The sequence below is a fragment of the Vigna unguiculata genome, chromosome 9, assembly GCF_037176805.1.
Source record: "Vigna unguiculata cultivar grain cowpea cultivar isolate G323 ecotype 2 chromosome 9, ASM3717680v1, whole genome shotgun sequence".
Lineage (NCBI taxonomy): Eukaryota > Viridiplantae > Streptophyta > Magnoliopsida > Fabales > Fabaceae > Vigna > Vigna unguiculata.
Genome location: NC_140800.1, coordinates 30,362,863 through 30,434,951, shown reverse-complemented (window position 1 = coordinate 30,434,951; position 72,089 = coordinate 30,362,863). Strand labels below are relative to the sequence as shown.

Below are 72,089 nucleotides of genomic sequence, written 5' to 3'. Positions count from 1 at the left end.
TGTCTGGATTGATTGTCTTGCGGTGACCTAAGAATCTACGGTGTCCCTCAACTGCTCTTGCCATATTTCCCGAATATGACGGAACAAATACATCACTCTCTACACATATTATGTAATCAAGTGCAGCAGTTTGGGAAGCATGATTAGTGAAATCTTTCAGCTCTTCAGGAGTTGCAAGGGATTCCTGGTACCATTAACCACAAATTAACCAAGGCATCATTACACCTCACTCGCACATTATGTGGTGTTGGATTACTTGTTAACACAGAAAAACAATGACTTACAAACCTTAAAGATTAGATTAGGGAAGCGGGATGAGAGCTCCGAAAGATGAGTGTTACCACCATAGATCTCTCCAGCTGCTATGTATATTGGTGTGGATGGTGGGTATCCAAGAGCGTGAAGAAAAATGCCCACCTCCTTTGGAGTAAGTGGACAAAATCCTCCAATTCTCTGTTCTGTAGAATTTATCTCTTTTACTTTCCAGTAATTTGTATTCTCCCTAGAAAAATTGAAACAGTTTTTTAAAAGAATTAGTACAATGATTACTTATTCTAGGGTTATACAAAAAAAAATACATTTTTTTCTCAACACAAAGCAGCTGATACATAGTAACTATTCTCTCTACCTCAAAATTCTAAGCTCTTCAGATTCTGCATCTGTCAGACCATAAGAGCAACCGGTAAAAGACAGCATATCTTTCTCATATCTCAGATGGAGAGCAATATATCTTCCTCCTTGTGATCTCAGCCGATCCACCAACCTCTGTTTTGTAACCGTCATGTATGCTCAGAACCTAATTTAACAGGAAGCCCCATGTAGACATCTTAAATGCATCAAAAGTGAAAAGGACATCTCAAACCTGGGACCATATGCATCATTTTCTAGCATGATTTACAAAAATACTGGACTTCAATCGTCAAATTGTTTAACCTAACAACTAATTGACATTCAAAATACTTAAAAACTTCAATTTTATATTCCAATACTTCTAATACTATATTACTAAAACTATCTACTGATGAGACCGCTATATCAGCCAGCCCTATCCTAAACTAACAATATTTAATTAGTCATGATTCTCTCTCTGCCAGCAAATCCACTAAAATAAAAAATTTCCCTTTGTCCACTGTTACGCACCAGATTTGTAATATTTTTTATAAATATGAAACCAATAATAGACCGAAGAATGCTGTCTTTCCTTCACATTTTAAAGTCCGCCCATTTTGCCTTCAAAATTTCAGATATTTAGGCACAAATTAAAGAAAAACTCATTTCATTTCAATTTGTATCCTTTCAAATGCATTCTTTTCTACGTTCTCTCTGAATTGCTTGTTTTAATAAAGAAAAAAAAAATCAAAAACGGAGATTGAATCAGTGATTACATAATCATTTCATCAGTTACTAAATGCAACATGACGTACACATAATGTTTTTGCAAAATGTTTAGGATGCTAACTACTCCACTAAAAAGAAGCCAAACCTTTCCTAAATTCTCTATTGGAGGAGAAAATCGAAGCGCCTGATACATTGCACGGCATCTCAACCTCTGTATGTCAAGAGGAAGATCATTGTTTGCAAGTCGAGAATCTGATTTTGCAACATGTATCACCTGGAAGATCAAATCATTATTTGTTCAATACATTTTTTATTATAAACAAGGTCCACAGACAAAAAGTGAATTGTAATGATCATGGAACAATTAAAAATATGAGATCACTTCCAGATCACGAACACAAATTAGAAATCCCCTTCACTGAGAAGAGGCATTGAGTTTGTACACCCCACCACAAATGTCAGAAAGAAGTCTAATGTCGTTGTCAATGCCTGAAACAGACATGTTTCAGAAAATACTAAAGGATGATCATTCTATATTCTTCAAATACTATTGAACTGCCCGGTAAAATATGTATCACAGCATTTCTTTGACTTTTTCTTAATATGTAACACTAAAATTTGCTTGGTTATAACTATAAATTCTTGTAAGAACTTTTCATTTTTCTACTTCTCTAGTAGTTAACGGCATTGAATACTTCTAGAATATAACAATCCCTGAGAACTATGCCTACTACATTTTCCAATTACAACTAATTTTCACAGGTTATAATTTGAGAATTAGATCTAAACAAAAATAAATCCGTGTAAGCCGATTAGAGAGTTATACAATGAAGCCACTCCAGAAAATGAGAACCACAAGAAGTTGAAGTCATATAGGAGTAGCCTGAGTACCTGATAGTCACTCCACAACCTTGTCATATCTGTATAGTAACCGAACCCAGCCCAGGAAGTAAAGTGTTTCCTGGCCCGGGGGATACCTTCCAAGCTTTTGGGAAGCTCACTAACAATCCTGATATCATCTTTCAGGGATTGAATGAAATGAAGCTCGTCAAATATATCTGAAAATACACTGTGCACACACCCAATGAGAAGATAAAGTTGGAAAACAATACAACACATATCTTAGAACAGCGTGTACCAAGAGATACCTTGAGTCTTTCCAGAATGAACGTTTATCCAATTGAGGAACAACTAAAGTTGCATTCATCATATGTGCCACAGCCACCATGTCTGATATCTATAGAAAAACTTAATTACTTAAAATGAAAATAAAGTTTAGAAGTAAAACAACAATTAGTTTCACTTAGTTACTACCAATCTTAGAGTAGGTGCCATCAGTACAAACTGAAACCCTTGTACATAAAAGACAAAAACAAAACTTGAACTGCATTTCACCATAACAACGCATCATATTTAACAAATACAATGAACTGCTGAAGTATTGCGGGAATGGGAAAAAAAAGGTCAAAATGTTGTCAATTGTCAAAAGGAAAAGAATAATGAACAAAGACAACAAATAGACACTAAATTCCAGCCTCTGATACAAAAAAGGAACTAAAAAACCTAGACAGATACAAGAAAGCTAAAATAGTAACTCTTGGGTACTAAATTTGGAAACTGTAATTGAATCTAAATATTTGCTACACATGCGGTTACAAACATAAGGGCATGACTAATCTATTATACAGGAGTTACAAGAGAGTGCAAGAGAGGAAAAAGTGACTTACACCGGTTCGCATTTGATTTAGTCCCCCGTTACTTTTCACAGTTAGATAGCGATCAAATCCTTTGGCAGCTGACAAAGTAAAAATGTGGAAACATATTTTAGAGAAAGGGAGAGACAAAAATGCAAAATACAATAACAACACTGCTCTGGTTACCAAACATCCAACTATAGATAGAAGTGGCTGAAAAAAAAAACTTAACTGAAACAAATAGAACCAAGTGAAAGAAAAAACTAAACAAAAAGCTATTACAAGAACTTATGTCAGCATCTCAAACCTTTATATTTAGTAGTCCGCTCAACACACTGGTGTAAGCCATGATTAAACGGAGAATCCCAAAGTTGCTTCTTATCGTGCACATGTAACTCTGGCACCTGCAGCGATTTCAAACAAATGCAGCAGTCATTGAGTATGAAAAGGGAGGTAAAAGAAAAGTGAAGAGCCTGAACTGACGGAGTGCTAGCTAATATAGCTAGAACCAACAAAACTTGCAGATACCATCACAAAAATAAAAATCGATACTCTTAAATATGAAAGCAAACAACCACTTTGCGCACACAAATTAGTACCTGCAATGGCTTTCTTAGAGAGAAAAATAGACATGTGTGAAGAAAAATAAATGACTAGCACACATGCAGCTGCCTATCAATTATCAAAATTGTTAAATTCCTCAACTTCAAGAACTAGCCTCCCTTCACGGATTTTTTTTTTTTTTCGTTTGTTGGATGTAGAAATTCACTTAAGACAATTTGACAGAACCAGTTCAATTAACACAAATCGGTATCCGATTTGGATCTCTAATAACAGTAACGTAAATCAGATGAAAGCATCGAAGAAGATTGAGGAAATCCAGGAATTCCTTCCAGATCCTTAAATCACATTGAATTTAATTGAATTGAAAAACGATGGAGAGAATAAACAAGGGAATAGCAGAGTACCTGATGAGAATTAGATTGTCGAGAAATGAAAGGGCGTCGTGGATCTTGATCAAGACTAATGTTCCTCACGTAGAACAAGAAGACGATAATGGAGAAAGCAAATATGAAGATGGTATAGAAAGTGATGACGCTTGGGGATAGCTTTCTGGCATGGAATCTACCCGTCAAGAGGCCGCCAGAGCCATACGAGCCTCTGCTTACCATCTCTGCCCTAACCTCTCTCTTCCTTACCCAAACATCTGCATGAATTAAGTCTGACAGGGTTGTTACTGTCCAGGAAAATACAGCGAACAAAAACTATACCGTGCTTCAAAGTGCACAACGATCACTGATCATCGATGGCGAGTTTTTTTCCAGTAATATGCACGGTAAATATTTGTGACTTTTTAGGTTTAGTTTTATAAATGAATAATGGCATTTTGATTTTTTTTTTACTCATTTTTAATTTATTATTCTAATTAGATCACGTGCACACACGCATTATCGCACTTGTGTATATATATTTTTTAAATATTATGAATGATACTATTTTAATAGATGATAATAGTGTAATATTATTAAGTTAATATATAAAATAAATTTATATTTATTAAAAATAAAGTGAAATAAAATGATACTATGAATGATAATATCGGGCTATGAATGATAATATGTCAGTAGATGATAATAGTGTAATTTTATTAAGTTAATACATAAAATAAATTTATATTTATTAAAAGTAAAATGAAATGAATAGAGAAATTAATTGTTGATGAATAAAAAAAAATAAACAGTTTTATAAAAAATAAGTAAAAAGAATCATTAATTTTAAAAAATTAATAAATAATTATATTGTAAAGGGTAGACTTGATATTATGAAAGTGGACATAAAAGAGATAATCTTCTTTATATATTGTTATAGAAGATTATCACATTATATTATTATAAAAAATTAAAAAATACTTAGATAATAAATTAAAAATAAATAAAATATTATGAATTAAAATATTATTATTTTTTAGAAATTTTTCTTACACGAAGTCCCAAATACACCATCCCCGTAACATCCAATATATTACGAATTTGTGAAGAAGGATGTCAGGGCTAAAAAAATTTACGATCTCTGATTGCATATTCCATACTTTTAAAAAAAATTAACAATAACAATTAGGTTTAATTAATCGTATAGTACCCATTTTGGAGCTAGTGTGTCAAATAGGTATCCCGTTTTAAAAAAAATGTCAATTGCATCTCAACTTTTAAAAAATATTGCTTCAATTAGGTCTTTTCAGACAGAGTTGACTAACGCCGTTAGTCAACGTGCCACGTGTCAATCTGTGGTTTTTTTTTTTTTTTTAATTTTTTTTTTTAATTTTTTTAAAATAAATAAATAAAAATGCCACGTGTCAAGTCCCTGTGTATGACACGTGGCATTGTCAGTGCCACGTGGCATTGTAATGCCACGTGTCAGTGTCACTATCACAGATGTCATTGTGATGATTTCAATTTAGTTCCCATATATGTCTTTTTGGTTCAATTTAGTACATAAGTATGTGTATCTGATTCAATGTTGTACCAATTTTTTTTTAATAATTAAAATATTTTTGTAATCCATTTTTTATATGATTAAAATTAATTAAGTATAAATATATTTACAAAATTACGTACTAATATTTATAATGTTTCTCTCAATTTCAGACCAAATTTATTATTTGTATAAATGTTATAATAATATTTTTTATTAAAAACGACTTTTTAACATATTACTTTGTTAATTACTTTTTTATTAAGTACTCATGTTTTGTTAATTTTTTTTTTCAAAATAGAACAATATTGTCTCTTACTAATTTTAAATCTAAGATTTTTATTGGTATGAATGTTATACTAATTTTTTTTTATTAAAAGTGACTTAATAAAATGACTTTTACCACTAAATTTTAATATAAATATCAAATACTTAATTTTTGTAAAACTTTTATACTTAATTACTTTTAATTTTATAAAAAATATTTTAATTATTAAAAATTATTAGGTCAAAATTGAATTAAATACACATAAGTAGGTACTAAATTGAAACGAAAAAACATAAATGGGGACTAAATCGAAATCAACACAATGACATCTGACACGTGGTATTACAATGCCATGTGGCACTGACAATGCCACGTGTCACACACAGAGATTTGACACGTGGCATTTTTATTTTATTTTTTAAAAAACAATTAAAAAAATTAAAAATTTAAAAAAAAAATTTTAAAAAAAATCAAAAAAACCACAGATTGACACGTGGCACGTTGACTAACGGCATTAGTCAACTCTGTCTGAAAGGGACCTAATTGACGTAATTTTCAAAAGTTGGGATGCAATTGACACTTTTTTAAAATCGGGTACCTATTTGACACACTAGCCCCAAACTGGGTACTATACGATTAATTAAACCTAATAATTAACATACCATACTTTCTAACCTTAATAATAATTCATAATTATCACTACTGTTAAGTGATGATATTTCGATATTCGTATTTATTTAAGAATTTAAAATATAAATAGTTTAATTATACTTTTTATTTCTAATTTAAAACATGCTATTTATAATCTATAATCTATATCTATAATAATAATATATAAAGGGGATTTCTCTTTTTGTGTCCACTTTTCATTTTCCAAATTTTACCCTTAATTAATATTTTAAAAATTATTTATTTATTTAACAACTATTTTAAAATTTATTATATATATTTTAAAAATAAATATTATTGATCTTATAAAAATTAAAAAATGTGGATGCATAGACGCGACAGATTATTTTATTTGTAGAACATCAAACTATTATTTTTTCCGATTTTAAGGTGGCGAACTTTTACAATATATAAAAGGATAAATAAATTTACTCCATCATCATATACTCTTTAATGCTTTTTTTAGGTTGTTCTTCTATTTCTTGAGGAGGAAACAATATATACTCTTTAATGCTTTTTTTAGGTTGTTCTTCTATTTTTTGATGAGGAAACAATCCTCAAACGTTTCCTTATCTTACCTATGAGCCGTTGTTATTTTTTCAAAACTTTTAAGCATAATCAATTAAGAAAATTCATGATTTAACACATGTTCATTTTTATTTGCGATATGTTTTCTTTTGTACTTTACTTGTTTTCACTTATATTATTTTTTTTAAAATAATTTTTTTTTCTTTTACTTTCTTGTGTTGTACACTGCCAAGATATCTCCTACAAAACATGGGGTTAGTGCGATTACACAGTCAAGGTACCTTATAACATACATAGTCCAATTGAGTACATGTCGGCTTTGAAAGACGACATGCGCTCGGATCACATGAATGCACCAAGTCAGTATAACTATTGTAACATCCTAGTTGAATATTACTAATTTAAATAAATAAAGATGAAAATTAATAAATACTCAACATTTAATAATTTTTTCCCAAAGTGTGAGAAAAATTTAAATTCATTAAATGCGCCATAGTTCAAAATTAAAACTAAAACATCAATGTTACCAAATTTCCAAATCATAAAGGCCATAATATATGAAATAAATAAACTGGTGATAAAATGTTCTATATATATTCCCCATATAGCCCCGCTCCGACCATACGTATCACTAGTGTCACCTACAACATCATCTGCTCTCGTGTAACAAGTTACACGATCATCGCCAAACACAAGCAGATAAGGTGAACTCAATATAATTAAACATACACACAATTATAAAAGCCCTCACCTAAAGCAAAAACATTGATTCCATAACCTCCAAATCATTCTTTATGCACTTGCAATCATGGCCAACCACCATGTTCAATCATCTTCTACACACTTTGATAATGGCTTTAAGATAACCCTTGCTGTCACGAGCCACCACTCGTGATTCCACCGCTACGAGTCATAACTCGTAGATCACACATGCGAAAATATCACGTTACGAACCATCATCCGCAACACAACTCGTAGATCACATTGCGGAAATATCACGTTACGAACCACCATCTGCAACGTCAAGTGGAGTTCCCTAATACGAACCACAATCTGTATTCTCAACACAAGATTTCCAACATCACAAGTCGTTACCCGTGAGTGTAAATCAAGTGGAGTCAACCAATACGAGCCACAACTTGTATACTCACACTAGATTTCCAATACCACCATGCCACTACCCAGGGTTCCCATGTGTTTACCCTCCATTCTGAGCCACAACTTAAGGAATGGCCTCAGCAAGTCTCCACCCCAAAGCCACCACCCATAGATTATCTTGTTACGGACTACAATCCAATTATCATCAGGCTCCAACCAAGAATGGTCACGTGTTTAACTCTCATTACAAGCTACAACTCGTAAATGAGCCCCCTGCCTCTTTGGCTTCTCGCTAGGGTTTCTAAGTTCTCCCTAACGTAGCAAAAGTAATAAAAATGTGAACAAGAGCATAAAGTGCGCTAGTCAAGGTTCAAACTCACATCCACACACTTGCCAATCATATGCACAAACCAACAAGCCATTACATGATTATTGATAATTCATACATGTGTATGATTATATTATCACACTTCAAGGTCATGCACCCATGTAAAACAATTTAAATAATTAAATTCTCAACCATGGCATATCCAAGACTCAAACCCAAGTCCTCCCAACATAATAAAGTACTCTTAATCACTTGAGTTACAATTGCTCCTTGTAATAATTCTCTATATTAATTACTATAAAGATCTCTTTAATTGCATTTATATTAAATAAATATTAATTTATTTAATTTTCCTGGGTCTTACAACTATCACCCAAAGAAGGTAAATCCAAGGTTAATTAACTCATTCTAATTAATAAGTAATTAGGTCAACTAAATCAAAGCCCAACCAAGTAAGGTCCATGAATCCTAGTATAAAAGACACACTCTGCGAAGTACATTATTATGTTTTTTCTCTAACGTTGATTCCTTGACTGACTTTGGGATCAAAGTGTCTTTTACAAGCACCCCTCCTTTTTTTGTTCGTGATTGGAAAACAAGTTCCTTTTGAAGACCTTTGAAGTTGTTTAGGAGACTTTACAAAGTATACTTCGACCTCGTAAGAACAATTAGCGCCACTGTAGGCCAACATATATTATGTAAAGATGAAGTTGTGAAGGTTCAAAGATTTGAGTGATGGTATCCACTAGTAGCAAAATCGTGGAAGCGAGAGGAGCCAGACCTTCTATTAACTTGACAGTTATACTGGAAGCCTAGGCAAAGATGCAACATGAGTTTGTCGACTACAAGAAACAAAATGCTGAAGAGATGGAAACCCTAAAAAGAAAAGAATGCAAGATTGAAAAGGAAGGTGGAGGCCGAGAAGCAAGTCAAGGGAAAATGAGTTGAGGATATTGTGCACGTGAGGCCGAGGACCCTGTCCAAAGAAGTATCCCTTAATGAAATAAAGGAGGAAAGTGAGTACAATCCAACCCCTAAGACCCGAGGTGTGACAAACAATTCCTCAGCAACAAGGAGCAGCTACAAGCATCCCTTCATTGACGACATCATTGAAACTCCCCTCCCTAAGTAATGTAAGGCCCCAACAGTTTGTTATGATAACACATCAGACCTTGATGAGTATGTGGCCTTGTACACCAACCAGATAAGCCTTTATTCAACTGATGACACAATCTTATGCAAGGCATTTTCATTTACTCTTCAAGGGCCAACCCTAGATGGGTTCCATAACTTACCACCATTCTCCATCGACTCCTTTAACATGCTAACCTCATCATTAACAACCCATTTCAAAACAAGTTGCCGACACGACGTTTCCTCCCTCTCCCTCCTCAACATAAGGCCATAACAAGGAGAGTCCTTAAGAGCCTTCATCGACATGTTTGGCATTGTTTCCCTTAAAGTGAAGAACCTGTAGGTGGGACCGTTTATTGATGAGTTATGCATGAACCCCCCTCCACCCCACTGATATGAATGAGCTAAGACAGTGAGCCGCCAAGTTCATGTGGATGGAGGACATGAGGAAGTACAAAGTCTATGTCAATATCAACATCATCCCAATTGAGAAGAAAGAAGTTGATAGAGCACCGCCCTGTGAGGCAATGTTCGACAATGAAAGCGTAAGCCTGTCCAATACATGAACTATGCACCTCTCAACGCTCCTAGGTCACTTATCCATTTTTAAAGGAGCCAAGTCGGTTTCCCTAAAAAAAAAAGGAAGTTAGGAGAAGAAAGGAGACAAGCCGCCAAGGTTGACGTTGAAAAGCTATTGAAAGTCAGATTCGTAAAAGAAGCAAAGTACACAACATGGCTCGTCAACATTGTGTTAGTTAAAAGAGCAGGTGGGAAATGTCGCATGTGTGTGGAGTCCTCAACAAGGCATGCCCTAAAGACGCGTATCCTCTGCCAAGCATTAACCAATTATTAGATGGTGCACCCGACCACAACGTTTTATGCCTCCTGATGCCAATTTGAGCTATAACCAGATTCTCATAGTGAAAGATGACAAGTTGAAGACTACCTTCATCACAAAAGACGCAAACTACCATGATGAGGTCATGCCTTTTGGCCTCAAGAATGCAAGCGCAACATATCAAAGGTTAATAGACAAAGTATTCAACCATTTAATTGGAAAGAACGTAGAAGCATACGTTGACGACATGGTCGTTAAATCCCAACCCAAGACCAACATTCCAAGACTTGTCCAAGGTCTTCGCAACCTTAAGATCCTATAATCTACGACCCAGAGAAGTGTACGTTTGAGGTAGATGGCGATAAGTGATACACTAACTTTGATACTAACAATGAGATGTGGCATTGACATTATCTTGTGACATAAATGTGAAATGTGAAGAAAACTTAAAAAAAAAACAAAAAAAAAAAACTACAAATGAACATATGATATTTAAAAGAAACGGTATTAAATGTAAATCTAACAAAAGAAACTAAATTGAGTATATTTTAAAACAAATAGGAAAGCAATTGAGAAAAAGACAAATATCAAAATTCAATTGAATCAAATACAACAAAAACAAATTAATGTCATAGGAGATTAAATTAGTAGTTAAAGCAATTATATATTTATTTTTAACATGCCAAAGACATTTAGTGTAAAATTAGACAATATTTTTTTTAAGCTCATGTTAAAAATCATAATATATCGTGACATTTCAAATTAAACTAATATTTTAAAATATATTAATAATTTTTCATTACCTTAAAGAAAAATAAAATTCTTAATCGCATAATATCTTACTCATCGATAATAAAAGATGAATACATAATATTTTCTAATTTTTTTTAATTCATGTATTTATACTCACATGATAAGTAATAAGCACTAGAAATTTATTTCAAATAAAACAAATTTTCATTCAATCATACAAAAATTGCTATTAATAACATTTTTTAAATACTTCAAATTTAACTTTCAATTTTGAATACCAATAATTGATTTCAAGCTTTGTTTTGTACTAAATGCTTTCACACTTAGCATATGAACATAGAGCTCCCGGTTTTTCGCAAACTTCACTCTAATCGGGAATGGAGGGAAATAATTTACTACCCCACGATCTTAGGACTAGGACTGTGCATGTGCATGTCACAGTTAAGCGCAACTTAGCATTTCTTTTTCTTTTATTTTTGGTTTTTATTTTTATGGTTTTAGTAATTAACTCGTGCCTCCCTTTGTCGTTCTCTCTCTCACAAAGAAAACAACCACCACTACCGCTCCATTGCCACCGATCAAAACGCCGTCGTTTTGGGCAGGGCGTGGAGATTCATTGCGGCATTTGATTTAATTTCACGCTCTCATGCGGTTAGCGCCAGATTCACATTTCGCGCAACTTAGGTACCTTCATTTCTTCCAATTGAAGTTTGTTGCAATTTTAGGGGGAAGATTCCACGGTTGTACCTGCTGCAGCTTCAATTTTCGATGTAACTTTATCACGAAAATATGTGGATTGTGTCGCTGTATCTTTTTCACGATTGATGCAAGGGTTTCTGGGAATTTGAAGTAGACGCTGGAATCGGATAACTGACGAGGGTGGTGATTTCGATTCGTGGGTGGGTTAGGGCTTTCGGGGAAGGTTTTAGGGATTTGTAGGGTTTAAGTATGCTTTAGCTGGTTATTTAATTCAAATCGGGCCGTTTCCTATTGGCGGAATGATTATGGTAGGTTGAGAATGGTGAGGCTCTTAGGATTGAATCGTGGGGAGGTCGATGAACCCAGGGAAATTGCGTCGAGGCCTAATTTGACAAGTGAGTCCAGTGAAAATGGGTGGCTCATCAGGTTCTTTGACTCATCGTTCTTCTGTGAGTGGATTGCTGTTAGCTACCTGTACAAGCATGACCACTCCGGGGTGCGTGATTACCTGTGTAATAGAATGTACACACTTCCCTTGCACGGAATTGAGAGTTATTTGTTCCAAGTATGTTACATGATGATACACAAGCCGAGTCCATCTTTGGATAAGTTCGTCATAGACGTCTGCTGCAAGTCGCTTAAGATTGCTTTGAAGGTGCATTGGTTCTTATTGGCAGAGCTTGAGGACTCCGATGATAATGAAGGAATTAGTAGGATTCAAGAAAAGTGCCAGATTGCAGCCACCTTAATGGGTGAGTGGCCGCCCTTGATAAGGCCTCAAAGTGCTCCTACAACCCCAGGAGGCAAGAGCCAAGTTTTGAATAAGATATTCTCATCAAAACAGCGATTGTTGTCACTAACATCTTCACCGCTCCCTCAGAGGTCTATGTCATTCTCACCTTCATCAGGAAACAATTTGCAGGAGGATGGTAGTCCGCAATCTACTGAGGAAAACAAGTTATTTAAGAAGTTTATGCCAGGTCCAAAAGTTAGAGATGCTTTGCTTTTTAGAAAGTCAGCGGAGAAAGATGACGATGAGTCTGAAAAAGATGGTTTTTTCAAGAGGCTTTTAAGAGATAGCAAGGGTGAAGATGAGTTGGGCCAGAAGATTCGTGAGGCTTTTGTCTTCCGTAAATCGTCTGAGAAGTGTGACGAAGATTCTGAAAAGGATAATTTCTTTAAAAGGTTCTTAAGGGATGGTAGAGGGGATGATGAAGAATCTGAAAGGGATGGTTTCTTTAAAAGGCTCTTAAGAGACAGTAAAGGTGAGGATGAGGATTTGCCCTCTAGTTCAGATGGATTCTTTAAGAGATTGTTTCGTGATAGCAAGAATGATTCCGAGGATAGAACACCCAATAAGACAATGGAGGATGAAGAAAAAGAGGGTTTTTTCAGAAAGTTTTTCAGAGAGAAGTCTGAGGATAAGAAGGATGGGAATGACGAAGGAGATATTGCAAATTCTGAAGAGAAATGTGCAAAGCCTGCTGAAGAGGATGAAAAAGAAGGGTTTTTCCGAAAATTCTTTAAGGACAAATTTGAAGACAAGAAAGATACAAGTGACAAAATTGAAGATGGTACAACCAATGTTGAGGAAGAACCCTCTGAATTTTCTTTGTTCAAAAGAATTTTCCGTGTGCATCCTGAAGACAGTAAAAGTAGTTCAGCCAGTGAAAACAATGGTGGGTTGTATGAAAGTAGTCCGGGTACAGAGAATTTCTTCCGTAAATTGTTTAGAGACCGTGATCGATCAATTGAAGATTCTGAGCTATTAGGGTCAAAAAGGCAGAAAGAGGTGTGTTGAACATACATTAACGTTTACATTTAGTTTATTTGTGTATTGTTTTAACGTGAAACCGAAATCTGCGAATTTAGCACATGCTAAGGCATCACAAATAACTTTTTTTCGATTATACAAATTGCTTAAGGCCACTATGTCATCTGATAGAAATCATTTTACAGCATCAATCTCGATCTGAACATCCATTACGTTTTTGGCAACCCCATTATTGGCTACCTGCGCTCCTTTTCAATAACAGTCATATCATGGGAATGGGCATGAATGCACGACACATTGCATTCATGAAAGATGCTTAAGAGATGATTGTAGTTGTAGGTTAGATTTTGAACTTAGAAGTGTAATATTAGTATTAATGCATCCCCAACTCTGTTTTCACATTCTTCATACCTTTGCTGATTTTAATATTAGAGACATGGTAATTTCTCATTATATAAAATTTTATGCCTTAACTGGATTTTTCATGTTACTTTGGCAGAAGCATCCCGGATCACCAAAGCAGCAAAATGAGAAATCAGGAACAAAACCTCCACTTCCAATTAATCCATCGCAGTTCCGGAAAGGAGCTTACCACGAATCATTGGATTTTGTGCTGACGTTATGTGAGACATCATTTGGGCTAGTGGATGTATTTCCAGTAGAAGACCGCAAAGATGCCCTGCATGAGGTTATTTCCTTACATTTTCCTTTAATGTTTTCTTTATCTAGTGCTTCTGACATGTACATATTCTTTGTTATTCCTGTGTTTCAAGTCACTTGCAGAGATCAATTTACATTTAATAGAGGCTCACAATATTGGAGGTACTTCTTAACTCTTAATGGTAGTAGTTAGTGATGTTAATTGGACTAAATGGATTCCACCAATATCTTGTGATGTTTTTCATCCTAGCATATATTACATGTTACGGCCAAAGAATTTGAAAATTTTTGGAGGCGGTATTTTATTCCCAAAGAAGATTTGGGCCCAACTGATACCTTAGCTGGGGTTAAAAGAGAGATTTCACATTGCAGTGGAACAGAACTGGTTACAGGGAATGAAGGAATATAAGAGGTTCGCAACAGGGAAGGCGGATTGATTACGATTTTGTTTTTATTGTTTGGCTATAACTGCGCTGAGGTATTAGTCACCTCTGAAGGAGCTATTCTTGAGGGATTATAGGAGTCTACTCTTGTAATCGATCATACTTAGTAAATAATACATCATTTCATACGAATTTGTCTTTTGGTTCCAAACAGTGATGCCACCTTCCGAGGTGAAAGATTCAAAGAGCTTATCTTTTTTTTTTTTTCTTTTCTTCTTTGCTTGGAATATAACTGTACTACATCAAGCAGATTGGCAGTGTTTTTCCATACAGTGATATATAGTTTTCTATCATGTACTGGAAATAGTTGTCTCTTATAGTTTTTACTTGGACTTTGGATTGGTGCAAAGGAGTCAAATGTGATACTAGTTTCCATTGCTAGAACTGCTTAAAATAGGATGGGATAGAGCACAACATAATGGAAAGCATTCCATCCAACAACATCCTTTTTTTTTCTCGCTCTGACACTGTCTCTCTCCATTTTGGTGGACATAAAGTGAAAGCATTTTCTGGTTCACCATAAAAGTATCCTAAATATGGAATGGTAACTTTTATCCATTTTGTTCCTCTGCCTTCCAGGATGTAAACACTCCTTCTGAGGCTCAAAAGACCCTTTTTATATAATTTTTCCATTTACTAATCGGAACTTCTCAACTTTACTGCTCTTGTACTAATTCCCATGCCTAGTACATTTCGTGGTCAGTTTCCAGTGCTCCAGCATCTTGCAATTGAATATTTAAAGACTTTCCTAGACTTCAATTGTCAAACTTTCAATATGCTATGACATCAAGTCTTCATTGTTATGGCCTATGGCACTGGATCATGCTCCCTCCCTTTTCTTTGATAATTAGCTTTCTTGAACATAAGTAAGAAATTTAAAAGCATAAAATATCTAAACTTGTGATAAGAAAAATACTAACAAAATATCTAAATGTTAAAAATCAATGCAAGCAAACAAAAACACTAACTAATGAAAACTGGGACAAGAGCTACTTACTAAGCATGAAGTATCATCTTTGAACCTGATTATATTATGTAAAATGACCAAAGTTTCTAATCTAAAACATATTCCATTCCACTCAGTCGCTCACCATTAGATAACCTAACATTACCTAAAATTATGCAATTTTGGTGTATCAATTCTGTTTTGTATTCCATTTGCTAATTTGCTTACAGTTTTTCTTTATTCTCTTGCTTGTATATGATTCTTGTTTTTCCAATATTCTTAGGAGTTTGCTTTCCGTTGGGAAAGGGCATGTACCGTGTACTTCATATACCTGAAGATGAAGCTATTATCTTGAATTCTAGGGAGAAGGCACCGTACATGATATGTGTTGAAGTTTTGAGATGTGAAATGCCAAGGTATTACTTGGATAATAATCCTCATGCGTTGTGGAAAATATTGCGCTTTGTAAAATGCAAACCATATTTCTGATATACTGTCATTCGTGCAAAACCCTTGTTATAGCAATTCCAAGGAGACATCTAGTTCTCAGAAACTTTCGAAAGGGGGGATTCCTTTGGCAAATGGAGATGCTTTCTTTCAAAAACCACCCCCTTGGGCATATCCATTATGGACAGCTCAAGAAGCATATCGCAATAGCAATGATAGAATGTCCAGATCAACTGCTGAGGCTATTGACCAGGCAATGACCCATGTGGCTGATGCAAAAGTCAAATTTGTTAGTGTGAATCTTTCTGTGAAAGCACCATTTCGTTGTAGGTCAGAAAATACTGTAGCAGATCTCTGTGATGGCATTACGCATCCTTCAATTTACAGAGATGGTATACAAGAAATGGCTAGGTCAGGACATGACAGTGATATGGAGTGGGTGCAGGTAGTATTAAAAGCTGATCCTGGGGTAAAAATGGAAGATATTGAGGATCAAACACCAAGACGGCGGAAGGAACATCGACGTGTTCCAAGTACAGTGGCAATAGAGGAAGTAAAGGTAAGTCTGTAACTTTCATTTAGGGATATTGATGATGATATCCCATTATATGATAATTTAATCAAGAACATGAAAAATTTAACTATGCATATGCAGGACACAAGTTCTTAGTAGTATAGAACCAACAGCATGGATTATGTAAATTCATTCTGTTCAGTGAAGGATCATGCTTTTCACACCTCGACGTGTAGTGTATGTTTGGATTGGATTATTTTAATAGGTTATTTCAATAACCAATTATAAATATAATTGATTATTGTTATAATCAGTTATATGAAAAGTTTAAATATATCGGTGAAAAGTGGATCAATGTAATATATTTTGTTTGGGTTGTCGACAATAATTGGCTTTATATAGTAAAATTGGAAAAAAGGGGTAAGAAGTTATTTGTATCTATTTAAATTAATCAATTGTTGATAAAATGGAAAACAAAATATAATTAGAAAATTTTCTTTTGTATAAGGAAGGATCTAAGATTAATAACATAATTTTCACCAATGTACCAACCAAAAGAGAATATGACTGTAAAATACGATTATAAACAGTTTATATGTGTGTGTCTGTACACTCACATATTCCGATATATTCCGAGTGTGTATAATCTCTGAAACTAATCAAATCCAATCATATGCAATACAAGTATATGACAGATTTGAATTACAAATTGATTGTTCATGTCTTTATTTGGCATTTCCCATTTCAAATTACGACTTTTGTTTTTTTTTAACACTTTAAATTTGCTAGGCTGCGGCAGCAAAGGGAGAAGCACCCCTTGGACTCCCTTTGAAAGGTGCTGGTCAAGATTCATCAGATGCACCACCAAGGGTAGGGCAATATAGTTGTAAGTTTTGTTTTTGTTTAGCCATAGAAGTATGAAGTTGTCGTACATAACATGATTCATCTAAACAGGCTAATGGAATTATCCCCAAAGCTAGTGATGCCTTGTCTGGTGAACTTTGGGAGGTAAAGAAAGAGAGGATCCGCAAAGCTTCTGTCCATGGGAACTTACCTGGTTGGGACTTGCGATCTGTACGTATATTTATCAATCCAAAGAACTCTTTTGGTGTGTCATAATTTTTTAATGTCATGAAGACTGGAATTTAATAAAATAAAAATGAAATGCATGACACACACATGTATATCACCCAAAGGAAAGTGTTTTATTTATTTATTACTTTTCCATTGGAATTGATATCCAAGTCAGAAAATAATGTTTTGCAATTGTAATAATGTATGAATTATAATTTCTAGAAAGGTTGGGTACAATACAGTGTTGTTAAATAGCCACTATAGTGCTGCTATTTACGGAATTCCGCCGATCTGTGATTACAACTCTGTCCACCATGGTGGCTGTGACATGTATCTGCATCCTCTTATCATCTCTGGCGAGCCTCTCTCCCATTGAACTTGAGTTAATATTATGCCAGTTTCTATGCATTTTAGTTTTATTTGCTTACAACTTAATCTTGTTTACGTATTTGATTGATATATATTGAATCCTTTTCTGAACAATCAATCAAAGAAAGTTCTGAAATGAGGAATCCTTTCTCTAAATTATGAATTCCCCTTAAGCAAAGTATTGGGTTTGAGGCTTGTGTACCCAGTAATCTCTGCTTGGAGAGATAACCCCTGTCATGCTGTTAATGTTCACACCTTGAACATATGATAACTTACTGTGGAAGATTCCTGTGCTCCTAGACCAAAAAAATGGTTTGTAAAAATTGAACTAACATTATCAATGAAAGAATATTCTATGGAGGTGCAACCATAAGAAAGTTCAACAACTTCTTGACAAGTTAGCTTTTTGTAAACATCAGTTTTTGAGTTGGAATTCAGCTCCTCTGCAGTAAAATCATGCAATATCAATTGGGATAAACCATTTATATTGCGCCCTATAAGAAAATAATCATGGATTTATATCACACCAAATTCAACCTTGCTTTGAAATTTTCTTCATCAATTTTGTGTGATGAGGTTAATGATTACCTGTACCAAATTCTTCATGGTTTCTCTACATAAAAGTTAGTCTGGCACTGAATATTCTTTGTTGGAACAATGGGCTGGCCATGGAAATTTGTCTATACATTTGACATGAAAGAAATATTTCCTTCATTCTTTGTGTGTTGTTACTGTAACATCTGTTTTACGCATATTATGACAGAATTCACATTCAAATCAAGAATGAGTGTTATAGCAATCAAAACTTCGATTTTTCCAATTGGTTGAAAGCTGTGATATTATATTCATGTGTCTTCATATATCAGCATGGTTTTGTAGTGTAAATTGTGGTCAGCTTTTTGTTCATGAGTTATTTGATTATTCTATTTTAGTACGTGTGCTTTAAGATCACAACTTTTGAACATGATGGCAATAGTTCCACTTTATTTATCATAGGTAATTGTAAAAAGCGGGGATGATTGTAGGCAGGAGCATCTGGCAGTTCAACTTATTTCACACTTCTATGGTAGGTGGTCTCTTTCAGACTCTTCCTATGCCGCCTCATGTTCTGAACTTACCATTCCTCTTTGAATGTGCAAAAAAGTACTTTTGCCTTTTTTGATTTTTTTGTCTTTTGGTATATGTTTTCCACAACAAGAATATTGTTTTTGAGTATGGTTTTAGAAGATGTATCTTATATTCCCCTGGACCCCTGATTCTTTATACCACTGGCTTCCCTTTTTGGATTAATTTTCATTTTTAATATCTGTTGATTTATAACTTGCCTATGCTTTAATGTATTGAGTATGCCCAAAATGACAGGATTAAGGGTCTTTGTTTTGCATATAATTCTTCTGAATATTAATCTGTTTTTTTTATTTTGTTGTGAGTAGGATATTAAATGCATTTAGAAGTTGGTAGAATGTATTACTAGAAGCTAACTATAAGCTAATAGAAGATTTTAGGATCTGCTTGTAATTATTACTTTAGGGGTAGAGTTCTCTATATATAGAGACTAATGTATTGTTTCAAATGAACCAATTGAATAAAAATCTTCTTTCTTTTATATTAATTCTTTGTTGGTATTAGAGCTCCCAATCTTAGGAGCCTTGCTTTCGCTTTTCTTTTTTACTATCTTAGTTACAGTTGCTTTTAGGGTTGCTTGAAGTGCACTCATTTCCTTTAAATATTGGGATTGCCTGAAGTGCACCCAACTTGTGGTTTTATCCACCCTATTGTCCATCGGAGTTGTTGTTGGATTTTCGCCGGTCCTCGTCGGACCTTCGTAGACCTCGCCCGACCTTTGCTAGAGTTGTTGCCAAACCCTCGCCGGAGTTGTTGTTGTCGTTGCTGCTACCACATCTGGAGCTTTTTTGTCTTATTGTTCTCGTTTAGTTAAGAGGGGGCTAAGGAATCCTATTATTTACTTAAGCATGACAGTTCCACTTAGCAATGTTGAGCTTCTAACTTCAAAAATACATGCTCTACGTGTGGAAATTGAACCTTTGAAATCTCTTATGCAGTCTACCAGTAAGTCACCTTTTGGTTCTAGCTCTTTAGTTATGACTGGTAAGAACTTCAATTTATCTTTTAATGTTTCTAAAGTTTTATGTAAGAACTCTTGGGTTCTCGACTCTGGTACCATAGACCATATGACCCCTCATTCATCTCTTTTAACATCATATGTTCTCTTTTTGGATACAACATTATTGTTGCCTTTTGCCATCCTTGAATCTTAAAGATGTTCTTTATGTTCCAAACCTTTCTAATAATCTTATTTCTGTTAAAAAACTTACCCATGACCTAAAGTGTTTTGTAACCTTCTTTCCCACTCATTGTGTTTTCCAGGATCTTGCCATAGGGAGGATGATTGGAACTGTTAAGGAATAGAGAGGGTTGTATTGTTTTAACAACTTGGGAACTAAAGATAGTATTAGTGCCCAAATAGGTACCTCTTGTGTCCAATCTTGCACTACTTTTGAGTCCTCTCAAATTTGGATTCTCCATCGTCATCTAGGACATCCCTTCTTTCCCATTCTAAAGTTCATGTTGCCTTCCTTATTTTCCAAAGAGTCTTTTGAGCCATTTAAATGTGATGTATGTCAACTTGCAAAACACCATCAGGCCACATATCCTCCTAGTAATACAAAGAGTGTCCATCCTTTTGATTTAATTCATTATGACATTTAGGGGCCAACATCAAACTATAGTATTTATGGGGCTAAGTGGTTTGTCACGTTTATTGATGTATATTTGTTGGCTGGGCATCTAATAAAAAGGGATATTGTTGCTATCATCCTCCGAGTCGAAAGTCTTTTACCTCCATGGATGTTACTTTTGATGAAACAAAATCCTTTTAACAACGTCCTTAACTTAAGGGAAGAGTTCTTTTGAAGCTGAGTCTTCTGAGTCTTAAGTTATTTTTAACCCTTTTATACAAGAACCATCTCGTAGTACTCTTAGTACTCCTGACACATCTCGTATGGATATCTCTGAAGTTGCTTCTTACAAGGGCATATTTGTTCCCAAATCGGGGCCTACTCTAGAAATTACCCATGATTTTGAAGTTGTTGCTAGCAAAGGCAACTCTGTTCCCGAGTCTGGGTGAACTCACAGAAATTAGTCATCCAAAGAATTTCTTTTGTATGACATATCACAGAAGACAAAAGAAATCTAACCTGATCCACGAACAACACCAATCATCTGACCCGGGGGTAAGTGCTCCTGTTTCTAACACCCTTGAACGTTTGGAAAATTCCTTGAATATTAATTGTGAACCTATCCTTGATGACTTGCTCATTGTCTTGAGTAAAGGAACTCGGTCTTTGTACCAAGTATCCTATTTCTCATTTTGTGACTACTAAAAACCTATCTATGCAGCACCAAAGTTTCCTCTCTGTCATTGATGCAATTAGAGTCCCTACTTCAGTTGAAGAAGCATTAAAGGATGAGAGTTGGGTTCAAGTCATGAATGAAGAGATTAGTACCTTAGAAAAGAACCAAACATGAAAAATTGTTAACATGCCACTGAATAAAAAGGTAGTAGGACATTGATGGGTTTATAATGTGAGTATAAATTTGATGGTACATTAGAACGTTACAAAGCAAGGTTGGTAGCTAAAGGATTTACTCAGACTTATGGTGTTGATTATGAGGAGACATGTACTCCAGTGACAAAGATGAATATAGTTAGAACCATTCTCTCATTGTCTGCTTACTTTCATTAGGAATTACAACAATTTGATGTGAAAAATGCTTCCTTGCATGGACAATTAGAGGAAGAAGTCTATTTGGAAATTCCCCCAGTGTTTAGGCCTATTGAAGAAGGGAATAAAATATGTAGGTTGAAGAAAGTCTTTTATAGACTCAAGCAGTCACCCCATGCTTGGTTTGGTCAACTCACTCATGTTATGATCTCCATGGGGTATCGACAAAGTCAGGGTGACCATACCTTGTTCATCAAGCATTCCCCAAAAAGTTAACTTACACCACCCTTAGTCTATGTTGATGATGTAATTGTTGCAGGACATGATGAACATGAGAAACAAATCTTGAAAGAAAAACTTGTTGCTCAATTTGAACTGAAAGATCTAGGAAATTCAAGTTCTTCCTCGGGATAGAAGTAGCTTACTCGAAGAAAGGCATCTTTATCTCCCAAAGAAAGTATATTCTTGATCTTCTCAAAGAAACAAGTATGATTGATTGTAAGACCATTGAAGTTCCTATAGAAAAAAACCATAAAATTGAGAGTGATGAAGGTAGTTCTTCTGTGAATAAAGGCCAATATCAAAGGCTTGTTGGGAAGCTCATTTACTTAGTTCACACTAGACCGGATATAGCCTATGTTGTGAGTGTCGTCAGTCAATACATGCATAATCCAAAGGAGAGACATTTACAAGCTATAAACAAACTCCTTCAATATTTGAAGACAAGTCCAGGAAGGGGATTATTGTTCAAGAGAAATGAACAATTAAAAATGGAAGTGTATACTAATGCACATTATGCAAGGTCTGTCACAGATAGTAAATCTACCACAAGATATTGCATGTTCTTGGGTGGAAATTTTTTGACTTGGAGAAGTAAGAAACAAAATTTTGTTGCAAGGTCTAGTACAAAACATTATGCCTGAAAATTATTTTAAATGATCTTAAAGTGGTATGTGAAGAACTTATGATCCTTTATTGTGATAATACGTCAGCTATTAGTGGTCATATCACTATTTCCTATGTCCCATTTGGGCTTCAGCTAGAAAATTTGTTTACAAAAGGTCTTTCCATTGAACGATTTCATGATCTCACATGCAAGCTAGGAATGATAGATATCCATTCACCAGCGGGAGTGTTGTAAGTAAGATATTGAATGTATTACTAGAAGTTGGTAGAATATTAAATGTATCACTAGAAGCCAATAGAAGATTCTAGAGATCTCCTTATAATTGTTACTTTAGGGGTAGAGTTCTCTATGTATAGAGACTAATGTACTGTTTCAAATGAACCAATTGAATAACAATCTTCTTTCTTTTATATTAATTCTTTCTAGTCATTGGTTATGCTTTATGCATCTGCTATGATGAGCATAGCAGGAGTGAAAGGGGAATGTGAAAATACCTAAACTAAAAAAATCATCGAGTTACTCTTTCATTTCCTTTCTATTCACACTCCTTTCTGGATCCAAAGCAAGCCTTAAGCAGCTGAACCTGTTTTACTTCAGAAATTTCATTCTCTTTCCTTTTAACTGTGTGAAATGGAAATCAAGCTAAATACAAGTCATGGGAGAGATCCTATTCTTCTAGGATCAAATGTATGTCTTTGTGACCTCTGTTTAAGTCCCACCTTCAATGTGAACCTTCATACATGTTAAATGCACTTGATTATAGTTGAATGCATTAGTTGGGAATTTATGTGGAAGTATGAAAAAGCAAAAATGGTATTTTCTAGTTGCACCTGAGATTTTCTGATGATGCATTGTTGAATCTTATTTTACTGTATTCTTAAACTAGGTTACTTCAGTAGGATGCAGCAGTTTCTTCCTTGAGTTTCTTGTTATGTTGCTTACTATCATTACATTTTATGCCAGATATTTTCCAAGAAGCTGGCTTACCTCTCTGGCTGCGCCCATATGAAGTGTTATGTACTTCTTCTTACACTGCTCTAATTGAAACAATTCCAGATACGGTGATTCCATGGTTACATACTTCATATTTATTAAAATTCTACATTTTTTGTCTTTACTAATTATTAAATGTGTGATTTGTAGGCTTCTATACATTCTATAAAGAGTAGGTACCCTAACATCTCAAGTTTACGTGAATTTTTCATTGCCAAGTATCAAGATGATTCTCCAAGTTTTAAACTTGCCCAGGTAATGTATAGATTCAAAGATTCTCTGTATTATTGCGGACTGACCTTGTTCATCTTATAAGATGCAATACTTAATTGAGCTTGTGTTCCACTTTCTAAAATACTGTTTGACATTTAAATTTTTTTTTTTGAGTATACAGATAGAACATTCAAAAAGAAAATAACTGAATTGAAACATGTATATCATGGTTATTTATTTTCCCATTAGTTTAACTGGGGAAGATTTTTTATCCTTCTTTGTCACAAGATCCCAATCCACCTCATGATCCATGACTAATACATATGATAAATATTAAATTCCAAGTCAACCTAACAAACCTGGCCACCTAAGAAAATTCCAAAATACTAACTTTGCATAACTGCGTAGTTTAGCATATGTACGTCTATGTTAAAAAAGGATTCCACAGACAACCCAGCATAATCTACTCTGAAATTCCGTGTTGTTTTTATACTCTGAAATCCCCTATTTATGACACCTGACAAGCATCCCATTACAAAATCACGTTCATGTTTTTAACCAGTGGCGTTCCTTTTTTTCTTTTCTTCTCCTAGGTAATCCTGTCTTGGATGTTCTATAGTAAGTTTTCTTTCAGTACATTCAAACATTCACTTGAAAAATGCATTCCACCGTCATATGTTACTTCTGCTGCCCCCATCTCCCATTTTTTTCTCCGGCATAATTGTCTAGAGCGATTTCTTGCAGGTTTTTAATTTAAAGGGTTATCCTCCTACTCCCATTTATCATTTGAATGTTGTTCCTTTCATCATGTAATAAATCTGTTATATAGTGACAAACATCTTTATTTTATGTTAAAAATATAAAAGACAATATCATTTGATTCAATATTTGATGTTTTGTTTACATGTTTTTGTTTCAGAGGAACTTCGTAGAAAGTATGGCCGGATATTCCCTGGTTTGCTACCTTCTTCAGGTCTGAAACCTTTTACTATGCTCATGCATACATTTTCTAAAACTGGTGTATTACCGGCTTAAATTGCAAATCAAATCATACTATTTTACTTTTTGTTATTGAAGATTTTCTACCCACTTCTCATTTTTTGCTGTTTTTAATTTAATCCAGGTGAAGGATAGGCATAATGGGAACCTCTTAATGGATGAAGAAGGTCATATTATACATATTGATTTTGGTTTCATGCTTTCTAACTCACCTGGTGGTGTTAATTTTGAAAGTGCACCTTTCAAATTAACCCGAGAGCTTCTTGAGGTAAAACTGAAATTGTTTGCTGGTTAATCCACATCCATACTTGAGTGTCCATTTGGTCATTCCAGACACTTACTAGCTTTCCTCTATGCACCTAACAGAAATAATGTGATTGTGCTAGGTCATGGATTCTGATGCTGAGGGAATTCCAAGCGAGTTCTTTGATTATTTCAAGGTAAAACATATATGGTTTTTTTTTTCTTAAACTAGCTCTAAATTTGTCTTATTCTGTTTCCTGATGTAATCCAGGTTTTATGCATTCAAGGCTTCCTTACTTGCCGTAAGCATGCTGAGCGTGTTATTCTTCTTGTTGAGATGTTACAGGTAAATGTTAGCTCCATGTTGCCCAGTGTTGTCCAATATTACTGTGCCTGTTTTCATTGACCAATTCCAATTTCTCATAACAGGCTGTGTTGTGAGAAAATAAGGATCATATACCTATAGAATTACAAATATCAAGATCACATGTAAGGTCATGGCTAAAGCTACTTATCAAAGAACTTTAATTTGAAAAAAAATCCCAAATGCATCTTATAAGTGACATCTGGACACATCACCCATTGACTCTAATCCTGTCATTCATGAAATAACCAAATATATTTGAGGTAAATTGTAATTTGGTAAGAGAAAAACTAGAGTTTGAGATATCACTGCTAGATTTGTCAACGTTAGTGATGAAGTGACATACATATTCACCAAATCTTTAAGATGACCTATGATTAATCGCATTTGCAGCAAGATAAACACGTATGAATTGTATGCTGAAGCTAGAGGAAGAGTGTTAAAATTACACTAATAAGGATCATATCTATATAATTACAAATGTAAGGATCACATCTTTATAATTAGAAATATCAAGATAATATTTGTATTATTCTATGATCATATCTTTATTAGTAGACGTTACCAAATCTCCTCTATTATTATATTGATTTCTTTCTCTCTATATAAATAAACCTCATGTGCTGTCACATACACACACGGTTTCAACTCGATATTTCCCTATATATTTATGGATCAACATCTAATTTTGGTTGCTAGTCCAATTCCTATATCTTTTTGTTCCCTGTTTTCAAATGCCACCTCTATTAGGAAGGGAGGGGAGGGGGGAGGGGGCATATTGGAAAGTCTCGCATCAGTTACCTTAATTCTTGTGGTGCTTAAATATCGGTTGAACAACTTCACCTAAATCAATTGGTTTTGGGATGTGCTGAGAATAAAAAGATAATATAAAATTGGAGGGCTTAAGAGATCCCTCTTGTGATCTTCTATTTATAATGATAGAAACTGATACAATGGAAGATGAAAGATCAAAAGACTACCCTAGATTCCTAAGTACAATTCATAGAGTGCACTAGGCTCATAGGTATAGCTGGAAGTAGTTCCCAACTCACTGCTCCCTACTTTAGACTTAATAATTACTCTTAACATACATAAATTTAACAATTATTCTAACAGGATGAACTTTGTCATATTACATTGAGATTCAAGCAATAAACAATTAATATCTTAGAGGTAGATGTAGAGCTTTGTGATAGAGGACGACAATCAAACATGCAATTCCCTGTAGATTGTGTATGTTCTAATTTTTCGGGAAGGAAATGGTGGAGCACTAAATATCCAGCATGAATATTAGCCCATGGAATAACCATACAGTTATCAGGCTGTGTATGCAATTTTGACGAGGTTCTGGTTTAATCTAGGAAAAAGATTTAAATAAAAATTTGCTGTATCCAGCATCACTGTTAGCCCATTCAATGTGTATGCAAGATTGACGAGGGCGGTTTAATCTAGAAAAAAGATTTACACTGTACTTTTCTTTTTTATAAAAGAAAAATTATTTTAAATTTAAGTACATGTTCAAAATTATAACATTAAGTAACTTTTTTCTTGAAGAAAAGGAAAAAGACTTGTAGAGCATAGTTGCTTTAGTATTTTTTTCTTGGAATTTAAAAATAGTGAATAGCTAAAAGTAGGTATTTCTAAAATGTGCGCCTATTAAAGTAGTTGTATCAGATAAACACCTTTTGTGATAACTTAAACAACGGGTCCTACATTTATTTGATCTAAGGTTAGAGAGATAGAGGTTTGAGGTTTCCATATGTCCTTGCCTTGGTAGCTTGATGTAGTCTTATCTTGTAATCTTAAATCATGATCTGAAGTTACACCTATTGTAGCTGATCTTTTTTTGTAGTCGTGGGAGTCAATTGTGTGTACATTTTTTATTGTTATTATGAACGTGGATGGGCATGCTTGATTTTCTCAGCTAATAGTTTTCTAATGTCGTTATCAGGACTCTGATTTCCCCTGCTTTAAAGGTGGTCCACGGACAATACAGAACCTACGAAAGCGTTTCCATCTCAATTTAACCGAAGAGGTTTTAATATTAATATTAGTTACTCTCTAGACTGGAATTCTTTTTTGCCTGTTCGCTATAACTTTTTCTTTCTCCTGGCAGCAATGTGTATCTTTGGTGCTTTCCCTCATTAGCAGCAGTCTGGATGCATGGCGGACTAGGCAATATGATTATTACCAGAGGGTTTTGAACGGGATTTTGTGAAATAGTTTGTCAATGATGATCGTTTGCTTGTTCCCTTTTGACTAAAGCTCGCACGGTGATTGTTCATCAAATAGTATTTGCTTTTATAAGTCATTGGAGGATGGTTGGTTCACTGTGATATGGCTTTTAGAGTTTTCTGAGAAGAATTAATAGATGGCAGAGTGCAGCCTCTATTCTCCTTGTGAGGGTGGGAGGAAGATTCTGACGCGAAAAAGTACTTTCCACAGTCTTAGGCTAAATTTACTTGAGCCAAGTCTTTTTGATTTTTTCATCCTTGTTTCTTGTGAATGAAGCTCTGCTGCCTGGAGAAATTGCACAAGCCCCTCAAAAATGCTGAGATGGTGCAAATTGTACAGTGATTATAGCGGGAATACGGACCAGATTTATATTGGATGTGGGTATGAGTTCTGTGTAAACTGTTTGATTGGTTCATCCAAGTCTTTCCGTTGAGCTGCTCAGCATATACCGACCTGTTATCATTTTGGATATCTGTTAACATGGGCAGACCATCAGTTGGCAAACTGCTGTTATTTTTTTCTGATCTCAGCTGATCAATGGCGTCTGTCTTCCCAGATTTTATTCTTCAATGCTTAAACTGGAAATTGTTCTCAAAATTCTTTGATGATATTTGATTGTATCATGTGTAATCGATCCTGTTTACTATCACGGTGAAATTTGTTCACCTTCATATCTATCGTAAAGTTTTGGTGGCATAGTGTATCTCGAGCTATTTTTTACTTTTCCTTAATCATAATAAACTATATTTACAGTGTTTGATTTCACAAGCCACGCCTTTTGGAATTATATTTTACGGCATTCATACGCTTGGCAAATCCAATCATGTATTTGCAAGTAAAGCTCCGTAACAGATTCAAGGACATTAAAAAATTTGTTTATCATCCATATATTGAGGTTGATGGCTCAATTCGATACTAAATGGTTTTGGAATATTTCATTGAGCAATTCAACAAAAATATCTACATGACCATAAAACAGAACAACTGCATAATAGAATTTGAATTATGATATTTAAGTAGCTAAAGAATGTACTGTAGGAACCATACCACCCTGGTGATAGAAATATCTAACCTTCAATATTGAGGATATGGAGAAGGTAGTCATCATTCTATAAATATTTATCAAGACCTAAAATGTAGTTAAGTAATTTTTTAAACCCTAATTTTAAAATTTAAAATATTACAACATCCTAAATCTTAAAATTCAAACTCAATAGAGTTTTTAAATTTCAAAATCCATAACTAGAGACTAAAACCATACCTTAAAAAATAATACTTTTTGGGTGAACGGAGTTCTATGCTCACTGGTTAAAGATAAATCACTTGCTTTTGTAAAGCTATGAATTTTTCTATTTCTCTTTCTTACTTGAAAATTAATCAATAATTAATTTAAAATAAACATTATTATTAATTAAAAAAAAATCAAACTTGCTTTAAACTTAAAAAAAAGGTTTGGCAGAACTCCAGCCTACCATACAACGATGTGCCAAAATATATGTCAGGCACTAGAGTTTGCAATTCTCATTAATACGATTCGACCAACAACGGATTACAGTTCCCATTGATATATGATTATCACATTCAATAACATTTCAGGCAAAGCTTGATTATAGAATTGCATTAAACAACTAATAGATCATCACACCCGACACCTCATTATTACTCGCCCTCAAACTTGGTTGAAGGAATCATATCTGTTTCTCAGACTGAAGCCATGAAATTGTATTTCACTAAACAGTATAAAATGGTGAAAAAGCTGCCCATGCACAGACTATTTTGGTTCAAATACTTTTCTGCTTATTCTGAAATGGCTAATAACAGTCCAAATTGTTGCCACAAACATCCAACAAAATACAACTAACTCCCAATATTCGCTTTTGTCAAAGAACTTTCAGAATGTTACTGTTTTTGTGCATCCTCTCGTGTAACAGCTCTAACATATATTTCGTAACAGCATCCTGAAACGTCATAAATAAGCAAACAACATTGAAAAGATGGAACAGGTAGAGAAATTAGAATGAATGTTTCAAGAGTAGTAACATACTACGAACTAGGCTATATTCAAGATACACATGGATAGGTAATGCAAAATATTTTTGTGCAGAATCGTCAACTAATGAGTGCTATCATGATATTATTATTCACACGTGTTCCTAGTTGTGAATAATGCCAAAACACAGTAAAAGGTGTCCATGAAAAGAAACAACTGAGAAATCAAGATTTCAACAAGCTAAACAAATTTTACCAAAATCTGAAACGTCTTAACAAATAGCAAATAATAGAATATTCTTTACACTGCTGAAAGTGATCATAATATAAATAGACCTTTAAACAACTATGCAAGTAGCCCATATTGTTCAATGCTAGAATTGCTAACATTTGAGGAAATGATCTGCATGGAAGAAACATGTACACAGAATATACTCAGGAGGAAATATGTCCTATTGGCTCTAACACAAAAAAGCCCTCTAACAATGACAATATCAAAAAGCCCAAGGTTAAACACTCAAGGGAATAGAGAGTACTACGTCCTTTTTTCCAAAGTTATTATTTCAGAAAAAAATAAATAAATCATAAAGTACTTTTCATAACCTATCATACTAATCCAAATTTACTGGTGAAGCAATCAGGTTTCAGTAATCAAACTGCAAAGGCAATGAGGCACATGCTATATTTCCAAATCACCGAGGGCAATGCCTAAGCCAAACAGTAAATCTGGCTCAGACCATTTTCAACTAAATTGTTCGTGAGTTTGATCTCATAGAAACCAATTATTAACTCATATTTGAACAATTCTTTTTCATTGAAGCTTACCACATGTGCATTTAGCTGGTTATTTTAGTTTGGAAAACACCACCAAGACCACTTCAACTGAAGGACACCCTTCTCAAAGAACTAGGTAAGACTAAATGATATAAGAACTTACAGTATCTTATCGATAAAACTTAATCAGATTTTTTTCTGAAATTGCGCAAACATAGAATCATCAGAAGCTATTGATTTTGGAAAAAAATTCACATGTCAGTTACCTGCTTTGAGAACCTAATAGAAAGAAATGAAAAACCATATTTTTTGTTCAAAATTATTATGGTTTTGAAAGTTAGCCAATTGGGACTACACGGATAAACTTAACATTTAGAATGATTTGTGAACGACAATAAGGCCAACAAATTTGAAATGAAACAAAAACAATATTCGAAGATAAATCATGAGTCCTGTTCAAATGATTAAGCAACTACCAGACTTAAGATTCCAAACAGCTTCACAAGCACATAAACTGTCACAACAAAGTCCAGCTCATTAACAAGCGATTTCAATGCTTAAAGGATAATAATAAAGTACTACTTACAGTTTCATTTTTCAAATCAAAGTCTTTCAACTTCCATTCACAAACCACAATACCACAAAAAAACCCTCACTCTTTCAACCAAAATAAGAGTTAAAGACACATACCTGCAACAACAACAACCGTGAGAACATCCCCAATTCTTTTGAGCTGTTTTACACTCTTCTTATACGATTTGAATGGTTTCAGAATTGAATCTTCAGCTAAGAGCTGCAACAAAAATACAAGCGATAAAAATGAATGCACAAGCAAACAAATGTGTGCCAAGAGAGATAAGCACGTTAACTTGTACAACGAATTTGCAAAAGCTAAAAAAAAAAATTAAAAACTACAAAATAATTTCTTTATTTCTTTCAACGATACCACAAATAGCAAATGACAAATTCGTTGAGACAGGATCAAAATCACGTTTCAGAAATTTGCTTAATCCCGAATGCCAAAATTTGTTTACAAAATGAATCCATCAAAAGAAAACTCTCCATTTTTACTGACTAAGTCGAGAATGAGGTCTTTTTAAACCCTAATTTGTCTATTGCCAAATTAAATAAAAGAAATTATAAGTAGAAACAGGTGATCCAGATGCACGAAATTACTTTAATCGTGAAAAACAATAACAAATCTAACTATAATAAAATAAATACGCCTTACAGCTTTTTCACGAGGACCAGGCTCAACGTGGAATCGACGGCGCGGAAAAGAAGCGGATTCTTCAGTCTTCTGATTTCTCAAAAGGGATTTTCGGTATAAGATAAAGGAAAACCGAATCGTTAAATGAAATTAACAATTATATTCAATATGTCATAGAAATGAAGTATAGGAATACCTTGGACTGAGTTACAAAATGGGAAGCAACGGTTGTTTTCTTCAACAAGAACGCCATTTTCTCGAAGCGCTTTGAGGTGAAACGACGTCGGTCAAGTTCAGAACTCTGAGAAGCAAAAAAGAAAAAAGCGAAGCTATGTGAAGAGAGAACTCACGAAATCTATAACTACTCCCACTCAGACTCCAACTCCTCCCTATTGGATCAAATATTGTTATTATGACTTAATTATGTCTTTAGCTCTGAAATATACTTTTAATGATATGATTTTCTTTTTTAATTTTTTGCCAATTGAAGATACATATACCATGATATTTGAAATTATTTAACTTGCATACAAAGTTTTCACCTTCAAAAATAATACAAGAAACTATACATTTATCTAAAAATAATATAATCTTTAAATTATATTCTCATTTTTTTATCATTTGTTAAATTTTGGGTAGCGTTTGCATAACAACTTGTAAAAGGAAAACTAAAAGAAAAAAAAATGAAATTAACTTTCTATAAGTCAAAAGTTATGTTATGTATAAACTATTTTTTAGAAACTATCAAAAGTTAAGTTATGTATAAACTATATTTTAGAAGTTATATAATGTAATTTCTCTTATTTTATTTTTTTTATTTGTATGCAAAATAAATGTTATGAGATGGTTGTTATTAAATTTGATTTTGATAAAAATTTTCTTAAAAAAAAAAATAATAACGAAACTTATCTGACAATAAATTTTTAGTGAAACTTTGCATAGAAATGTTTAAGGAAAACTTAGAAATGACTAAATTTGAATGAGTCTCATTTGATTACCATGTTATTTCCTTATGTTTCTATGTTTTGGCTAAGGAGTTCTCGGAGCACTGGTCTATAAGTTATTGGTAAGTTGTTCTTGCATTTTTAAGACTGGAGGACATATCTTTTAATAGAAGTTTGCATCTTTCGTAACAAAAGTGGTTTTAGCTTTATCACTTGTAGCCATGAGTATCTGGTTATACCTTGAATAAACATCTAGCAAACTTAAGAGCTAATATCCTGTTGTGTCGTCCACCAACCGATCTATATTAGGAAAGGGGTACATGCCCTTTGGGCAAGCCTTGTTATGTGTAGTCTTAGTGCACATGTGCTACTTTCCCTTGGCCTTCTTAACTAGGACAACATCGGCCAACCAAGTTGTGTAGTGTGTTTCTCAGATAAAGCTGACTTGTAAGAGTTTATCAACTTCAACTTTTGTTGTTTTTCTCTTTTCCTTTCCTAACTTTCTCTTTTTTTAAGACACTGGTATTGCTTCTTTATAAACGAACAACTTGTGGCAGGCTACCCTTAGATCAACTCCTGGTATGTCTACAGTTGTCCATGCAAATAGTCGACATTCTCTTTAAGCGATTAACCATTTTCACCTCCCTTCCTTCTTGTATGGTGACAAGCTTGGTATCCCCCACTAGTTCAACTCTGACTTCATCAACGTAAGGGTGCATGTCATCTTCGAAAAGTTCTAACTTCTTGAATGCCTTCTAGCAAAGGATGTGTACTGAGCTACCTTGATCCATCAATGTTTTCTTGACCGTGAAGTTCTCGAACTCAATTGTTATAACCATAGGGTCATTCTATTTAGGATCTATGGCCTTGAAGTTCGTGTTTTTAAAAGTGATTGGAGGCATCATTCTCTTAGACAACATATTAACAACATTAATTGACTGCATTACTCGCAAGTGTCTCTTCCGAGTTGAAGTTAAGGATCCACCCCTGACAAAAACTCCTAATATGGTGTTGATCACCCCCCTTTAACAAGGGTTTATGCTCAATCAGTCTTTCTTCTTAGGTGGTTGGGGCCTCTATTGCCCGATGATCTTTGTTGCGATCCCTACGACTCTCTTTTCGTTCATCGAATCTTTTCAACTCATCCCATGAGCCTTCTCCCTCATCCTTCCAGACCAATTGTTTGAGATGTTTGGACTGCATGTGTTCTTCAATTTCATATGTTGAGTGCTACACACTCATCGATTGTGTGTCCAAAATTGTGATGGTATCAATGCCTACTCATGTCTGCATTATGACGCATTTGGGCTTTTTGAAGGACCACCAACATGTATATATGAAGCGCTTCCTCTAAAACACAAGACTTTGGAGCATTGAAGGGTTGTATTGGGCAAACCTAAAAGTCTTCAATTTTCAGGCCTTCAATTCGCCTTTGTTCACATGTTCACGATCAGCTGACTTCTTCTCCGAGTCACCCATCTCGATCCTCATCTTATTTCGAAAGTCTTTTAACTCTTCCAACTACATGAACTTAGCGACTCTCTATCTTAATTTGTCTAAGTTAGTTGTTGGTGTCCTACACAGGTCACCGCAAAGGGTCTTGATTACAAGTTGTGACCATGTGATGTAACGCTACCTTTAGGTTGAGATTCTGGATGTTGAGCACCAAATTCCCAATGCTTTCCATAAAGATGTGTAGAGACTCTCCTTTCTCTTGCCTTATATTTACAATTTCTATCGAAGTGAGATAGTGAGGACAACTAGTAGCGAACTGGGTGCCAAATTGCGTCACTGGTGTGCTAAAGCAGTCAATAAAAAATAAAGGAAGTCTGGTGAACCAACTCAATACGAAACGTTGAAAGAGGTAGAAAAAACCCTACACGTGACAACACATTTTGTTGTGTATAGGCTGACTTGGGTAACATAAACGTCGATGTGCTAACACACTTTCGCACACCGAGATGTTCCTACTCTTTTTCCATATAACCCAAGTTGTGCTAAGTTCAAGGTATCTCTAAGAGATGTGGGTGTGCCTATAGAAGACATTCCAACACTTAAGTTAGGCATGTTTATTAGATGGTAATAAATGTTATATTGAATGTGTAGTAACTTACCTCGTGATCAATGTTATTTATAATGAAATTTTAGACTTTTACTTGGTGGTTGGGCCTAGGTTGTTTAAGTGATTACATTTTTGGAGTTTTTTAGGGTTTTGTTAATATGATTTATGCCTAAATCTTTCTTGTTAATTATGATTGATCCTTATTAGTTGTTGTTGAGATGTTTAATCCTTAATAGTTGGTGTTGAGACGTTGTCATACTATATTGTTTGAGATGTTCACGATCATGTACAATAAGCTTTAATGTGCCAATCATGAAAGAAATTAGCACTAGATAAAGAAGATAAGCAAATGAATGAGTTAACTTCTCTATATATGCAAATCCTTATTATTATTGATTCATTATTATATAATGGAAAAAATGGTTGGATGTGATTAAGGAAAGTAACTCTAACACTGATTTTTTTATTGATTTACTACTTATGTGTAAATTAGTTGTTTGTTTCTATTGAATCTCTCAACAATAAAAGAAAGGAGAGGCATAATAAGAGTGCTGCCTCTAATGTGGGTAATTTAAAAGAGGAGAAACACAAGTGAAAATTTGCTTGTTATGACTTTGCTTTCAATCTTCATCGTGTTTCTTAAAGATGATGAAAAAGTGTTCTTACATTGATGAATAATTAGTTGTGTCTTCATGTGTAATCGATTATGCACTAATCTATGAAGAGTATTTTTTTTTTGTTTAATGACTTAAACCTATGCAATATAGAATTTTGTTTAATTTTATATGGGTAGTTAAAGAGAAATAATAATTATAAATACCTTATATAAAAATTTAAATAGGTCTTTTTGTTTAAATACTTTTTCAATGTAATTCCACGATTTTTCAAATTCTCAATTTGGTTCAAATTTTATTTAAAATGAGTCAATATGATGTTCAGTTAGCATTAACAATGTGAGAAAGTGATGATGTGACATAATAAATGAAAAAAAATGTGACAACTAGCATTATCTTTCAACGTTGACATCATTATCTTCCAACACAAGTTAAGCTACAACTTCTACACAGATAAACTCAAATAACTCCAATCACAACTTCATACTAAAGAGCAATAAAGAAAGAATATGTAAAAGCACAACATTATTATTTTTTAGGTTAAATATGTTTTTGGTCCCTCAAGTTTTCGTGAATTTTAGAATTAGCACCTCTTCGAAATTTTATACCAATTTAATCATTCATATTTAAAAATGCGTGAATTTTGTCTTCTTACCAAAATTTGTTAAGTTTATTTTACATTTTAAACGCATTTTATGATAGTATTTGAGTTAACATTAAAGCAAAAATGTGTCAAACGGTGTAAACAATTCAAATACTATAATGAAATGCACTTGAAACGTCATATAAATTTCACAAAATTTGGTTAGGATGACTAAATTCACGTATTTTTAAAGATGAAGGACTAAACTAGTCAAAAATTTTAAAAAATGACTAATTTCAAATTTTACTATAACTTGAGAGACCAAAAACATATTTAACTAGTTATTTTTTTTTATCAAATAAAAAACACATAGCATTAAGTCTCATAACACCTATTCAAAAACGATGCAACAAAACAATCCTCAAAAGATTCCCGCATCTAATAGTACTACTTTATTGTTCCTCATCCTTACTCTCAAGCTTCCTCTAACTTTAATGTGCATCTAGTATATCCATGTAGGAGCAAAATATGTCATGTACATTTATTATGTCACGTCATCATTTTTTTTTTAAATTATGAACAATAATTTAACAAAAGGGATCAAGTTGACCATTTTTAGAAAAAAATGAGATTCAATTAAAAATTTTAAAAGTTGTGAAATTACACAAAAAAAAATCTAAATATAAAAATAAAAAAACCTATTAAACCTAAAAAAAATAACAATTATGTTAATTAACATTCTAATAGCAAATAAATAATAATAATATATATATATATATATATATATATATAAATAAAGATAAACATTTTTAGAAAAAAAATGCTACATGCCATTAAAAGTAGTTTACCACGAAGTGTAGTGACTAAAATAAATAAAATATATCATTGGACAAACTTAATTCCTATTTAAGTTGTTTGAAAAATAATCAATGAATAATAATAATAATAATAATAATAATAATAATAATAATAATACAAAGTTAAAGATTGATAAAACAAAACATATTTTATAACAAAAAAAAATATAGGATAAAATTATAAATAAAGAAAGATTATAAAGAATCTGGATTAAAACACAGAAAACATTGTCTTTAGTGGAAAAATGTCCCCCTAAATAGCGTAAAAATAATTATATGAGTTTCTTTGTTAGGATACAACTATGTTTTAAAGTTTTAAAAGAACATATAAAAGAAGAATATAAAAATTACAAACACTTGTATAAATTGTATTCATTGTTCATTTTCCTCGTGTCAATAAGTAATATTTATAGATAAAAAGAAATAAATAAAAGTAAATTATAATAATTATGATTAAATAAAATAATAATTCATAATAAAGTTAAAAATCATTCGCTGTAAATAACATTGACCTATAAAATTAGTGGTCCATAAAAGTTAGTAACAATAGATAATTTATTTATTTTTTAAATTATATTAAATATTTTTAACAATAATTACATAAAAGACTGTATTGAAGTAATTAAAACTATTAAATAATAAGAATTATTCAAATGGATATCAAATAAATGTAGCTACTTGGTCCATGCACTTTTTATGTTTAACAAGTGCCTTTTGGTGACATTATAGTATGAACAAACCCTTTTCACTTTCTTTATGGGCTTGTCAAAATGTACTTTTGGGTTTCATCTCACGTAGGAGTCTCGTAAGACATGTCACCATACTTAATCATCCTCTACCACATTGACACGGTTCGTCTACATATACATTATACTCATCATAAGAACACATGCTATTACAAATCTTCAAAGTAACAATTTAAAGTTAGCATATATAATAAATTATCACAAAATTATGCTCATTTTGTGAAGCCTAATAATGTGTCTCTTGCACATCCAAACTATGACATTAATTACAAGGTAACATACACTTCCTCTAACATTTAATTAGGAACGAATATGATATAGATCGACATTAAATTCCTTGACAAATGTAACGTTAAGCAACTTAAACATAATTTTTTTTTATGTACAATAGGAATTAAAAGAATTTGGATTATATGCTGAACTTTTTGTGTTGTTTCTATATTGTATCTTCATAATACACTTATTATCATTAATTTTGACCTTTTAAAATATATTGAAAAGATATTTAAAATATCAACATAGTGTATTTTTAATACTCAACAGATGATAGTACCAAAAAGATCAGTAGAGAATCTGAACTTGAATTAAAATCATATGTAATTGACAACTAAAATACAATGAATACAATATTGCTAGCAAAAATAAATCGATTCATTTTTACTTTTGAAAAGATAAATTTATCATTGTTTTAATAGTAACTTGAGTTTTAGAATTTTAAAATAAATATAAATATTGTTCTAATACACTCAATGGTCCTACATCACTAAGGAGTTGAGACCAAAGTCAGTTTCAATACACATTCCTTCTTTAACCCTTTAATAAGGAAAAAATCGTGAGATGACTTCAAGCTCTAAAACGGATAATAATTCTTCCTCCTTGGTGTCGTGTGTGGGAACCAAATTTCCTATAGCCTCGATTGGAGGTTTTGTTCTGATACACCTAATAGTCTCACATCGCTGAGGAGTTGAGGTTAATAACAATTTAAATACTCTTTCTCCTTTGACCCTCTAGGACACCTTTTAAAGACAAAGTTACAAGCTCCAAAGCGGCCACCACGGAAGGGTTTGTTCCAATAAACCCAATAGTCCCACATTGATTAGGATTTGAGTATAACAAGGTGGTTAGTTTAAATACACATCCCTCCTTCAACCAACTTTCTAAGACACCTTTTAAGGTCAAATCCATAACAAAACTCCAAACTCTAGAACAGACAATACCCCGAATGTGATAATTGATCTAACAATGTAATTGAATCTAGAACATAATAAAGTATAGACTTAATTACTTTGATGGTAATTGATGGTTTCCACTTTGGTAATAATCTATCAATTTTGTCTTCGCTTTTTATAAAGTTTCAATTGTGTTTCAAATTTTTAAAAAATATCTTAATTAGGTCCATTTTAAAGAAAAATTACTAATATCGTTAACAACATGCCACTTGTCAATATGTTTTTTTTTTAATTTTTATTTTTACAAAAAATTTTGTTGTCATGTGTCAAGTTCCTGGTGTGACATGCGCCACTAATAGTACCAAGTGACAAGACAATGTCACATGTAAATGTCACTATCAAGTGTCATTGTCTTGATTTCAATATAGTCTCTATATATGTTTCTTTCATTCAATTTAGTTCATACTTATGTCTTTTTATCTATTTTTCTCAATTTTTTTTAATAATTGAAATATATTTGTTTAATCCATGTTTTTATAAGATTAAAACTAATTAAGTATAAATATTTTTATAAAATTAAGTATTGATGATATTTATATTAAAATTTAGTGGTAAAAGAAATGATTAACACAATATGGGTTAATAATATACAATAATGTAATATATTAAAAAGTTATTTTTAATAAAAAATATTCGTATAACATTCATACAAATAATAAATTTGGTCTCAAATTGAAGAGAGACAATATTGTTCTATTTTTGAAAAAAATGATTAGCAAAACATGATTTAATAATATACAATAATGTAATATGTTAAAAAGTCAGTTTTAATAAAAAAATATTAGTATAACATTTATACAAATAATAAATTTGGTCTCAAATTGGAGAGACACAATATTACTCTATTTTGAAAAAAAATAGGACCAGATTGAATCAAAGAGATATTACAAAGAAATGAAGACTTTTCAAAACCAATTAATAAACTATAACCCAATTAAAATTAATGTGTTAATGCTTTAATCACATTTTTTTTAAATCCTTTTTAATTTAATTGAGAGTATTGCAGGTTCGGATACTATCATATGCGTACTCGTCCCGTTAACATGCAGATATAAAAAATTAGGGGTGGCAAACGGGCCATCCCGGCCCGTTTTGGCCCGGCCCGTATGTGGCCCGTCAAAAAATGGGCCGGGACGGGCCAGCCCGTCAAATAGAAACGGGCCAATAATCACAACTCGTTCCGTATAGGACGGGCTAACGGGCCGGGCCGGGCTGGCCCGTCTAATTTTTTTTAAAAATTTTTTTAATTAGTTTTCAAATTTTTTAATTTGTTTTATTTTTTAAATTTGTTTATATATACATATAAATTATTATTAAAGTCATATTTAATCAAATAAAATATTATTTTAAATTTTAATTGATTAGTTAATGTTTTTAATTAGATAAGTTAAAATAATTATTAAATTTACATATTAAATTATTCAATTATAACTAATAATTCAAACTTAATTTGTAGGTGTTGATGATTTAAATTACAATACTATTATATATTTCTACATTTAAAATATATAATCTAAAAAGTTAATCTTTTTAATTATTTTTATTTTTTATTTTTTTAAAACGGACCAACGGGTCAGGACGGGCCAGCCCGTACTTTGGCCCGTCAAGTTGACGGGCTGGACGGGACGGGCCAGAACGGGCTGACGGGTTGAAATATTCAACCCAGCCCGTTCCTTTTAGCACGGGTTGACGGGCTGGCCCGTTGGGCCCAGCCCGTTTTGCCACCCCTATAAAAAATACACATATCCGTTACCTGCGAGTATCCATTCACAATATCCATTCTCTATCCGTTGCGCGTTTTATCCACCTGCAAGGTACAAATTTTGTTGACATCCCTAATAGGGACTGAATTGAATCAAAAAAGACATATACGAGCTAAATTGAAATCAAAACAATAATAACACTTAATAGTGACACGATTACTTACACTACGTGACAACAAAATATTTTGAAAAATTAAATTGTTTGAAAAAAGTTAAAAAAAAAATTAAAATTATAAAACTTAAAAAATCACATATTCACATATGATACCCTATTAATGGAATGGAGTTAGTAATTGATTTTTCTTTTTTCTGAAAGAACCTAATTAAACACTCTTTAAACAGTTGGAATGCAGTTAAAACATTTTAGAAAAGAACCAAAATGTGACACTTCTACCAAAATAGACACCATGAAGTAATTAAGCCTAGAGTATAAAATATATAGGAAAACATCATATTCCTTTGTATACACTAATAAATTAAGCGTATTATCACCACTATTATATTATTATATTATTGTTATACTTATAATAATGATAATAATAATAATTTTGATCTTTAGGTATTTTTTCTTTAAGTTTTCAATTAAATTAAAAATAATTATAAAATTTAAAGAGTAAAATAATAAAATGATTTATATCAATAAAAATAAAATGAATAGCAAATTATATGGAAAAGTTTTTTATAAGACGGTTATAAAATCAATATTATTTATAAATATGCATAGTATAGATAATACTATTTTTTATCTTATTGTTATTATAATTACAGTCACATGATCAGTGAATTATTATTTTTTCTTTATGTAGTTAATTAAATTTTAAAAATATAATTATAGGATTTAAAGAATAAAATAATTTATATTAATAGAAGTCAAAGTGATAATAAACTGTATATTCAAAAGACAATCACAAAACCGACCCTCAAAATTTAAATAAATAGTCACAAGATAAAATAATTTAAAAAGATAGAATAGTAATATATATTTTTTAATTTAAAATGTAGTTAAATTTAAATAAATAATCACTTAAAAAGATAATATATATTTTAACTTAAATATTTTTATATTTATTTATTTATTTTAAATTAGTTATTTTAAAGAGTGTGCCCGGTATGTATAGTATAAAACCCTAAACCTAAAAGAAATAATCTTTGTTTATAATAACGTTTTAATAAATATTGTTAATAAAAAAATTCAGAAAGTAAAAAATGGTTCTACTGTTATATAAGTCCTCGATCAGCTACATTTTTTACTATGTACACACTTTGCCGCGTGCTCTTTCTCGGTTACAAGTTCCTTCGTCTTTCACAGGAAGAAAGGGCACAATATTGAAACCTCTTACCCAAGAAACATTTTTTTAATTAAATTTTGGGAATAGTAAATCCACCACTATAAATGCGACCTTCTCTTTGGAGAATCCGAATTCGCCAACAAAGATTGAACTCTGAGTGCCCGCTTACTCCTTCCACCTTCCCCGGTAAGAAAGAAGAGCTTCTAATCACTGTGAACCCTAATCGATGATATCCTTGTTTTTTTCTGGATTATGTTTTCCTGAGATGAACTGCATTGGGTGTGTTAGGGGTTCACTGCGCCGATGAAGTTTCTTCCGATTGTAAAGGGATCGTCATCCATCGAGTGCCATTATCCCTGCATGATCCGGGGAAGGCTTTGGCGTTCTTGGAATTTCTTTCGCCATTGGACTTGACCTGACCCCAATTACAATTAGGGTTATATTTACATTCACTCTCTACTCAATTTTCCTTTCGAAGTCCTCGCTCCTCTTTTCTTCCCATCGACCTGTTTCTTTTTCTTCCATTGCTTTGGTTGCTTCACAACCCGCTTACTATTTCGCTTTTTCATTTTCATTTCTTATTATTTTTGTTTTTCTCTGGATGGCCCGAAGAAATTCGACTCCAGGGTTTCGGTTCCGTCCCACCGACGTTGAGTTGATTGAGTTTTTTCTGAAGAGGAAGGTTCGGGGCAAGAAAATTCCTAGCGGAATAATCGCTGAGCTTGACTTGTACAAGTATGCTCCGTGGGATCTTCCAGGTTTGCAGTCCATCATTGTTTCGTAGGGTACTTCACTGTGTTATTATTATTATTATTTTTTATTTTTGTGTTTTAATGAGTTTTTGTTTTTCAGATAAATCTGCGCTTCAGAGTGGGGATTTGCAGTGGTACTTCTTTTGCCCGCAGGGGAAGAAGTATTTGAGTGGAGGGAGGATGAATCGGTCGACGGAGGCTGGGTACTGGAAGACTACTGGGAAGGATAGAGCGGTTGAACACAAGAATCGAGTTGTGGGGATGATTAAAACTCTGGTTTTTCACACAGGTAGAGCCCCTAAGGGAAATCGAACTGATTGGGTTATGCATGAATTCAGACTCGATGACAAGGAGATGGTTGACGAAGGCATTTCGCAGGTAAACAAACTTTGGCTAAGAAAAATTATTATTGGATTATTTGCAGTTTAAGGGTTTGTGTCTGTGAGGATGTGTAGTATTACAGGTTTTGTTGAATATGTATGCCATCACAGTAGAATTTTCTCTTTTTGTGTTAACCTAAGCTAATTTATAACAGTAGGTATATTTTGCATGTGCTTAAATTGTATGAAATGGAATGACAACCTTTTTGTTGTATTGTTAATTTGTTACTATTTGCATTTGACTAATCTGGCATCCCTTAGTCCTTTCTGCATTTGATTTTGGGACGACAATGGATAGGGTTTGAGTAAGGTACTGATAGGGCTTGAGTTAGGTACTGATAGGGATTGGGTAAGGTACTATAGTACCCGTAGTCATTATTGCAATTAGAAAAAGTATCCATGCCCGTCTATGTACTTGTATGAGTAGCAACTTTAATCTTCATCGATACCTTGTTCTGAAAGTTCTAAAAGGATACATCGACTTTCAAATTTGTTGAACAATTCCCTTTTAACCATTGAAACAGCTAATCTACAAGGATACAGTGCCTTCTATGGAATTCAAACTCAATCATGAGAAACAATTTTCTCAAGCTCCCAAAATCATAAAGGTATAAGAATGCACAACAGGAAAATGTATTCTACTGAAGAAGATATTTGGCTTTTCAATAATATTGAATGCATCAATTTTTTTCTTTTTGACTTGGGTCATGGACTCTCTTCAATTCTACATTCCAGAACAATTTTATTATAAAGATGATGGTATAAATAGAACATATCAACTTTTTCCTAGTTGACCCCCTTGTAATCCAAATAATTTCACCCTAGTCAATCACATAAACAATTTTTGTTTTTTAATACAAGATAAACAAATCATGTACACAGTCATTGATTTTAGACACTTAAAGATTATGAGAATCCATTTATTTCACTTGAAATTTACCACAGATAAGATAAAGAATCACCAAACAACAAAGGCTACCAATAAGTTCTCTACAAATTGGAACAAATGATGAGTAGTACAACAAATGATTGCTTGAAAGTTCCCTAATTGTGGAGCAGACTTGTCTTTCCCTCGCATCAAACATGGAGCCTTGAATGCAAGAGAGGCTCCAGCAGACTACGAAATTATACCCTCACTGGAACAAACACATTGATTTGTGGTTAAGAAAAAAAGTAAAACTAAATGTAACTAGGAAAGGGAAGTGCAATTCAGTGGAACAGACGGAGTGGGTAATATAGTACTTGTAACTGCACCTATCTGCATTAAAATTTGTGATAACTACATACCCGTTCCGGACCATCCCAGTATTTTACCCTATCCATTTGTGGGTATTTTAAGGGTTGTGTACACTTTGCCATCTATAGTTTGATTTGTTGACTTTGCGTTTACTTCTTTGCGGTTCTTCTAGTGAATTCTTCTTGTGGATTTATTTAACTGTTCTACTGGTTTGTTATATGTATTGCAGGACTCCTATGTAATTTGTAGGATATTCCAAAAAGAAGGTCCTGGTCCTAGGAATGGTGCACAATATGGTAAACCATATGATGAGAAAGAGTGGGATACAGATGAGGAAATTGACTCTGTGGAATCTGACCGTGTTGCTTCTGTGTCTACACCTGTTCCCATACAATCCAGTGAAATTCATATTTCTATTGCAAAAGACATCCATCCCTCTACAAGTGGATGTGCTGGATTGACCTCTGTATCATGTGTATCAGAATTGATGCCTTCTTGCACAGAACATCATGCAATTCCTAACAACAATCAAGTTGTCTCTGTATCATGTGTATCAGAATTGATGCCCTCTTGCTCAGCAATACCTTCTTCTCCTAACGATGCGTTGGGTTCTGTATCACATCTATCAAAATTGGCACCCTCTTGTTCAGCAGTTCCTTTTGCTCCAAACGATGATGTTGACTCTGTATCATGTGTATCAAAATTGATGCCCTCTAGCTCAGCAGTTTCTTTTGGTTCAAACAATGAAGTTGACTCTATATCGTGTGTTTCAAAATTGATGCTCTCTTGCTTGCCACTTGCTTTGGCTCCAAACAATGTAGTTGAGGCATCATCATCTGTACCAGAATTGATGCCCTCTTGCACGACACTTCCTTCAGCTTCATGTCCAAACCATCAAGATGATGATAACGTTTTATCTTCGCTAGATTATTTGAAAGAAGATGATGGCACAATGGCTGTGAATGCAAACAATGGAATTGAGGTGAGCAATCTATTTTGTTATTTGTATTGGTGGATTTGCTTAGGAATCTTGGCATGATTGTTTCTCTTTTTATGGATGGTGTCAGATTCACCCAAGACATGATTGTTACTTTAACTTTTACGTTTTGCAGTTAGCTACTCCGAAATAACATTGTTCTTGGTAGATATCTAGGTGTCAGATATAACCATGTTCTTAGCAGATATCTTTTGAAATTACTGGGTTTATGACATCCTGCTGTAGGTTCACTTACGCTTGTTGCCTGTTTCATTCTATTTTTGCCGACTTTGTGCTACTTGTTTGAGGACTTGGTGGTTTTTTTTGAAAAGAAATAAGCTAAGTATTGCAATCTTTCCTGGTATTTCGTTCAGGGATGTGAGGATTTAGTTTTTATTACGTTTTAATCAAGTAGTTGGCAATTTTTTTAGCTCATTCTTGTAAGCTTTCTGTGAGGCACACAAAAAATGTTTGACTGACCTTAGAAAACTGTAAGAGACTCTTATTGGATAGTTGATGCTACTAATCATGATGTTGGAGTATATAACTTAAAATGATATTTCTATTTCATAAATTTATTTTAAGACTTTTTCGCTAGATTTTGTAATTTTAATCTTATAATATGTACAATCTTGCCTTATCTTCTAATTATGCTAATTTGTGATTACGGGATGACAGAAGGTTGATCCTGATCAGGCGAGCAATGCTGAATGCGCACCATGTTTGGATCTAAATGTGATTTTTGAGAACTTAGGAGACCTTGACAGCTGGGTTGGATTGGGTGAAGGAAGTTTATCCTCTGGCCAGAAAAATGGACTTTCTACAAGCGATATGTTTTATACAGGTGTTGATGATATCTTCAGGTCTTGGGAATCCCAGGACTTTTTGGAGTTGATGGACCTAGCGGGGCCACAGCCCTGGCAGAATAAGCATGGAAGTTCTGGCGAAGATAACAAGTGAAGGTTAGAAAATTGATATAAATATTGCCACAAATAACTAATGTGGACTAGAAAAAGCTACGATCCTCTTGTTGTTCATTAAAAACTACCATGACCAGTTATGCCTATTTAAACATTAGTTTCTGGAATTACTTATCATAATTTGTACTGATAGGAATGTTGATTAAAATCTAGTGGTGTTCGGTCAGTTGTTATATTTGATATTTGATTAAAATCTAATTATGCTGCAATTCGTTCCAAATTCTGCATTCATTGCATGTTTTGCCTTGAAGATTAAATAATCTAAATTGTAATATGTAAATGCTAATACCTTGGGAAATTTTAGTGCAGAGCAAACTTTTTGGGGTGATTTGATGGTCTTTGAAAATATAAAACTGACATTCATACCCGAATATGTTTTCATGAGTTTCCTTTTGTTCTGACATTATAACTGCCTAAGCCCAATTTGAACAACGACTATGCAAAGGCAACATGGATCTTTCTCCCTGCATCCCCTTTCTTCTTCCCGCACCCTATAAAACCTGATATTCCCAAATTATCCCCCATTAAATTTATATTAAAAACCCTAAATCATATATATCCCTTACCTAATTCCTTCCCCTTCTTCCATGCTATGCGTATATCCCTACAACTCCTTCCATCTTCAACTTTGGCCGTGGAGTGTGAATTTCGTTGGTGAGAAGACCATTATGAAGGTTTGGATTGATTGCATCTTTTATCTTTGGTTGGTGGCCGTGGAGGTACTGTGCGAGGCTGAGATTTGGGTTGTCTCTGGTGGTCATGGAGGTGTTGTGCGGGGCAGGGTTTGGAGAATCTGACGAGGGGTGTTGTCTCTGTGGTGGTCATGGAGGTGGGTGAATATATTTTGGATTCACCATTTCGAAATTTATTTAACATTCCGGTATGTATTTCTTTTGAAATATATTTCGGGATTTACGTGAAAATATTTCTGATTTGAAAAATATTTTCTGAAATGTATATTTTGAAATATAAATAATTTTAGAATGATAAACCTGGAATATATTTTTTAAATTTATTTTAGATTGAATATTTTAGAAAATACTTTTAGATTTGAAAATATTTTTTGAATATATATATATATATATATTCTGAAATGTAATTTTTTAAATACATTTTAGATTATTTAATTCAAAAAATATTTTTGGATTTGTAAATATATTTTATAATGTATTTTTTAAATATATTTCAAAATGTACACTAAATTTATTTAAAAAATAAGGATGAATAGGGTAATTCTTGGTTTTTTATTATAATTTTAGTGAAGAATGATTTGGAATTTATAGAGTTTGACAAGAATTACCCTGTTTGTGGGTATGCAAAAAGAAAAAAAGGAAGTACAGATACAACCAACTTGCAACAGGGACATGCGCGACCAGGGAGCCCAAGTATAGAGTCATGATAAAGCAACACGAGTCACGACTAATGGATTTTTATATAATTAAAATTTAGAAATGGCCTCAAACTAATTTAAGGACAAAAATGATAGACAATTTAAAATTAAGAGATTGACGTTGTATAAAGTATGAACTAAAACTATAAGTTAAATTAATAAAGTGAGAAACGTGACATTTTGTAATTATTAGTGAAAATAATAATGTGTGCAAGTGAAAAGAAAGCAGTGTTAAGTTATATCTTAATCACGAATTTTGGAGTCATACCAATGTGATGGCTATGTATTCTGTTAACGAAGAATACAAAAAGGAATGATGTTTGGTTGACGAAACCCATTGATTAGTTTTTGCAACAAAAGAATACAGAATACGTCAACGCTAATTAATATCTCAGGTGTTATATTGCCGCAAAGCAAAGTTTCAGATCCTTGTTACGAAGACCAAGTTTCGACCAAAATTATATGCTTGTGTGATTCTTTTCGCTCCTTCTATAAAGTGAATGAATTCAGAAGCACTCCATTCTCTATAAATTGGACGGCATGGAGCCAGTGGAGCAATAAACAAGCAAACTTGTACTATTTAGGTATGAAATAATCTCCAAAGAGCTATGAAGCTTACCTACGTTATTCAGTGTACACAAACAGATCAATTGACAAATAGTGGCACGCACAGGCACAGTTTACCTTGACTCAATGGCATGAGTTTCAGAGCCTCTTAAGAATGACCTTCGCCACCAAATTTGAAATGCCTTGCTTAGATTTGGACACTCGGTGCCATGGCTTGAGAAGTGTCGAAACCATTCCATGAAGAGCATGTACTGTTGATTTAGAGGTAGAGTAAGAAGTGTCTGACCCATAGCCTCTTGCAAAACCTTTATATCAAGTCCTCTTCTGCATCTCTGAAGCCAACCAAAGTCCAATAACATCGGCCGGAACCATGCCTGAAAAAGCCCTGATCGTGCCTCCGACCGGCATTGCAATTTTCTAGTAGCCATGGCAATAAAGAGAATTGCTGACACACGACTTAGTTCATATCTAACCATTGGGGATGCACTATCATGCATTTTAACAAGTTGCTGCTGATCTGCCCATATGTTCACAAACTCCTCTGCTATTTGCCCATCAAGCATGATTTCCAACAACCAATTGATGTTATCAACCTGCCTTGAGATGCGTTCAATCAGTGGCTTATTCTTATCTTTCTTTGTTAACTTTTCAGGGGGGACGGTATCTGATGCCTCCTCAAAAAGGCTTAACAGTGAGTCCAAACATGTGTGCCCAACAGAATACAGATCCTCTTTGTTCAGATCAAGATGATTCTTCTCATACACTGAGCTTTTGCAAAGAAGACCCTTCACCAGTGATTTTAGTTCATTTCTTGCATTGGCATCCACACAAGTTGTGATAGACCACACAAGCTGTCGAGCTACATTTGGCTGGTAAGAGCAATCTGCTGAGTCGTGCAAGTAAAGCCTTCCTAGGATGTCCCTCGTTGTTGCTTCATCGAACTTAAATCTTGTGAATAGGCTTCTCAATTTTTCTTCTTCTTCTTCAGTCCAAGGCACAGCTTCCAGGTATTGCAAACACGACAAAACACCCTTGGTGAACATGATACCTGCTGAAACCTAGTAATGCAATCAAACAACTATGTAAGAGACTAAAGAAGCATCTATGTGCAGGCTCAAAACAAAAAGAGAACAGGAAAAAAGATTCTTCAATACCAAAATCACGTAAAAAGTTTATTTTGAAGCACATTGTCGTGTTAATACTTTCTTCCAGAAAATACAACATTCTGTTTGAATTTCATGCAGATTCATGGAACTTTTCCCAAGGGAACAACTCATTTCCTCAAACGAAGAACTTCCCATGGAAATATACAAACAAATGAAATGAACGCAGAACTAAGCAAGAGCCAGAAAATGATAAGACTTTGGGATAACTATTTAGATGACGCTTTTTGTGTTCTTCTCTGAGAAAAAGAGTCTTATGACATGAATTATTCAGATGAAAACTAGTTCCTGTTATATAAACAGCAGCAAACAAGATCTAAAAAAATTCATCTAAGTTTTGTACTTGAAAAAAAAACTCTTGCACTATTACATCAAGTGCACTACAGTACATGAAATAAGAACAAAAGAGATTGATACCAGCAATCAAAGACCCAAGAAGTCCTCCAAAGGAAAACAACACAGACCCAGAGTTTAATTTAATAAAAAAATGTTTTCTTTTATCTGTATATAGGAAAGTAAAGTGAAGTGTGAACCTCCAAAACGTCAATGCATCGAAAAACGCCGATGTTAAGAAGTCGTTTGGTGAGGCAATCGTCGTTTTCAAACATGAGCTCAATTGTTTCTCTAAACACGCCCAAGTTCTGAACTTCAGGAACCTCTATTCTACACATTTTGTTACTCCCACTCCAAGACGCAACCCCTTTCTTGTAATCCTCTATCAACCCCGCGAACACTTCGGAATTCGCGCACAGAACCCCGGAGTTCACCTCCAGAACCATGCACCCGCCGTTCTTCCCTCTCAAACTCATCCTCACATCCCTGTCGCCGGCCACCGGGGCCGGAGATCGTGGAAGCGGCGGTTCCGGGGAGGGGGAGGGAGCGGAGGTAGCGGCGACGGGATCGGAGTCAATGGGGGAGACTCTTCCCGGGGAGAGGATACGGCGAGGGTCGATCCGAGCGGGGATGCGGGATTTGGGGGAGGTCGGGAGGGAGAACGTGGGTTTGGAGTTGGGTTCGGGCTTGCGAGGGGGAAGAGGTTTGGAGGCGGTGAGGTTGTCGGGGCTGGCGGGAGGGACTGCGAAGGAGCAACACCACGTGCGGCGGCGGTGGCGGCGGCGATGGTGGGAAGGGTCCATGCTGTGTTGGGTGCGTGAGTTTCAGAAGAACTGCATCGGGGTGTGTGTGAGAGAGACGATGATGGTTTTTTTTCTTTAACGGCACAGAGAGAGTGTGGTGTTGCTTTTTTAGCCCTGTTTCTTGAAATTGGAGCCTGTTTTGTTTTGTTTGTTATCTTGAGAGTTGGGTCGGAAAAGCTTGAGTGGAGTGCTTAATAATGGCTTCTTCTTCCGATTGCATTTGGTTTTGATGGATCAATTGCTAAACATTGTTTTCTGTTAATTCCTGCCCCCCACATCTCCACTTTATTACTATGCAATTTCCAATCCTTTTAATTTTTTTTTTTTTATAAATGGATATCTTACTTCTTCCCTCCTATCCAAATCTTTCTATTTTTAATTTAACTTTTATATTATAAAATATTAAGTGTTATGAAAGATATAAAAAATATATTAATTATTATTTTATTTTGTTAATATATTTTTAATATATATATATATATATATATATATCATATAATTATTGATTCAAAATTATTTTTCTTTCGGCATGCAAAATTTATATAAAATGCAGACTCAAATAAATACAGACTAAGTGAATGTTTAAGACTAGCGAAGGTTTATTGTAGTAGTCTAATATCTTTAACTATTTCATTTATATTTAAATCTTCCTAATCTTAACTTTTATTTCTAACTTTCTTGTGGTGTATTTAAATTATTTAGTGATGGAATAGAACCGTGATAGAAACATGTATGTTTAATGTTGATATTTAAATTTGGTGACTCATATAAAAATATTGACGTCATTTGTGAGAATAAAAGAAAAATTAAGAAAATAAAACATATTTTATACTTTTGACAAAATAAATTCTACGAAACACAACTATAAAATATTTTTAATGTACTTTAAATCGTCAAAATCAATATTTAATTGTATATTTGGAAGATTCAAACACATAGAAAACACAAAATTCATTCAGTAAAATATCAAATTCGATCGATAAACACACATGTTAATATATAAGGATGGTCTTCAACCATGTACCTTTATTTCAAGAATAAGAACCCATTTAAGTGTGAAATAGAAATACAAAGTAATATACACTATAAATAACTGTGAAGACGCAGACAAAATTTGAATAAGAAGAATGAAAAGTAATTAAATGACGAAGTCCACAAATATCTTGGAACTAGAAAATTAGTATTATAGAGTATATTGGGTTGCAGAAGTAGAATATATGAACCTTTTTACTTTGCTTATTGATCAGGCAAGGAATACTCTCTTCATGTTTGCTTTTTCTTTCAATGGCTTTTTATTGTCTTAATCTAAACACCATTTGGGGATGGAGCATTGGATTAAATAAGGAGGGAAATGAAAACACTAATTATTTGTTGACAATATAATATAATTTAATTAATAGTTATTTATATTTTTAACCAGATATATCTTATATTTACTGTCATGGTATTATATATGGTCAGTTGGATATCATAAAAATAAAAAGAGTAATCATCTAGAAAGAAATATTTATACAAATTAAAAAAGAACATAATTAAATTATTTTAATAAAAATAAAAAGAATAATCATTTAGAAAGAAATTGAGAGAAAAGAAGCATTAACTTTTTTAAATTATTTGAATTACAAAAGTAAATGGTGCCTTCATTTATTATGTTTGAGTGCAGGATCAAAATCCATAAATAAAAATACGGTGAATAATAGGAAAGCTACATATATAACTGTGTACTGTCCAGAAGGCAATAAATGAATTATTTAAAGCGTAGGGGGAGTGAAGTGATGTTGGTGTTAAGTCGTGTCATGAAATTCTCTTTCAACAACCAAACCCAACCCTACGCTTGTTTCTTGTGGGTCTCATTATCATTTTCTTCCCTTCTTTTGTTCAAAACAATTCTGGAATCAAATTGTATCAATAATTCTAACTCAACGGACTTTTGGGATGTGATGTCCCCAACAGACAACCTAGAAGAAACCAACAAGTTACAGATTACAAGAAACGGAGCTAGTGTGTTCCTAAAAAAGTGAAAAACTTGTGTTTTTTATGTTTCTTTTTTTTTTCTTTCAATTGGGAGCCTCGAATCTCGTCATTTTTCCGTGACCATCTAAGATTCCAAGCCTATACTAGTTAGCTGCTGTAGGATGCCATCAATGAACGTCCAAATTTTCCTCCCACGCTGTGATTCTCTTTTCTCTTTTTTCTTCTACCAAACTAAAATTCAAGGTTTCATCTTCTCCATTCTAGTTACTAGAAAGAAATAATTTTGTTGAAATTTTTAAAGAATATAGATTGGATTCACCGTTTTTATAAAATATGTTTTTTTGTCTTTAAATTATTATAAAATATTATATTTTATTCTTAAATTAAATTATAAAATATTTTGTTATCATGTTTCTTACAAAACATTATTTCTAAAAAAACGAATTGATATTATAGTTCACAGTAAAAAATATATTTAATGCATTCAATGTTTATGTATATATTTTTTAACTTTCTCATTTATATTTGATATGAAAATTTTATTTCATACTTAACTTTCAAATAAATTTATATAAAATTAATCGGTAAATTTAGACCAAATAGTGGAAAGATAAAAGCTACAAATACCCCCAACTTTTTCACTTAGTGTAAAACAAAATAAAAAAACTCGTTTAGTGTTTATTTTAAATTACTAAAAAACAATTAAATTTCTTCCACTAGTGCCTGATTAAGCACTTGTTATTAACCCTTTAATTTATGTCGGATACATCATTAACCCGTATGATAAATAATTAAATATTATGACACATTTATTGTACATAGTTGTAACAATCTAATTATAGTATTTTACCAAATAATGATAATAGAGAAATTACATAATTATATAATGGGACATGAGCATAAATAAATCTATAAGTTTTGACGTAAAATCATCCAATTGCAATTAAAATCTCAATAGTATTTCAAAAAGAAACTAGTTCATATACTTATATTAAAATATATCTTCTACCTATACAAAATATAAGAAATGATCTTAGTTGCTCTTCTAAATCAGTCTCACAGTTACTGTTCTACCACATCTACATTATCATATACTCATGCAGATTACCACGATCATAGTAGGCAAACATCAATACCATAAAAGAAAAAATATACAGAAGGTAAGCTAGAGATGATTTAAAACTTATAAGTTTAAATAAAAGAGAACAATACTATAAAGCTTGTAACTTAGTGTTCTTGTGGAAACAATAATAAAATATCAGGGAGCACAAATCATATCTTAGGGTATTACCTGCGGAAGGGACTCCGACGATCAAGTCAACAAAGGCTCTCAAAAGTCAAATAATAGATTAGTGAATTAATGAAAGCGTACCTTTCATTGTTTGGGTCCACATGTATTTATAGAGCTATTAACTATGTTTATTGGGCTAGACCCTTCTTTATTGCATTGGGCCAATGTTCATGCTTTGAATGGGCTTGGGTCAGGTCCAAGTTCCAAGTTTGTGATATGATACCAAAAGCCCAACTGTTATTTCCTAACTTTGGAGTGGGTGGATTTTACTCATGCGTTATTCTTGAAGTAGGCGGTGTTAGCCATTATGTATGTGTCATCATTTTGCGTAGTTAATCAATTGTTCCTTTTTATGCTAGGACTATACGTTGGCGGTTTGGACCAGGTAGTTAGCCATACTGGTCCTAACCACTTGGGTATAGTACAATAGTACCCAGCCTTTGGCAGGATAGGTCATGTCGAAGGTTATAAGTTGGTGGTTCAGACCAGGTAGTTAGCCATACTGGTCCTAACTGCCTAGGTATAGTACACTTAGTTATTTGCAAACAATCTCATCAATATTTAAGTTGTCAAATCTTCACAAATCATTCAACAAAAAAAATCATTACTGATAAGACCTCCGGAGGACTTATGTATTGACTAACACCCTAATATTTTGCATCTACATTACTTAGTTAGTCTTGCTTCACAAGAGTTATAACTATAATATGTTCGAACTTATACCGATCCATAGAGTATGACAAGTGAATTCTATGCCTATCAAGCTCGACTTTCTAGACAAGAACCTCCCTCAACTCTCACCTTTAACCTTTTTCCTCTATTTGATTTTAAGGATTAGTAGAGTTGGGATAATCTTATTCCAGTCCCTATTATACATCCCAAACAAACAAAACATGATAATATCCCCTCCCTTGGGAATAACTAACTTTACAATCCACTAATACAATCATATATCGTTCATATAAACTCACTAATAATAGATTAAACACAATTTTCAATGAGTAATACATATAGAAAACTTCAACCCATTCAACACACACACACACACACACACACACACACACACACACACACATATATATATATATATATATATATATATATATATATATATATATATATATATATATATATATATATATATATATATATATATTCATAAAAAACAATCACACAAAAAAATTCTCAAATTCCACAAAAACATTCATAGTTGACTTCATCAAAATTGTAAATTTAAAAGCTAGAGACAAAACCAAGTAGACAAGAAACAAATCCAATTATTCAAATAGATGAACTATACTAACTAAAAACTAACTTGATTTACCTCTATTAGAGCTCTCAAAACAATCTCGACCCTTACGTTCATCTTACAACTCTAAAAACACAGATTTTTGGTTTAGTGACCCAAACATACCTTTGAAATCATAGAATATCAAATAATTCCAGAGAGTTTGTTATAACCACATGCAACACCCCTAGGGTCAAATGCATGTCAAACAAAGATTGACTAAAGAAATAGAGTAGAATTTGGATTTACTTTATAGTTGAAATTGATTGGTAAGAATGATTGCCCTTGCTGCTAGAATCACATAGACGTGTTTGGATCTTCAAGAAGATGAGAAACCAAGTCAAAATTTTAGAGAGAAGTAAGATGTTTCCTAGAGGCATAATCTAGAGAGAGATAATGTAAGATCCGAGGAATTTAATTAATTAAATAATTAATTAATTAATAAATGCGGGTAATGGGAACCTTTATAGCAATTAATGCTAGCTTGTATAATGTGGAAAAGTACTAGCTCAAGTGGTTGAGAGTACTTGGTTATGTTGAGATAACTTGGGTTTGAGTCATATGAATGCCAATTATGTGTTATTTTAAATTGTTTATTATTTTGGTAATATGCTTGGTTATGAGGAGTATATTATAACCTTAGACTTATAAAAATTATTACGAAACATGAATTGGTTGAATGATTGTGCATTTACTTGACAATTGTGTGATAGTGTGTTTGAACCTTGGCTAGAGCAAAATCTTAATAATTATTATTATTTTTGCCTTGGAAAACGAATTTCAAAGAGGAAGAGCTCGAGGTAAGTGCTATAAACCTAGACACAAACAAAGGGAGTAATTAGATTTAAAGTGACTTTAAGGGCGAGATTAATTAGGTGATTTTTTTAATCAATTTAGTTTTAATTATAATTAAAATTAGTTTAGGGTTAGAAGGGGGAAAGCATTAGAATTGTTGTGGCTGCTAACTAAGGAAATTCAGAACAATACAAAGTGAGTTTGGGAGAGGGTGGACGATTGGGAGTAGGCCTCAAGAGTGGATATCAAAGTTGGAGACAAGAAGAACGTGGGTGAGATATTTAGCAGGATTTCCAGGTTAGAGGAGTTCCAACTATTCTTTTATTTATTCAGTGTAATCACATGATATAATGATGTATGAAAGCTGTCTCTTAAACCAAATTCTGCTTAAAATAGTTGGGTTTCTGGAAATTTCTAGAAATCGCCTAGCAATGTTGAAGACCCACCAAGAGACTCATGCTTCAGAAAGCAATTTTCTAGGTTTCCCTATGAACTACTTAGTGGTTGTGTTTGGTCCGCCAGGCGACGTGAACTGGTTTGCCTTGGTTTTCTGTTTTTCTTGCGATTTCAGTAATGTGAGATGCTTGGACTGAATATATATATATATATATATATATATATATATATATATATATATATATATATATATATATATATATATATATATATATTATGAATGTCAATGTGATTAAAGGCCTGAAATTGTCATATGTGATAAAATTGTATGATCATGTTCATATTTGGGAAATTAGGGTTTATGATGGGTATTGGGGTTGAGAAAAATGCTTGTTGGATATGATTGGTATGCGATGCGTGAAAATGTCCTTAAATTGAACAAGCATGAACCTTATATGATGTTCGCATATTAAAATTATGTCAAGATGAATGTTGGAACTGTGATGGGGGGATTTAGGGTCACGATAGGTACATGAAAATCTGGGCAGAACCCAAAATTTGTTTGCATCGCCTGGCGACGCATGAACTACTGCTAGGCGACACGTCAAAGTTGCAGATCTGTGATTCGTGTTTTGGATGGGTTTATCTAGTAATTTTGTGCATAAAGTGGGTTAATTGGTTGAGGATGTATGAAATAAAAGCATATAAGTAATTCAATTTATTATATATATATATATATATGAGTGGGTGACGATTGGAACCAAATGCATAAAAAATTAAAGGTCTTTGTGATTATGATGTGATAAAATGCTTGTTTTGGTTGCTATTAGTATGTGCAACATATGATGCTTGTCGAAGTGTAGTGTGGTATGTTTCAATGAGTAAAGAATAAGTATATGATAGATTTCATAACTAATTGTGTAAAGGTATGATCTAATCATGAAATGTTTGGTACATGAATATGTTGATTGTGGTTCATTTAATGAAATGTTTGGTACATGAATATGTTGATTGTGGTTCAGTCATAGGAGTATGACTGGGCAATTAAGAATGACTTGTGTGGTGTGCATTGCGTGCTTGAGGTTCATTAGAACCTGTTCCAAAGTGTCAAAAACTAGTAGCATTGTGCTACTGGTATGACGTCTGGTGACACGGAACAAGTCGCTAGACGGTAGGGACCCAAAATAGTGGCAGAGGCCATTGGGTTCGGCCAGGCGGAATTGGGTTGACAGTAAGGGTGGGCAAAAAATTTAGTTTTTCTAATCCGTTCTCTTTTTAATTTGTTTTGCTCCGTTAATAATCCATTTAATTAGATATGGATTTTTCTTTTATCTGTATTTTATAATTTTTCAGATCGAATTTCTTTTTTAGTTATATAGATTTTAAAAATAAAAAAAATCCAAATTTTAAATAAGATTATATTTAGATAAAAGAAATAATCTAAACCTAATTTCAAAGCGCATGTCTCTTCATTGATTAAAAATTTTGAAAACACTAAATCCTCTTCACTTCTTCTTTACGATTCACTAGAAAATTTAAATAGCCAATCAAAGGTAAATATAATCGGTAAGGTTGAGGCGAGAGCACTGTGTGTTGGGAAGGTTGTTGCTGTTATAAGATATGTTTTGTCCGTTCCTTTTTCTATTTTGTGTTAGATTATGAATCCAAAATAAATCATAAGAAGCATCAAATTATCGATATAATATATTATTGCAATATTAAGAGCAGTTCCTAATAACAAGAGTAGTATGCGAAAGCGTACCTGATTATCAGTAATTAAGAACAATATAGATAAAAGTGATACCTGATCTTTCAAATATAATCAATGAATGATTAGAAATTATTTACGTGTGAAACTATACTGCTCTCTTACTGGTTGGTTTTTCTAGAGCGCATCTTACTAATATATTCTGATGTCGTCTCATAAAAAACTGATTAATGGGTATCAGTTTTATAACCTTACCAGCAGAGACCAGGGACCTCTCAACAAGTTCCTGAATACTTAAGTCCATCATAGACCGTTCATTGAACAATCCAACCCATCACGGATCGTTCATCAGAAACCCAATATATATTATCCATAAATTAATAACAATTGTGCAATATAATTGATATTTATAAATAATATTATTTATTTATTAATGTTAATCCACAATAATAATAAAATAGAGAATAATAATTTTATATAATAAAATTATATAAAATATAACAATCTCCCACTTGGATAACATTAATAAATAAATTAATTATATCAATTACAACATAAACACAAATACCAATTAAGAAATATAAGCATGAATCACAAAGATAATATCCGATAGGGATACATATCATATGCTTAGATTTCAAAAATAATGGATAATAAATAAAATAAAATAAAAACAAACATAATAAATATGTGATCCCAAAATGGTTCATGCATTTTATATGCCGAAAGAGATGCGATGAACATAACATCATTAATAAATTTACATCTCATGAAAACCATAATAATATAGAGTGTACATCTCAGACTCCCACTAACCCAATACATCAAAAGACTTAATCACAGCTATATGAGTTACATGTTTTTGAAAAAACTCCAATAGCTAAGCCTTTAGTTAGTGGATATGCGAACATATCTTATGTAGCAATATGTTCAATCCGAGTCTGAAAATCTAAAACTTTCTCTCTAACAAACATAAATTTTATATCAAGATGCTTTGAGCATTAGAATGTATGTCGTTTTGAGAGAAATCCAAGGCAGTAGTATTTCCACAATATATTACAAGTAGCCTAGAAATACTTTCAACCATTTGAAAGTCAAAAAACAAATTTAGGCCACATATTTTGACAAGTGCTTCATAACAAGCAACATACTGCATTTAGGAGCAGCTATAAGAGTTTGGTTAACCCTCTTCCAAGAAATAGCTTCTCCTTCCATCATAAAACCAAAGCCGAAAATAGATTTTCAGTCGTCAGGGCAACCATCAAAACCAGAACAGAAAAAACAGAATCAGAATAACTAATGACCTGAAGTTGATCAGACTTCTTATAGGTCAACATGTGATCCTTGGTTCCCTGCAAATATTTAAAGACTTTTTAACGACTTTCCAATGACCCAAACCTGGGTCGCTCAAGTATCTCCCTACAGCATTAACAGCAAAAGCAATATCGGGACGAATACAAACTTGAGCACACATTAAACTATCAACAGCGGAAGCAATTATGGAACTTTTTCCAAGTCAACTCTATCATTATCTATTTGAGGACATTGACATAAGGAGTAAGAATGCATGTTAAACTTTGAGTACTTTATCAATGTATCCTCTCTGAAACAATCTAAGAATGCCACGTGACCTATAACAAAAATATGAATGCCTAGAACAACAAAGGCATAGGTCCATCGTATCAAAGTGGCTATTTAACATAAATTTTGTCTCAGTCAAAAGTTTAACCCTACTATTAGCAAGAAGAATATCATCAACATATAAGGCAATAATGATGAATTGACTCCCACTAGCCTTCAAGTAAATGCAATGATTTGTGGTATTTTCCTTGAAGTCAAAAAGAAGTGACCATCCGGCCAAATATCATATGTCATTGTCTATAAGTTTGTCTAAGTCATAAATAGACTTCTTCAACCTGCAAACTAAATGCTCTTTACCTTATTTAACAAAAGCCATCAGGTTGAACCATATAGACTTCCTTATAGTGTTTTTCAACAACATTAAACACACTTTATTTGAGTGTTCCCATTTCTTACGAGAAGCTATCTTGATAGTAATGAACTTAATAGTAATTAAGAGTAAAAGTGGGAGGCTCTTCTTCTCTCAAACACAAGTTCAATGATTCTGTCTGGTCCTCAAAATTTGTCTTGTTCAAAGTTTTGACCGAAGTCAATTGCATGGGCAAAAAAGGCGATATCAAAATGACAAAGAAACATCTAATATGCATAACTATTGTGCAATAAAATTTAATGTTTCTGAATACATAGTCAAACATGCCTAAAATACCAAATTTCTCATCCACTATGATCCCGCCTAAGGGTCCCGAATCATAATAAATAAGAAATATAATTAAGAAATTAAAGACAATGCACAACTCATGTCATAAAGAAATCTAATACCGATAGGGTACAAGACAAATAATTGACATAAGATAAAATTCAAAGTACATCATATCATCAAGAAATAAAATAACATACAAGCATGATTGACATTAATGTAATATAAAATTAATTAGTGAGATAATTAAAATATCTCATTCACACAATTTCATATAACTGTACTCACGATAGGTGAGTTCACAATCATATAAAATTATATCGTCCATGCTCAATAAAATATAATAAAATTATATTATGCATGAACAACCCCTTAAATAATAACATTTTCAAATAAGGGTCAAAAAATTAATTTCAAGTATAATATCACGTCACCAAAATAGTAGAGAACTTGTACAAAAATTTCATACCCAAAAGTCGAGAATATAATATATAAACTCAAGTTTTATTCATGAAATAATTAAAATTAAATTATTTCATTCACACAAAATCTTATACAACTGTGCCCACGATAGGTGAGATCACAATCATATAAAATTATATTACTCATGCTTAACCAAATATAATAAAATTATATAATGCATGAAGTAATTATATTTAAAAGAAATATTTCGGCAATTTATACAACATAATGACACGATTTTCCGACCACATGATCACCATCATGTGACGGTCAAAATCCAAAATAATTGAAATTGAAATGCATGAATATACATAAACACAACTGCTTAACATTTTTTCAAAAACCATCTACTTAAAAGATGTCACTTGGAATATAAGGTCATAAAATACTAAACATTTAATTTGCTCATAAAATACTAAACTATCATGAAGTTGAATATTTATTTATTTATTTACAAAAACCAATATATATATATATATATATATATATATATAAAATAAGAATAATAAAATAAATTGGTTGAGCAATTTATGTTTTGGTAAAAGTGGATTTTTGATTTTTTATCAAACCACTCAAATCCAAATTCGGCTTTCACGGAACACAAAAAATAAAAATTTTCCAAACCATCCCGGTTAATTTAAATCAAACCATACAATTATATTTGCTTAAACTTTCGTAACAGTGAAAAGTACATAGACCATAGTTTGCGATCCAATAATCACAATTATCCAGATAGGAAGCAAACATGCAGCAACGAAACATCTTCCTATTAGCAAATTAGCTATAGAATACAATGTGAATCAAAGAATTGAAATCTCTTACAACGAAGAAAGAAAATAAAAATTGTGATACAAACTCTATCCTTTTAAAGTTAACGGGAAAAGCATTACAACAGATGTATCATCGATCATGCCCCAAAAGAAGAAAAAACTAATATAATTTTATTAATAACCTTCGCTTTAGGGATCATGTTAGTTTGGTTGATTAAACAATTACATTGGAAATTAACTCATTTTCCAGACCAATGTTCTCAACACTTCTAAGTTAATCCAATTAGTAATTGTCTCGCAATTTTTTTCAACCTCTCAAAAGATAGAATGATCTCATACATCTTATGGTATCTGCAAAGATACCAAAGAATAAAATTCTTATGGTTCAGATCATCACTCACTTCATGCTTAAGTAGAGAAAAAAGTTTAACTAATACAATCTACTTGCACAATACCATTAATGACCATAAAGACATCACGATTCATGTAACAATGGCAAGACACAGAAATTACAAAAGAATTCATACATGCACGTAGACCGATCCAAAACCATGTGCAATTTCGATAAACATCTAATTAATTAAACACAAAATGTATAAAGCAAACCCCTTTTCTCTCTTTCTCTTCTCTCGCAAGCAACCTTATGTCACCGTCACCGGAGAGAGACATCGCGACAAAGAAGGAGGACACCATGCGAGAACGAGAACACCTCCGTCGCGAGCAACCCCACTGATGCGGTCTTTGCAAATGCAATCAGAGGCCATCACCGCGAGTCCCATGATCGCGAAATACCACTGCCGTGATCGCGAACCAGATGCAAAACCACCACAGCCGCCACACCGTGATGGAGGGACACCGCGACATTGAAAGAACGAGGACTGTCGCGACAGAGGCACCATGAGTCGCTGTCACAGACGCGACCACCATCGCCTGATCTTCGAAAAACACAGGCCACCATCACACGAGAGCAGAAGGACCTTCCCGACAAAGAGAGCACAACGCCACCAGATCGCGTTTGTGCCACTGCCGTAACAGCAAATCCGCCTGGGAAGAAGACAAAGTCGTGCCTCCACCATCGCGACAAAAAACAGATCCACAACACTGCAAATCACGAACGTGACAACATCGTCGCGATGATTTGGGGATGGCAGAAAACAGATTTATCTCTCTCACAAACGCAACCACAAAAGCGCCTCCATGGCAACCGCGTATGAGGATGCAGATCGCGGTAGTGGAAGAAATTCAAGAGCAGGTTCAAATTGGGGGTTACCTTAGGTTCCATCTTTCAATTTGTCTCATAAAACACCACGAGGCTATCATCGTGGAGAAAAGGATGAACAATACGAGAGGAAAGAATTGGAGTTTCGTAAAAAATACAAAACGCGACAAATGTTGATACAAAACTCATTATAGATGAAATCAGATTGGGATTAACCAATTGGATTTAGGGTTCGAAAAACTTACGAGAGAAATCAACACCAAACTGGAGATTTTCCAAATGAAAAGTTCTCAATTTGCCCATGGCTTCTAATTGGGGTTTTCAAGAACAATGCACAGAATTGTCCTGTGCGATACGAAACTGCATACAAAATTTTCTCAGAAAGAGATAAAAGAAAACCCCTAGACCACAAGAAAAAACAGAAGAGGACGATTGATGCAATTCGAGACGCTAGGTGATCATAATTCTAACATGCTCTGATACCAATTGTTAGATTATGAATCCAAAATAAATCATAAGAAGCATCAAATTATCGATATAATATATTATTGCAATATTAAGAGCAGTTCCTAATAACAAGAGTAGTATGCGAAAGCGTACCTGATTATCAGTAATTAAGAACAATATAGATAAAAGTGATACCTGATCTTTCAAATATAATCAATGAATGATTAGAAATTATTTACGTGTGAAACTATACTGCTCTCTTACTGGTTGGTTTTTCTAGAGCGCATCTTACTAATATATTCTGATGTCGTCTCATAAAAAACTGATTAATGGGTATCAGTTTTATAACCTTACCAGCAGAGACCAGGGACCTCTCAACAAGTTCCTGAATACTTAAATCCATCATAGACCGTTCATTGAACAATCCAACCCATCACGGATCGTTCATCAGAAACCCAATATATATTATCCATAAATTAATAACAATTGTGCAATATAATTGATATTTATAAATAATATTATTTATTTATTAATGTTAATCCACAATAATAATAAAATAGAGAATAATAATTTTATATAATAAAATTATATAAAATATAATTCCCTTTTTCTATTCATATTGTCTCAAGGAATATAGATGTATTCAGATTGTTTCAATGATATGCATAAATTACAATGCACCATTTTCATGGCATGAGACACTGAACCAGTAAGTTAGCTGCAAGGAACAAAGATTCTTTGATTTTCTGATCTTGAGTTACATAAGAATTAGCAACAAGAGAATCTCATTTAAGAGAGAACTAATTTAAGACAGAATCTTCTTTCAGCAATATTTTTTTATGTCTTTGCCACTTTTCTTAACACTCATTTTTCATCAATATTAGGATTCTTGACCTTCGAATTTGTGTCGGGGTGGGGCTGTTAATGGATTTTCTATAGAGATTCAAATAGAAGGATGGTGCTTTTAGTAAAATATGCCTTAGATATAACCTTTGCAATTTTCTTTCGTGAGGTGTTCTCAATATCCCCTATAATTCCTTTCTGGTTTTTGGAATTAAAGAAAGATGAACTACTCTGTAAATATATGTATAAATATATATATATATATATATATATATATATATATATATATATATATATATATATTTACAGGAAAAGATACTTCCTCTTAGATGTTTTTCACTTCTTATTCTTCCTTTAGGCTCACTCAAGTCGTAAACCTTAGATATTTTTGTAGTACATAAATCTGTAATGTTATTTTTACTATCCTTTTCAATGTCCTATTTGCTCTCTCAAAGTGATTTACATTTTGAGTTATATTATTTATACAATAAAATTTTACAATAATTTATATAACATTGCTTTTTTTTTTCTTTATATCTTTGGTAATTTTACAATATTATATAACAAAAATGGATAGTTACTAAACCGAAAAACTTAAATTGAAAGTTCATTATTCATATCCATTAGTTCACATGGATGCTTGTATATACATCTTTTCTCCTGTTTCTTGTACTGGTATATGGGCATGAGTAGATTATAAGTGTCTTTTTGAGTGAATATCATTTGCACGGTATACCTGTACCGTTAATTATTATTTTAAACTATATGCCAACCTATTCTAAAATGATTCAAGGCAAAGCCGAGATTTGTTCCTACTGGACAAGAAAACAAGCAGGGGATCTTTAATTTTTGTTTGAGTGTTGGTGCAATTTATGCCTGATTTCTACCAATCTGTTACTGTCTGTCATTACATATTTTACAGTATCCATACTTGTTCTTCATAAAAGCTTCTGGTTTTAATGATAATAACCTTTGTCACTCAGGTTGTTATTCTGATAATTATAGCAAGACATTAAAAATGTCATTAATGCATGAAGATGATTGTTCCGTCTCAAAACCAATTGAGCATGCACTTTCTACTCCATCAATTGTCAGTGGCTCTGCAAATGAGACCCCATTCTCATGAGGGATGGAAAAATCAATCAGAAGTTTGGAATCATTTCATTCAACTAGAACCAAAATCGGATAAGATGGCTCAATGCAAGTATTGTGATATCCTTATTCGGTATGAGAAAGGAACAACTGCAATGCGTAATCATGTGTTGAGATGTCCAAATAACCCCAATAAAGAAGTAAACAAGAGACAAAAAGTAGGTTCATCTTCAATAATTGATGGGAATACTAACTCTCATTTTCATGGTAGATTTGACTAAGAACTTTGTCAAGAAGAATTGGTACAAATGTTTGTGGAAGCTGAATTCCCCTTTCGATTTGTAGAGCATGTTGCTTTTAAGAGGTATTTAAATGCTTTGCAACCAAGATTTAAGATCCCATCACGTTATACCATATCACGGAATATTGTGACATTATGGAATGCAAAAAAAGATATATTTGAAGGATTTTTTTTCTCAACATTGTCAAAGAGTTTGTCTCACTGCTGATGCATGGATTTCACCTCAAAATCAAAGTTATATGTGTTTGACAGCCCACTTCATCGACAATGATTGGAATTTGCATAAAATGATTTTGAATTTCCGTCAAGTAATAGGCCATACCGGAGAGGCCATGGCTAAATTTGTAGAGTCATGCTTGCATGAATGGGGGTTGAGTCGTGTTTTGACCTTGATAGTAGATAATGCTACATCAAATGACACGGGAGTTCAACACTTGAAGAAAAGACTATTGTCTTGGAATAACTCAGTTTTGAAAGGTGACTATAGTCATATGCGTTGTTGTGCACATATTTTGAACTTAATTGTAAGTAGTGGTCTAAAAGAGATTGATAACTCTGTTTTACGAATTTGTGCTGCAGTGAAATATATTAAATCCTCTCCTTCTAGATTTATGAAATTCAAAGGGTGTGTTGAAAGACAAAAGATTGAATATAAAGGTCATATTTGCTTGGATGTTGAAACAAGGTGGAAATCAACATATTTGATGTTAGATGTTGCTTTCAAGCATAAAATGACATTTGTTGAGCTTGAGTTTTATGATACAAAATAAGCCAATGAGTTAGTAAAGGGGATTGGATTGCCTTCTTATGAAGATTGGGAGTATGTTGAGTCTATTCTACCTTTCTTGAGCATTTTTTATGAAGCTACTTTGTGCATCTCAAGTAACTCTTATGTTACAAGTAATATCTACATGTTAGAAGTGGTAGGAATTTGGAATGGGATCAATCATCTACTCAAGTCCCATGCTACAATCATTGCTACATATAAGATGACTGAAAAAATGGGAAAAAATATGAGAAATATTGGGGTGAACCTAACAAGTTCAATATATTGTTGTTAATTGTTGTTGCCTTAGATCCTAGATACAAGATGAGTTATATGAATTGGACAATTGATCAACTTTTTAATCCTAAAAAGACAAATGATGGATGGGTGTTAAAGTCACGGTTGGATACTTCCTTAAATTTGGTTTTTGATGAATATAAAAGTAAAAACGGAGGAGCTAAAATGACACACAACAAACACATGCGAAGGTACCCAATTATAAGCATGATCCATATGGTAGGAATAAGTTTTTGCAAACAACAAGATTAACCTCTTTAAACAAATATGAACTTCAAAAGTATTTAGAGGAAGAGCTTGGTACAACATTCTTGATTGGTGGAAAATGAATTCATGTAGATTTCCAATCTTGTCAAACATAGCACGAGAGCTATTAGCTATGCCTGTTTCTACAGTAGCATCCGAGTTTGCATTTAGCATAGGGGAAGAGTGCTTGATCCACATCGGAGTTCTTTATCACAACTAAAGGTGGAGACACTTATATGTACACAGGATTGGTTAAAAGACACATTCACCATCATTGTTAGACTATGATTTTTAAGAGCTTCAATCTGTTGACCAAGGTATGTTGATGTTTAAATTATGCAATAATATTATAATTAAATATGTATTAACTAATGATAATTTTTTCATTTCTTAAAGAGTTGGTTTCTCAAAAAGGTGTTGACCATAATATAATTTCTTTGAGTTAAAGCTAACTTCCATGCCTCTTGCAATCAATAAGTAATGAACGGACTTCCCTATATACTCTTTATTTGATGGACTAGTTCTTTTATTGCCTTCATAATCTTTAAGTTCATTATTACAACTTGTTTCTTTTCCAGCCAATCTGAATACACTCAATTTTAGTTTAGTTTTGTTGTTGATTATATAATTTATTGTTTTCAAATGTAGTTTCAATTTCTAGCCTATTATGATTTACTTGTTTTCACGATTACTATTTAGTTTGTTGTTTAGTTTAGTTGTTCTCATCTTGTTTTCTTTAATGATTTACTTGTTTTGCTATTACTCTAATTGTTTCTCTAATTAGTTTAGTTTAGTTTTCACTGTTACTGTTACTCTAATTGCTTCTCTAATTTTTTGTTTTTAGATACACCTTTTTTAGACCAACTTTTTCATTGCAATTTCTTTAGCTTTTGTTGTTTTAAGCCATTTTGCTCTTTTTCATTTGGTGTTTTGAACAAATGCTTTTCTAAACTATTTTGTTAGCTTTAATTGTAATAATGACAATTAAAGCATGATTTTATTAATATGAATTTCTTATTATATCTATCATTGGAATAGATTATTTAAATTTCTTTAATAATTTGTTCATGTTTCAGATAAATCACAAATCAGGTGGATTGATGTCAACTCCAGTTGCTTCATATATATATATGGTTGTGAAAATATTGCTAATGAGTTTGAGTTAATTAGCCATGGAAGAGATTTTGAACTTTGTAATCGAATGGGTGCTGGTGCATTCTATTTGAAGAGACTGTTAAAATTGTCATAAACTCTACAGTGTTTTGGATTTGTTATTTTTTAATATTAGTGATATTGTATAAGGATGTAACGACTTTATAATCATTTTCATTACCAAAAGGTTAAAATGACTTTATATGGACAATTATATGATTTTATTTTTTTAATATTAAGAATTTAAATAATATATTATGTTTAATCTTTAATACTATTAAATTTATAATATTATAATATTTTTATTATTTTATATATTATTTTATTTTTTAAAAAAATATTTATGTATTGGATGAAATAATTATTTTTTTAAATATAAATATAAATTATATTTTTAAAAAGTTAAGTTTCATTAAAAATGGATTTAGAAATGGATCTAGATTCTTAGTTGATCCAAATATTTAGATATGAATATCTAACTTGATTCTAATATTTGGATATAGATTTTAAAATATCCAAATTGTTTTTGCAAAAAAAAGTGGATATGGATCAAAATCTGAACCATATATTTAGATTCAAATTGGACCTGGATCGGATATCTAAATATCCAATCCATGCCCACCCCTAGCTGACAGGACCACTAGAAGGCGCTTGGCGCCTGACGATGGGGGGATGCTCGCTTGGCAATGGGGGGATGTCGCCAGGCGGTTTGGAGCTCGATTTCTCCCAACGACGTAGTGGAAGCGCCAGGCGGTTCCAGGTGCAGATGTGGACTGCAAGGAGGATTCTACACAGCTTTGGATGGAGGTCTTGATGCAATGCTTTGTTGGGGGCCTAGTTACGAGTGTAACTTGTATTGGGGTAACACGTGGCCACTCGAGGCTGTAGCTTGGTGGTTTTGGAAGTCCAGTGGAGTGTGCGAGATCGTGGCTCGTACGAATGGGTTCCGAAAGATTGTCCTCCTCGGTGTTATCCGACGAGTTTGGTAGTCTTTGTGGACAAATACGGACTGTAGTTCGTATTGGGGAATTCCATTTGATGTTGCAGATTGTGGTCGTGAAAAATTTATTCCTGTGTGTGGACTATTAGGTGGTGACCTGTAGTCGGAGGGGCGAGTAGACACTTGTGACAACAAAGATCGATCAATGTAATCATCAAAGCGTGTATAATCAAGAGGAGTCTAAAGGAAGATGTGAATGTTGGGTTGACAATTGGGTTTTACGTTAGAGTAATGAGTTTAAAATCAATACTTTATTGTATATTGCATTTCTTTTTACTTGAGCTCATCCTATCTGTGTGTGTTTGGCGATTTACATGAGACCAAATGTTGATGCAGGTGAACCTGTGGATACTTAGAGCCGGAGAGGGGGCCAACTTGGGGACTTTTTCATGGATTTTACTTTCTACAATTACTTTTATGAAGTTTTAATCTGGATGTTTCATTTGGTTTTGGATTTGGTTATGTATGGACGAATTAAATTAATATTTTAAACATTTTGGCGCGTATAATATAATTTAATTTCCCATCTTTGGGAAAGTATTTTATTAATAAATGTTGTTATTATTTTTTTTATAAATTATAATTTTAAATAAGTAATTTTAGGCTAGGACGTTATAGATAGAAATTTTCTTCTAATTATTTTTCTTTTTTTTTCTAGGATTTCACATTCTCCTCAACTATAAAAATTTTTCGTCCTTGAAAGTTCACTTATCAGAGAAAATATTAGGATTTTCTTCATATAATCCATCAATTCCAAGTGGAATCCCTAGTCTTAGCATCCCACAATACTTTTACCAGATAAATATCTTTTCCCCATAGTTGTTTTACCTGATAATCTAGAACTTATATAGGCCTAACTTCTGTTGATAAGTCTCCGTTAATATGCATCTCACCAGACTCCAAGTTATGAGTGGGGTTAGGTATATACTTCGTATGCAAGGACACATGGAAAGTGAAGGTTTGTAATTGAGGTAATAAGGCAATTTCATAGGCTATTGGCTCAATCCTTCTTAAAATTTGGTACAGACACAACTTTTAGAGATAGCTTTTATAACATTATGGTCGTATATTACTAATCTAAATAAAATAAATAATATAAATAATAACACAAGCTTTAAAAGTCTTTCCCAAAGTGCGGGAAAATTTAAAACTTTTATTAATCGCACCATAATTTCAACATCCATAAGTAATTTATTACAAAACACGTTCTAATACTGTTTAAATCATAAACTACAAAACAATAAAAGCAGTTCTTCAAGGAACCCCAATCACTAGCCTCCACTTCGGCTCTACACATCAGCAACACCACTTGAAATATCATATGCTCCCGTGTAACAAGTTACACAATCATTGGCAAACACACATAAAAATGGTGAGCTCAAAATAAGATAAATAATAAACAATACAATGTAACTCGTGGTATCCTTAAGATGACTCTTGCTGAGGACTACCGTCCTCAGACACTAGCAATCACAACCACCATCGTGTGCCTCTCGATTCTACACACACTCTGATGATATCCTTAAGATGACTCTTGCTGCCACAAGCTCCAACTCGTGGTTCCACCATCTACTGGCTACCACCTATAGATCACACGCAGGAATTATCCAGTTACGGACTACAATCTGCAACACCATGTGGAACTCCCCAATACAAACCACAATTTGTATTTATCACAAGACTATTGACCTCATCGGCTTCAACCGTGAAGGGAAATCAAGTGAACCAATTCGTACTAGCCACAATTAGCACGTTTACATCGGAATTCCAATTACCATCAGAATCAAACCTAGAATGGTCATGTGTTTAAATCCCCATTACCAGCTAGAACTCGTAAATGGGCCTCTAACTATCATCTCCTCAAGGCCTCCATCCAAAGTTGTGTAAAACTCTTACTATTATTCACCTGACCTATACAAGATCAGTACACACTCAACCTAGGTCTTAGGGATTCCAATGCTTCTACGAACCTCCTCGCTCATAGTCCAACTCAACGGACCTCCCCGTCCATAGTCCAATATATGTGATCCATCTAGCTACAAACCTTCCCGCTCGTAGCAATTCTCAAGTGTGAGCACAAAACATATGACCATCCCCGCTCGTATCCTCACACGAGAGTATCATTAATATGAATCTCCCTACTCATATTAATTACGGTTTCCATCACCAAGTCACAAGCTTACCCGCTTGTGATATTGTCAAACATATCCTAGCACAAGTTTGACATTTCAAAATGCAACACACAAAAAAATAACACATTGTCCCTACGCTATCGCCTGGCGCTGCCTAAGCGCCACTAGGCGAAAATTCTAGCGTAGACCGCATGGCGGTCTCAACTTGCCGTCGGGCGCTGCTCTCTCCAGGCACATCCCTGATTCACTTATCACCTGGTGGTTTCTCCTGCTGTCCAGCGCTATATCAATAGCGTGAACTACTACTTTATGCGCTTCGAAATAGGTTTTTAACATCCAAAACACCTAGGCATATGTCTAGAATATAACACACATATTACTACCCTTCTTCTTGCCCAGACTTGCACCATTACAGCTCACACGTTGTCGCAACCGAAATCGCGACGGGATGACGAACCAAAAAAGAAAACGAGTTTAAAAAGAGATTTGGAGTCGCCACCATAATTATTTATGGAAAAACCAGATTTTTGGATCCGGGAGTCGGTTACGCGTAAGGAAGGTGTTAGCACCCTATAACACCCGTTCGAGGTCGGTACCTTTAATTAAACATGCAAGTTGATGTGTTTTCAAAATGTTAATTTTTCCCAAAAATAATATGACAACTAATGCTAAAAAGAAACAAAAATATTTTTTGATTTTTTGGACCCGACAAGGATTGACCTTGGTCCTACGTATTCTAATTCAAAATGAGAAATCAGAATTACGTAGTTCTTTAGAGAAACAATTTGGAAAATGATTTATTTTTTCGAAGTGAACTTGACAAGGGTTGGCCTTGTTCCTACATATCTCGCAATCGAGAATCAAGAATCACGTAGTTCTTAAGGAAGACTTTTTTTGTTTGAAAATGTTGATATTTTTATATTTTTATATTTTGAAAATTTTATATTTTTTGGGTATTTTTGAATTACTCAAAAATAGGTGTCACATGACGCGATCGACTAGACAGACACCAAAAATTGAAAGAGAAAACTATTTTCAATATTTTTGAAAATGAGTGTCACACAACGATAAAATGAGCAAAGCATCATAGCAAAATTTGAAGATTGCGTACCTTATTTAATGTCTTAGTTTTGTGTTTCTATCATTGTTATCCCCTGTTCTTGGTTCTGAATGTTGTTTATATCCTTTGTTGTAATTCTGGGTTTTCTGTTCCACTCTTTTGCATTATTATTGTCCTGTGAACGA

General features: G+C 33.3%; 5 protein-coding genes and 1 long non-coding RNA gene across 11 annotated transcripts in view; 3 read left to right on the top strand and 3 right to left on the bottom strand.

Moving 5' to 3' along the window:
- The window catches only part of LOC114164195 (O-fucosyltransferase family protein), a 5,730-nt gene extending 1,383 nt beyond the window's left edge, over window positions 1-4,347 (bottom strand). Inside the window, exons 1-9 of the mRNA XM_028048764.2 lie at window positions 4,001-4,347; window positions 3,340-3,436; window positions 3,066-3,133; window positions 2,487-2,575; window positions 2,230-2,407; window positions 1,484-1,612; window positions 629-765; window positions 289-502; window positions 1-184 (exon numbers count right to left, since the gene is read on the bottom strand). The exon at window positions 1-184 is cut by the window's left edge and continues 1 nt beyond it. Coding sequence (XP_027904565.1) covers window positions 1-184; window positions 289-502; window positions 629-765; window positions 1,484-1,612; window positions 2,230-2,407; window positions 2,487-2,575; window positions 3,066-3,133; window positions 3,340-3,436; window positions 4,001-4,204 — 1,300 coding nt within the window. The 5' untranslated portion in view covers window positions 4,205-4,347. The remainder of the gene's footprint in view (window positions 185-288; window positions 503-628; window positions 766-1,483; window positions 1,613-2,229; window positions 2,408-2,486; window positions 2,576-3,065; window positions 3,134-3,339; window positions 3,437-4,000) is intronic.
- A 7,249-nt stretch (window positions 4,348-11,596) lies between these two features.
- On the top strand, window positions 11,597-28,442 carry LOC114164315 (phosphatidylinositol 4-kinase beta 1-like). 3 transcript variants are annotated; one of them, XR_014984412.1, is made up of 17 exons: window positions 11,597-13,611; window positions 14,093-14,281; window positions 14,367-14,415; window positions 15,926-16,058; window positions 16,165-16,648; window positions 17,393-17,473; window positions 17,558-17,677; window positions 19,043-19,112; window positions 23,663-23,760; window positions 23,843-23,947; window positions 24,825-24,878; window positions 25,029-25,172; window positions 25,291-25,344; window positions 25,419-25,493; window positions 25,577-25,636; window positions 27,463-27,546; window positions 27,628-27,676. XR_014984412.1 is itself a non-coding variant. In XM_028048947.2 (16 exons), exons 1-16 carry the CDS (start codon window positions 12,139-12,141, stop codon window positions 27,727-27,729), a joined length of 3,315 nt encoding a protein of 1,104 aa, XP_027904748.2. In that variant the 5' UTR covers window positions 11,600-12,138; the 3' UTR covers window positions 27,730-28,442. The 3 variants fall into 3 exon arrangements, 1 of the variants encoding a protein (XP_027904748.2); XM_028048947.2 differs by lacking the exon at window positions 25,577-25,636 and having other exon boundaries at window positions 11,600-13,611; window positions 27,628-28,442; XR_014984413.1 differs by lacking the exons at window positions 25,577-25,636; window positions 27,463-27,546; window positions 27,628-27,676 and having other exon boundaries at window positions 25,271-25,344; window positions 25,419-25,499.
- Window positions 28,443-29,336: 894 nt separating this feature from the next.
- LOC114196100 (succinate dehydrogenase subunit 7B, mitochondrial-like) lies at window positions 29,337-32,140 on the bottom strand. 2 transcript variants are annotated; one of them, XM_028086625.2, is made up of 4 exons: window positions 31,916-32,140; window positions 31,741-31,809; window positions 31,200-31,302; window positions 29,337-29,704 (listed from the first exon to the last, which is right to left on the bottom strand). In XM_028086625.2, exons 1-4 carry the CDS (start codon window positions 31,970-31,972, stop codon window positions 29,646-29,648), a joined length of 288 nt encoding a protein of 95 aa, XP_027942426.1. In that variant the 5' UTR covers window positions 31,973-32,140; the 3' UTR covers window positions 29,337-29,645. The 2 variants fall into 2 exon arrangements, with proteins under 2 accessions (XP_027942426.1, XP_027942427.1); XM_028086626.2 differs by having other exon boundaries at window positions 31,741-31,806; window positions 31,916-32,120.
- Window positions 32,141-41,766: 9,626 nt separating this feature from the next.
- On the top strand, window positions 41,767-46,340 carry LOC114164401 (uncharacterized). 3 transcript variants are annotated; one of them, XM_028049070.2, is made up of 7 exons: window positions 41,767-41,992; window positions 42,095-42,242; window positions 42,419-42,564; window positions 42,659-42,936; window positions 43,463-43,546; window positions 44,405-45,157; window positions 45,830-46,340. In XM_028049070.2, exons 4-7 carry the CDS (start codon window positions 42,739-42,741, stop codon window positions 46,109-46,111), a joined length of 1,317 nt encoding a protein of 438 aa, XP_027904871.1. In that variant the 5' UTR covers window positions 41,767-41,992; window positions 42,095-42,242; window positions 42,419-42,564; window positions 42,659-42,738; the 3' UTR covers window positions 46,112-46,340. The 3 variants fall into 3 exon arrangements, with proteins under 3 accessions (XP_027904871.1, XP_027904869.1, XP_027904870.1); XM_028049068.2 differs by having other exon boundaries at window positions 42,095-42,564; XM_028049069.2 differs by lacking the exon at window positions 43,463-43,546 and having other exon boundaries at window positions 41,768-41,992; window positions 42,095-42,564.
- Window positions 46,341-48,071: 1,731 nt separating this feature from the next.
- LOC114164402 (BTB/POZ domain-containing protein At2g13690-like) lies at window positions 48,072-50,634 on the bottom strand. Its single transcript, XM_028049071.2, has 2 exons — window positions 49,785-50,634; window positions 48,072-49,146 (listed from the first exon to the last, which is right to left on the bottom strand). Exons 1-2 carry the CDS (start codon window positions 50,385-50,387, stop codon window positions 48,202-48,204), a joined length of 1,548 nt encoding a protein of 515 aa, XP_027904872.1. The 5' UTR covers window positions 50,388-50,634; the 3' UTR covers window positions 48,072-48,201.
- LOC146883883 (uncharacterized) lies at window positions 49,118-50,514 on the top strand. The gene is made up of 2 exons (XR_014984356.1): window positions 49,118-49,251; window positions 49,333-50,514. It is a non-coding gene; the product is annotated as an uncharacterized LOC146883883 (long non-coding RNA).
- Window positions 50,635-72,089: the final 21,455 nt, after the last annotated feature.

What these genes read in the sequence shown, in the direction of transcription:
- LOC114164401 (XM_028049068.2), top strand. Translation starts at nt 42,408, where the DNA reads ATGGCCCGAAGAAATTCGACTCCAGGGTTTCGGTTCCGTCCCACCGAC. An exon ending in TTGACGAAGGCATTTCGCAG is followed by an intron (nt 42,937 to 43,462) that starts GTAAACAAACTT and finishes CCATTGAAACAG; the next exon opens with CTAATCTACAAGGATACAGT. An exon ending in AAGCTCCCAAAATCATAAAG is followed by an intron (nt 43,547 to 44,404) that starts GTATAAGAATGC and finishes TATGTATTGCAG; the next exon opens with GACTCCTATGTAATTTGTAG.
- LOC114164315 (XM_028048947.2), top strand. Translation starts at nt 12,139, where the DNA reads ATGGTGAGGCTCTTAGGATTGAATCGTGGGGAGGTCGATGAACCCAGG. An exon ending in GCAAAGATGCCCTGCATGAG is followed by an intron (nt 14,282 to 14,366) that starts GTTATTTCCTTA and finishes CTGTGTTTCAAG; the next exon opens with TCACTTGCAGAGATCAATTT. An exon ending in TTGAGATGTGAAATGCCAAG is followed by an intron (nt 16,059 to 16,164) that starts GTATTACTTGGA and finishes CCCTTGTTATAG; the next exon opens with CAATTCCAAGGAGACATCTA.
- LOC114196100 (XM_028086625.2), bottom strand. Translation starts at nt 31,972, where the DNA reads ATGGCGTTCTTGTTGAAGAAAACAACCGTTGCTTCCCATTTTGTAACT. An exon ending in CTGGTCCTCGTGAAAAAGCT is followed by an intron (nt 31,303 to 31,740) that starts GTAAGGCGTATT and finishes TTTTTGTTGCAG; the next exon opens with CTCTTAGCTGAAGATTCAAT. An exon ending in CACGGTTGTTGTTGTTGCAG is followed by an intron (nt 29,705 to 31,199) that starts GTATGTGTCTTT and finishes ATGACGTTTCAG; the next exon opens with GATGCTGTTACGAAATATAT.
- LOC114164402 (XM_028049071.2), bottom strand. Translation starts at nt 50,387, where the DNA reads ATGGACCCTTCCCACCATCGCCGCCGCCACCGCCGCCGCACGTGGTGT. An exon ending in GATGCATTGACGTTTTGGAG is followed by an intron (nt 49,147 to 49,784) that starts GTTCACACTTCA and finishes TTGCATTACTAG; the next exon opens with GTTTCAGCAGGTATCATGTT.